At 41.8% G+C, this 60,122-nt stretch overlaps 1 protein-coding gene and 1 long non-coding RNA gene across 5 annotated transcripts; one reads left to right on the plus strand and one right to left on the minus strand.

Annotated features, from left to right (window-relative positions):
• Positions 1-409: 409 nt before the first annotated feature.
• On the plus strand, positions 410-37,303 carry LOC133131237 (uncharacterized). 2 transcript variants are annotated; one of them, XR_009708995.1, is made up of 5 exons: positions 410-662; positions 30,771-30,851; positions 33,974-34,052; positions 34,180-34,297; positions 36,451-37,303. It is a non-coding gene; the product is annotated as an uncharacterized LOC133131237 (long non-coding RNA). The 2 variants fall into 2 exon arrangements; XR_009708994.1 differs by lacking the exon at positions 36,451-37,303 and having other exon boundaries at positions 417-662; positions 34,180-34,620.
• LOC133131235 (kelch-like protein 25) lies at positions 15,216-34,334 on the minus strand. 3 transcript variants are annotated; one of them, XM_061246491.1, is made up of 4 exons: positions 34,067-34,334; positions 28,544-28,644; positions 25,392-27,236; positions 15,216-16,398 (listed from the first exon to the last, which is right to left on the minus strand). In XM_061246491.1, exons 2-3 carry the CDS (start codon positions 28,599-28,601, stop codon positions 25,423-25,425), a joined length of 1,872 nt encoding a protein of 623 aa, XP_061102475.1. In that variant the 5' UTR covers positions 28,602-28,644; positions 34,067-34,334; the 3' UTR covers positions 15,216-16,398; positions 25,392-25,422. The 3 variants fall into 3 exon arrangements, with proteins under 3 accessions (XP_061102475.1, XP_061102476.1, XP_061102477.1); XM_061246492.1 differs by lacking the exon at positions 28,544-28,644 and having other exon boundaries at positions 34,067-34,331; XM_061246493.1 differs by lacking the exons at positions 28,544-28,644; positions 34,067-34,334 and adding an exon at positions 28,801-28,918.
• Positions 37,304-60,122: the final 22,819 nt, after the last annotated feature.

Below are 60,122 nucleotides of genomic sequence, written 5' to 3' on the forward strand. Positions count from 1 at the left end.
AGTGAATCAACATCATTTCAAAAGCTCTAGGCCCTCCAGGACCGGAGTTGTGCACTCCTGGTATAGCGCTCTATTGGTATGTGACTGTCACATAGACGTTTTAGAGTCATTAAAGGGAAGTCCATGGGAGCTAGTTATCTGCTGGTGTTAGCTGTTATTCAGCGTTAAATAATCAATGTTATTAACTCGCGATGTTTGGTTTCTTGGGTTTGAAATGATGCTGATTGTTATGTGAAACCACAAATCAGCAGCCGCTGAGAACCAATTCACACAGCTCTGCTCTGCATCCTGTGGCCACACGTTCGAAGGTGCAGTTCAGGAGTGTAATTCTGAGGCTGGGAAGTGCCAGTCTTAATCGACTGATTTATTGCAACAAGCACTTTGAGTTTGTTTGCCACCTGTTGCCCCCCTCCCCCATGTCGAGTTGATTGAGATCGTTCTGTACGTTTTGCATGCTAGGCTAACGGGTTACGTTTTTTTTTTTTTTTTTGGAAGCAGTTCGGAGAGTAAACAAGAATGTGTTTGTTCCATTTGCACTTGCTACAGTTGTTATGCTTGTAAAGTAGTTACACAAAGCTGTGACTGAAATATTGTATCTTCATTTTGTACCGGGAACACCTCTGCTGACATACTTGTGTACGACTGGAAATTACTACTATAAGGTAAGTACGTTTGTCCACATTTTTTTAATGGGAAGTTCGTGTTTACAGTGGTAATTGTAACGGAAAATAATTTTATCAAGTAATTTTTTGTGTTCGAAGATGTGTCTCCGATGGGCAGGCCTGCTTTGCCGTGCAGTACATAACTTCCTTTCATGTAAAGCGAGTTGAGGATTATGACCTAAAATGATAAGAGTTTATATCTTGAGTTCGTACTCTGTATGCTGTAAACATGGAGCATGCCTCTGTGCTGTTCTGTTTCAGCAATCAACAGCCTACAGCCTGCAGTTATAGCTACAGACCAAAGCCTCCACACGCTGGTTGACTTTCTCTGACCTTAGTGTGAATTCCTATACTGAAGCGTAACATTTCTGTGAAGCATTTCTCATCATAGTGAAAAAAAATGTCCACAGATTTTCACGCTGTCTGAACCGGAACGGACGGGAGGGATCGCTTCGTGCAGAATGTTCTTGTGCATTTGTAGTGGTCAGTGCTAACATTTGTACTCTGCTAGCTCTGTGTTTTTTTTAATGATATTTTTAAACACAAAGACACTGGAGCAGGGGAAGAACGCATAACAGTCACGAATTCGGCGCTGCTTTTGTGCCTCCACGGTAAACTCGCATTCTGTGTTGAAAAGCACGTAATGGAAGACATTGCTGTGGGCACTTATATTGAACACACAACATCCCTGTTCATTATTACATGTCTTTTGTAATAATGACATGAACATTTTCTTTGAAATTTCTCTGTTGGTATGGTCTACAGTACCTGAATAGTTGGCTTTTCTGTAATAGCCTTCTGAGTTCAATCACAGTCCTAAGCAAATGGAGATATCCAGCAGAGTGGTAGGCAAGTGCTTCCAATTTTCATTAATCTTTGGATGGTGTTCCCCAGGGCACCAGGGATAGGGCAACTGCACTTGTGTGCATAATTTAGCCTCCATCTCTGCTGACGCCTCATCATCCAGCCATCATATTTCACTTCCTTTCTTACTGACTGGGCTCTTTTGCGTGTCTGTATTTATTCAAATTGGCCCTCTTTCCTTGATTTGCTGAATAGGCCAGTTTTGGACCCGTTTCCGCTCCTTATAAATTATTGCATTAAGTTTTATTGATCTCAGATGAAAGGTACAGAAAAGAAGCATCGGTTCCCCTCTTAGTCTCGGGCGTTTGTGAGAGACGGCTACTGGAAATTGTTATTCTGTATGCCGTCTACCCATACAAACACTATTCCAACTCAACATATGTCCCCCATCTGCCTTAGGGTATCTGTTGAAATGGAGTCACATTCTTTACATTACCTGCTATTAACTATTATCTATTAAGCCACTGTACCAGGGTGCTGTCATCCACAATTAATTCCTGTTTTAATTTCCGTAATCATCATCTATCATCCAGACCCAGCAGTGGTTTGGATGAATCGTGGGTCTATGATAATGTACATGAGTATTATATGAGACACAAACATGCAAAAGTGGAGCCCTAAAGTTTTTCTCATTTGCAGTTGTCAGTGAGAGCTGTTTACATTGCCTGTTAACCTAGGGATTAGTGCACCAACCAGCTCTGTCAACACCAGTGTATGCTGACTGTGAGCACTTTAGCTGTGCTCGGCCTCCCTTTTCAGAACCTGCTCGGTGTGGACGGACATTTGTGGGCGTTATGACATCAAAGAACCAAAGCACAATCCACCATTACAGCTCATTTTACTGCGTCACATGGTACCAGAGGACTGCCTCAGACACAAACAATGGATAGTTCTGGAACGCTCGATTGTGCCACCAGCTCTCTGTGGTGAATGCTGCCATCAGCATTTCTCTGGAGCCCAAAATATGTGGATGTTGTTTTGTTGTACCATCAAATTAGTATTGTTTATTTATTTATTATTATTTATTTTTGTTGTTGTCTGTTTCAATAAGATATTTATCATATCCATCTGTTTTCAGGTTTCAAACCTTAAATCTCCATGTTTATTCCTGCATGGTTATTGACTTAATGTTTTAACCAACCATTTTGAGACCACAGCCAGCCAGTGTGAATGCCAAGCAGTGTGAGTGCCAAGCAGCAGTCTTGACTGAGTGTCAGTTGGTTTTGGATTTTACAATCTGCCATTAATAACTTTATTGGCTCAATAATGTAAAGTTGTAAATAACAAATTGCCCCAGAACTTTGTGCTGTAATAAGCAAGACTAATTTTAATTTTGTCTAACAAGCACGCCAAAGGGGTAAGGCAATATCTTCTGGCAATCCTGGCGGAATTAGAATAGAAGTAGAATTTGTGCTCACATACAGTTTCCCTTGAATTGAGTGGTACCCCATGTTTGAAAAGCTGTGATTTAAATGACTCCTGGTGAGCGGACCGCCATGGTTACAAGGCTGTTGACTCTCCTGTCTGTGACGTCTGCTCAGTATCTATTCACGGACAGCAGCTTGAGGAAAATAAAACCGACACAATGCACTGGGGAAAGAATGAGATCAGGAAATGAATGCTAGTTGCAATTATATCGGTCGCAGAAGGTTGAGTTGCACTAACTGTTCCTTCATAATTTTCTCTGATATGGTATGACGATACAATTCTGACATTAACATTTCCTATTGAATCATGACTCCTATGTGATATATCCCATGGTCTCTTAACGGTGATTTCTTTTTAGTACGCTGACTTAAGGGAAATGCTTGGTAGGACGTGAGCATATATGGACGGTATATAATTGACCTACCTGGACACTGGGTGAATATGTATGTAACTGTATGTGATGAATGAGAGGAGAGATGTTGGAATGACGGGCCCCGCTGGCCGTTGAGAAGGCATGAATGAGGGCTGGCGAGGCTGATGTGACAAAAGGGCTCTTTTCAGAGGTCCTCAGTGACAGCAGCACACTAATCGCTTGGCTGGGAACTAAAACTCGCCAGTCAGCAAAGTCTCCTCCGTAGCTCTTCCACTGCCCGAGTCTCCAAGGCTCTTTCAGATGCAAATACTTACAAAAACTTGGCCACCCTCAGAAAAGGCTGATTCAAATGTCCTCCCCCCCCCCCGTCCTTTGGCGAACTGGCAATTCCTCTCGCTGCTTTTCAAAAGGTATAGTTCGCAAGCCAGTCAGCTTCATCTCCACTGGGCTCCACAGCCAAATGACCTGCGACGCGGTGATTGTCCTCTTTAGAAATCATGTGCCTCCAGGGAACGGCGAGACTGAATCTTCATGCGATATTTCAGCGTCTGTGAAGGATTCCCTCGTCTGGGGAAGCCTATCCAGGGAGCCCAGAGTCCTTTTTTTTTATATAGCTGGTCTTGAACGAGCAAGTGAGTTGAGGCAAAGCACTTCTTGGCATAGCCTCCCAAACTTGGTCCCAGGATCATCCGCCCCCCCCAGCTATAACTTCAACTGCTGAATTCTAACAAGCTGTTAATTGTTAATTAGGCACTTAATTATACACTTATGTCTATTGGGGCATGATGTATCCTCTTAAGACCAGATCATGTCAGGCATAGTTATGCATGCCATGAAAATTGAATGCCCTATATTCACATCCAGGGACTTAATTAGCTCTCAGTTAGTCCTGTTCTCCATAATCTGCCATGTGGTAAATGATTGATTAAATTGCTGATAGAAAAGGGAACTCGGTGGAATCCTAAATGTGGACAACGAGCCAAAACCATGTGTTGTGTTAAAATAAGATAATTAGGACTGGGGGAGTGATTATTCCTTTTAGTGTTGTCTTCACTCTACATCAAGAGAAGGACTGGGTCCCCAAGAAGGGAATAAAGTATATTTCTAAGATTTGAATCTTCCTTTGGTTACTTCCCAGCTTGCTAATTGCAGTTGTGTGCTTTGCGAGTTTTTAAACAAAAATTGAGAGCGGTAATGCAGATGCAGAGATAATTTTGTCTCAGGACAACTAGTGTTTAGTACTGTGCGTCCTCAGCGGTAAAAATAGACACAATATATCAGTACTCCTTCTATTTGATCGGAATTCCACAAGGCGCAACTTTAGAAGTTATAAAGCTTTTAAAATGTACTTGTAGATCCTCCAGTGACTTTCAATAGAACACTGATGGTTGCAGCAACCACTTATAGTTGTTAAGATGCACAGTGAATTGTTTGGGCATGCATAATGTTTGTGTTCTAATTGGAGACCTCATAAAATGGCCTTAATGTTAAAACAGAAAATGCAATCGGGAATTTGATAGAGTATTGATGTGTACCTGTGGTGAGCACTACAATTTCTCTTGGTTAGAATGGGTCTTGCTTGGTTCTGGCTGGCCCAGGTCTTGCTGTAAACTACTGTAAGTCCTTCTTTCTGTACAGGATCTGCTGTGTCACCCTGAAGACATTCATTCTGAAGTCATTGATTTGAAACATTACAACCCCTGCTGCAGGTTTAGATGCATGTATACAAAGTCATGTTATTACAGGGTTGCAACAGGCACAAATATGATTGGTCAAGATCAGTTTTTCAAGCTGTAAGACTAACCAAAATTCATGACCATGATTGATATTTTGCTTTTGGCCTCACAGTAATGAAGCTCACTAATAGGGTGTGACAACTGAAGATGAGTATTAACCTTGGAAAGCTGAGTGTCAGTGACAGTCAGTCCCTGCCTATCAGATCGTTGTAACTGGAGTGGGCTCCTTATTTCAGTTTCTTCAGTTAGAGAAAGCGTTTGGATGGAAGACCATGCTACAATGTTGGAGGCAGTGTCATTATTGTGTTCATGTCCTATAAGTGCCATGGAATGACATGACCTTGTGTACAGGTGTGTGTGTGTGTGTGTGTGTGTGTGTGTGTGTGTTGAAGTATAAGAAATTGAATTGGGTTCTTCTCCCTTCCACACCCTTAACCATGCCTGACTTTCATTTTCGGGCCAATATGGGGCCTCTGAAATGCAGAGTGTCCATTGTGTTTCCTGTCATGCTGCAATTTAGACCATGTAATGTGACAGAGTATACTCTTGTTTTAAGGTCACTTTTTTCATGGTTTCTTCCAATAACTCGATACAGATCTTCTCCCCCCAGTGCCAACGTTCCTCGCTTTGTAAACCCAAGCAGTAATTGAGGAGGGGATACTATTAATCTGCGCCCTGAAGTGTGGGCTGGAATATTTAAAATCTCATGTTCAGTTTTTGTGCTTTAGCCCTGCTCTCAGATTGATGGATACGAATTGCAATTTTCTTTCTTTTTCTTGGGGATCCTAACAACACAGTTCAGTATTTTTGGTTTTCACACTGTCACAGGTCCTTGTAAAGCAGCATTGACAACAGCTTGTAAAATGTTTTAATCTTGAAGGTAAAACATCACAGATCTGGTGAGCCTGATGTTGTATGTTTGCATAAAAATGTATCCGGACCTTACTGTGTTGCACTATGCTGTTGCTAGGCCTGATGAATGGTAGTGTTCCTCACTGGCCAGAGAACCTATGAACCATTCTGTTCTGCTTTCTGTTCTACTTATTAGTTCCTGAAGACTCGTTTTCCCAGTTTAATTAACAAGTTTAATTATGTAGCACTGCCCAGGAAACATTGTTCCGAGTGGCTATTGAAATCTACAGCCTGCTGGTGTAAAATGACCTTAATGTACAGTAGCTCAAGGACAAATGGCAAGCTGTGTGAGTGCCTCTTGTTCCATGTGCCTTGGTGAAGGTGCCAGACAGCAACATGTGCATTCCACCTCCACTTACTTGGTCTCATATCATATCTGATTCATATTTATAATGGTTGTTAATGGTTCGATGCTCCAGTCATGCCCTGGCTCTCATGTATCCCATCATCCTCGACCTCTGTGTTTTGAGCAGGGTGCTCTGACAATGAATAAGCACTGAGCGCCTTATCTGACTGTGTTCTGAGCTCACTTTGGGGTCATCCAGGGATTTCCTGTGTCCCACATATGGTAGGCGTGATCCAATGCAACTTCCTGTCTTATGTGGCAAAAACTATATCAGAGATTCCCCCTCTGACGGTCCTCTTATGAACCTCCTGGGCATGTCCATTGAGACCCCATTCCCGCAGAACCCCCCACCCCCCCTTTCCCTTCCTCTCTCTGTGCGTGGGAGACAGCTGTGTTTACACAGCACACACGAGAAGACAAAGTGATGGGCTGCTTTGTGGAACTGTCTGATATGATCACAGAGGGTCTCAGTCTGGTCACAGGAATTTTCTGTAGAAAAGGGTTCTGCAGAAAGTAAGCCTGTGAGCAAGAGTTATTTTGGGGAATTTATAAGAGGACCTCTCAAGCAGAGTGCCCTGGTAAATGCTCAATATTGCAGTCATCTTTCAAGAACTACGAGGTGATAAATATTAATTTGTCAAATGTTGGAGCAGTTTAAATTAAATTAATGGAATGTATCTTATACATGCTGTTTCAGTAGGGCTTAATAGGCGTGTATTTCTTTTTATATTAAATCTGTTGCTCTTAAGTTTGTATTTGATATTTGTTTTTAATCCTTTAAACACAGTGTCATGTAATGGTGGTAGCAGTCTGCAAGGAATTGGTGTTGTGCATTTAATAAGTTCACAGAGCGGCCTGTATTAGAGCCAGTGATCTTCTCACTCTTCAGCTGTGGGTCAGGATAGCTCTGAGGTTGGCTGAAATGGGTTTTGAGATGCATGTGGAAAAGTATTAGCTATGCCCCTTCCAGACACATTAGCATAAATCAAACTCAATATTGTACTGGATAGGGTCCATGCAGTTATATTGATATGCATTTAAAAATACATTTTGTTAATACATTTTTGTACAGTGAGGTAAAGAGGGATATTCAATCAGGCATGCAACTTACTTGCTGGATGTAGAAGCACAATTGCTGTACTACAAGGCTAGGCCCAATTGTGTTCATAAGCACCCATGCTTTTGAGAATTGGGATTTTTGTTTTGGGATGATGACAGCAAACCAATTTCGTCATGAGGAGATCTGGGCAACCCCTGTAGGGGGCAGAAATCCAGGGGGCAGCTGCGCCGTCACGCTGCAGGGAAATGTTCAGCGCTTGTTGTTTTGGGGTAGATTGTAATAGGAGCCCAGATAAGAATGCAGGAGCGTGGGCTGACTGCTGTGAGATCCGTCTCTGATCTGCCCATCGGATGTGTGTGAACGCCTGGGATGAGTCATTCCAACCCCACTCCTGGCTCTCTGGCAGCCCCTGGGGATCCCGTGCTTTTCAGAGTCGGGTGGCTGAGAGTTTCCTTGGCTAAAGAAGCTTGCCTTGATGCTGCCATTACCAGCACTGCAACCTGCAGTGTCATGCAACTGGCTGACCCTGAGCTGCCCGCTGCCATAGACTGTGGCATCTGGACCCATGGCCCTGCCATCTCTAATATTCCACTCTGTCTTCTCTGTAGAGATTGGAATTTCTGAGCAAAAATAATCCACATTTTATTTCCATTTGATGGATTAACCTGCACAGTAGGCCAAATTGCTGCATTCATTGTTAATTTGGTTTTATGTAGAAACAGAATGTATCTGTTCCGGTATTCTGTTGCTGATTTGAGTGAAGTCAAATGAATGTCACAGAGCTTTGGTTTTCTGAATGGTGTTGTGGGAGATTTGCCTCTTTCAGTACTGGTGGAACCTGTCAGACTCCCACTGGAGTCCGTTAGCACGCTGTACCTGCTGCTGACTCAGTTTCTGAATAAATATGAGGACCTGCCCTTTTTGGTTCACTGTCCCCTACCTGGGAATGACTTGCATAATGCAGCTCCTTTCCCTGATGGGAAGACCTGCGGGAGAAATGCATTCCTCAGCGTCGATTACCTCTGCACACTCCAGGCTCCAGTTTACCACAGTAGCTATGTGCTTAGGGAGTCGGTCTCACCAGAAATTGGGAGGGGGAGGGGGGGGATTAGTATTTGACAAGGGAGTGAAATGCTAATCCTGCTGTCAAAACCCAGACTTTCCTTCAGCAAGACAAACACATTTCACCAGAGCTCTGGCATGATGCCTGATTATACGGCTGCGTTCTTCACATGGGTCATGTCTTGTGCTGGCTGCATAAGGGGTGACATCATAGACCGAAGGACAGAGGGCTATGCATGTACCTGCTACAAACCCAGACTTATGTACACATTCAACATTATTTAGCAGGCATGGGCAGCACTGGTTCTGCAGAGCCACAGGGTCTGCTGGTTTCTGGATGAGGATCCCAGATCTATGGACTCCATACCTGCTCCCTGTGAGCTCCGACTCCATACCTGCTCCTGCTCCAACTGCTCCCTGGTGTAAATACTTCAAAATGATGGCCCCTGTGCAAAATTCCTGGAAATGTTTTGTTTGACCATTCCTGACAATGTCCAGATGTCAGTTTAATATAATACAAATTGTAGTATACACTAAAAGAAACATAAAAGATAGGTTTGTGAACCCATTATAAGGATGTACATCAAAGTGTCACAAACCCTTATTGGCCAGTTTGTGATGGCCTATATAAGGCCACACCTCCTCTCACATTTTCTTTTGATCCCCTGGGAGCAGGTCACTAGGCTGGGCTGACAATGTGGAACTTTGGCTATCAAGCCTAATTTATTTAGTGAAAATTTAACAAAATAAAAAGCATTTTCATTCCTTTGTGTCTTCTTCGTCACAAAAGTAAATAGTATCAACACCGAAACTGCAAAAGAAACAAGTAATTTTAAGGGAAGTACACGCACGCTTATGACATTTTTCAAATTTTCAAAAGTAGCAGTGATGCAGTGCAGTGGAGTTACAGAGTATCCACTTTGTTGTACTTCACTCTGGATAAGAGCATTTGCCAAATGCCTCTTATGTAATGTAATGAGTATCCATTTCTGCATTTTTGGTGAGATTAATTTTGAGTGTACTTTTGTACTGGTCATAGGACACTGTCTTTGTTACTGGCTGTGGCAGCCAATGGCCAAGGCTGTGGAGAGGAGGGGCTGGAGCAGTCTGTGGTCAGTGGTACAGCTTATTTATGGGACAGTGGCTGTGGTATTGCCTGGTGATAGCTCTTACCAGTCCACTGTATGTGATCACGGAGTGCGAGCCAGGGGCTGGGGTCTTGCTGGCTACTGACGGTAGACCCACAAGAGCTCTCGTGGATCCTAATTGGATGGTTCCCTGTGACCACTTATCCAGCTGTTTATCACCCACAACTGTCAATCGCTGCCTACATTTAAACCTCAGCAGAGAAGTCAATGCATCTTCTCCGCAATGAGGTATTCAGGTGTAATCCATTTCCTTAAAGATGTCAAGACATGGCCCTGATTCATAACTGCAGCACATGAATTTTTGAATTTTTTTACATTTATTTGGTAATTATGGGGTATCAAGCTAGAAATCTGAGGTCTACCATGGAAAGCCAATGAAATTTAAAACACATTTATTCAAATGAATAAGTGCACTGTGCAGTTGAAATGTCTGTGCGTTTGTGTTTTGTACTTTAATCGTTGATAAATATTCACGTAAAACAACTATGGTTATATTTGAGTGAAAACAAAACTTATTTTCAAATTGAAAATATACAACTGTACCCAAAACTTTGAGTCAAAAAAGTTTTGAATGGCGCTCTACCAAGGCACAATGCTAGGTGGACAGTCTAAGATATTCTTTGTATGCAAGATCATAAGAACCGACTTAGTCCTCCTGTTCAGTGTGAAATGCAGCAGTGAATGTGAACAGTGTGACAGTGAATGTGTCCAGACATCTCAAGAAGCTTGTCTCTCTTAAACAGAATTCCCGAGATTCCTGCGACTAACATGATTACAGGTTCTGTATGGTTTGGTCATCGCTCTTGAGGCTGAAGGCCTGTGCATATATGCATCCAGCTATCGGATTGTATGCTTTTCAAAGACCATTGTGGACAAAGGTTTCAGTACACATGTAGCCTCACAAATGGAAAACCTTTTCAAATATCATGATGTCATAAGGTGAATTAAAATAAATAATGAAAACTAAAGTTTCACATTACCTGTGGTGATATTGTTTGGATTGCAACACAAGTAGTATGGTACTACGTAGAGCATGACTTTTAAAATGCATGATAGGCACATTTATTTACAAGTGTTTATAGAGGATGTCACTATTGACTAAGCTATTGTTTATGTTAATATAAATAAAGGTTGAGTCCAACTATTATAGTGTTATTCGTTGCCATTAGATTCATAGTTTAACTGTTTCTTAAATAAACACTTGGTTTTCATAATGTAACTGAGGCGAAAACTCCCAATACCAACAAATGCCTGTCATATTTGAAGTCCTTCATTCATCATCCCACCTCAATTCAGTCTCCTTATTTGGTGTTTTCCTGGAATGCCTTACAAATCTTGACATGCTCAAAGAAGACTACTAAAACAACTATGTGCAATTCAATGCCTAAAGTCTTATACTTCAGCATTGGCGTGTTAAAACACCAGGGGCTATTGTCAGACATTATCTTAAGTAGGTATTATTGAGGTCAGGCATAGTGAAAGGACATCCTGCTCTCTGTGTAAAAGGCAGCTCTTAGGCTGTGTACATCATGAACTGTGACAATTGTGGTTTCCCTCCATTTCTCTGTCGATCTGCTCTCTAAGCCCCCCTGGTCATAATCGGGCCAGTCTGGGCCTGTTCCCTCCAGAACGTAAACGTCCCTATCTGGGAGCAGGAGCCTTCAACACCCAGCTGGGTGTTTCCTGACCTTGTAGACTGCCAGCAGACAGTGATGAAAGAAGCAGCTGTGACACTGGTTGCATCTTTGCAGGGTTGCTAGACCTACAGTATGTAGCTAATGCAACATTGATTTTCATGTTCCACTTCATTTGCCCACAGAGATGTTTTGGAACTACTGGCAACATTAACTAATCCATGCCCATGCGGTGCCTGCAAGAGAGCCGTAGCTTCTTCTTTGACCTTTCCAAACAGGCCTATGTTGATTTAAAAGTTTTCTACAACATCAGGAAATGTTATGGTTAGACGGCCCAATTGTGTTCTCTGAATCAAAATTCTATTCATGATATTTCTGTTGTGTGTCTGAGATGGGAACCTGTGCCTCATTAGTTACAGTAGTTATCTTGGACAAGGCAAACTAGCACAGATGCACAAATCCTTCTATCAGTTTCAAATCTCTCTGCAGTAGTGAAAACGGATTAAGATACCTCTTGAATAGCTATTGTACCACCCATCTCTGGCCACATACTGTGCCATAAACAACAGCAAAACAGATGCTACAGCTGGCTTATTTAAAGTTCTTCTGGGTAATTAAGAAACGATTCCCCGTGACAGAAGTGGAACGTGGCGAATTTGGACAAGATGTTTTTTGACTTCTCTGAATCACTGCTTTTTTTTCTTTTTGAATAGTGCTGGGATCCATTTTGGCTCCCCAGCGAAGCATGACTAATGGCCTGATTGAGCATGTGATGCTTTTTTTTTTCTCCCCCCCCCCCCCCCCCCCCCCCAAAGAGATTTGCCCGTTACACAGACCAGAGAGTGGAGCATGAGAGAAATTAAGTGAACCGATTATAAATTGCCTATTTGGAAGCAGACAAAGAATACACTTTGAGCCAATTATGTTACATGATGAAATGAAATTGGCAACAGGAGTAGCCATTAGTGTTAAACTTGCTTTTACCTCTTGGAATCAGTATGGTCATTGACTACTTCTTCAGTAACTGTTTGACGCTGAGATGGAGTGAATGAATGCCTGCAGGTAACTGTCTGAATAAAGGAAACTCACCATGATGGAACGGTGAACTAATGCCCCGGATTGATATTTGTAGTCAACGGATTTGGTTGTCTATTTTTCTTTGCATCTCAAAACTAATGCATGGACATCACGGTTGAAGAGTGTGCTTTGAACCAGTCACCCCTAGGCTATGATATCTTTGCCTCAGACTTCTATGCCAATGTTACCTTGGCCAGTTTTCCTCATGAAACATCAGCAGGTTCAACGGTCTTCGTCACTAGACCTCCTGCTGAATGTGCCCCAACAGCCACCACTTATTCAAAGTCTCTAGGTTTTCTCTCCTTCTAGCTATAGTAGCCAAATTCATGCCAAAAAACATATTTGGTAGAGACAACCAACAATATTTTTGGAACTACGTGATATTGCCATACAAATCTTGGTGCGTGCAAAGAAGTGCTTGTTGCATTTTCCAAGCATTAATATGTGGCATATTCTTTTAGTTTTTTTTTTCCCCCTCATTTTGATTGTAATCCATCTGAGCTCATCACTGCAGTCTCCACTGTCATAATCTCCTCTGAAGCATTGTCAGCCTGTGCTGCTTTCCTCACCATAGTCCACACATTTAGATTGCAAAGGCATGAGTTTGAGGGTGACACTTCATATGCAGTTCTAACAAGCAGATTTCAGGCACTCAATTGACCAGAGGGAGTCACTGGTGTGCATGTTAGTCATCCAATGTAATGGGAGCCAATTATATGTCACCCTGTAGGACTCCAACCAGACTTAGCACAGTCTGGACTGAATAACCTGGAAAATATTTCCACTCCAAACTCAATAATGGCAAGGATAGTTTTTTATGTCTGAATAGACAAACTGTGTAAATTTGTCTGGAATGAGGTGGCTTTGAAATATGAGGTGTTGAAATATAACGAAGCCTATAACCATTTCAGTGATTCTGAAATATGGCTAAAATATGAATGAGTCGTTTCCAAGTCCTTATGGCTATGCATATTACAGTCAGCGACATTTTGTCAGACTCAGACCAATGATCTATTGCAAAGCCTCAGATTCACAGTCTGCAAAAGGAAAAGAGGTTCACTACCTGCTCATATTGGTCAGGTCCTATATATAAAATGGCTTTATGGCTATCAAGGGATGAAGTCAACCAATGGTCATTCTGTCAGATGTTCCACAGTGGGTTTATATAGAACACAGGACTGTATTGTTTGCAGTGAATTCTGGGACAGAGACCTAGTGACCTTCGAGTGACACAAACAGTTCTTCAGCATGACTCTGGTTCCAGTTAACCTCAAAGGAAATGATGGTGGTAAACTGTGAATTAACATCTTCAGGCAAGCATGATGTTAGATCATAGACTCTGTAGGAGATTTTACATTTTCATTCCTGATGATTTACTTTCTGGTGTGGATGTTGGTAGCCTTTGAACCTCAGGTACAGGGACCAGACCCACATCTCGTGCAATGCCAAAACAGTTTGGTTCCCTGGCCAGAAGCCATTACTTACTTTACGCATCATTAAAAAAAAAATTATATCCTCAGTTGTGAGCCTGATTAAACAACTAACCAATAGTAAGTATAACTGATGTGCTAATGCACACTACATTTATCATGATCTACAATTTCACATTATAAACCTAATATCCTCTTGCATTTCATTTTCATTTCAGCTCTCTTGCCTTTATCGCAAATACATTTTTCATGTGAATTAAAATATTAAGGGTCATGTTTGAACATTTTGGTTCAGGTTTTGTACTGTTCATTTTGGCACTTGTTGCTCCATGCCAAATGTGATGTCATGATGACTCTTCCCACAGCAATGCAAACATTGCAGAAAAGACTGCAGTATCCTGTATCAGAATGAGTGGTTACTGAGCAAACACAGGTCTAGATAAAACGTTAAATCATTCATCCAGGCAGACCCAGTATTCAGCAGAGCAGGGCACACGGCCAGGTGCTGGGTTTACTCTCCCCACTGGCCAACAGTTTGGATTCAATGCTTGGCCATACATGTTGTGTGTCATTTGATGTGTGGATTGCAAATATATTTTCTCAACACTGTTAACAGATCACAGGCAAAAGCATTGCTTTATTATCTGATGCAACGCAATCATGTTACTTCAGATATACGGCATTAGGTAGGGTCTTGCATGTTGTTTTGGAATTGCTGTGCAGTATAATTGCACAGCTCAGTGACACTGAGGAGAAAGCTATAATTAACTTGTTTTCTTTCTGAATGGCCAAGAAGTGCCCATTTTAAATACTTACCACATCCCAGATGAAAAGGCTGCAGCACAGCATAATGGAGAACAGCCAAACCTTAAATTGCAGGTGTGTGCCCATATATGCGTTACATATATACAACAGGGACACAGTATATTAATCTATACATGGATTTCTTAGATCTTAGATATAATTGGAATATATCCTTGGGCTCGATGCATGCATTATTTTTGTCAGCCATTTTAGAATGTAGTATTTCATTACATAAATTTGTCAAATTTCATAAGAACTGTATGAAATAACAGTATATATTTCTGGGTCTGCATGAAGTTGGTTGGAAGATGTATGAAAAATGTCTCATTTCTTCTATTGTCTGAATACTGACAAACCTCAAGCGCTCACAATTTTAAAACTATTTGCGAAACCATTTTCACATGTGCGCCATTTTAAGTCCATAACTGCTAATGATGGATGTTTTGCACACATTTTTCAGCAAAACATGAATAGCGATCACTGATGTTCCAGTTAGGAATTTAAGTTTGTGGAAGGAAATCATAATTGATTAGAAACTAAAAAGTTCTAACTTTTTAGTATCCAAAACTTTTTGTAATTAATCTCTGAATACATGCCTAAAGTATGATACAATTATTTATATGCCACAATATATCCACATTTGACAATCAAAGTTAGGAAATAATTTCGATGTCCAAAAAACAATGTCCAGACCAATTTATTCAGATCATGGTGATTACTGACATCTACCAGTATTAGGCACAATGATTCAGGTCATGGGGCCAATAACATCTGAAATGTATGTAAAATGCACACTGCCTCATGATGTAAATCAATCGCTCAAACTATTCCAAAGCACTAAATTCAAATTCATAGAATTATCCAGTTAAAACATAATTTACTGTATGCAACCAAACATAATGCCAAATGCAAATCCCATACTGCTTAATATACTTACTGCGTACATTAACTGCATTCACTTTAATACTTTCCATAATCTCAAAATGCTTTTTAAACCAAAATCGATTCCATGTTAATGCTGAGCAGGGGGTTTCAGATTGCTTTGTGTTTCCCCAGATATGGCTGTGTACTGAGTAAAATCACTTGAAATTCATCTTGTTGTTCAGACAAGAATGGAAGATTACCTTTTGAGTAATTTTTTTTAAAGATTTAGTTGAGACATTTTTGGTCACCATAAAATTGGTGGAGATAGCACAGGGTGGTCCCCCTGGAATGGACACACAGGATCTTGGTCAACAGTCAATGAAACCCCTTTAAACACTGAGCCAGTCAGAGAACAGGAGGGGGACCATTTTAACACTGTAGCAAAACATGTACATGCAACACATTCACCATTCAGTGTTTTAAGAAGGAATGCAAGTAAATGTTCAGTTTCCTAAAAAATCATAAAGAAAATCTGCTGAGTTTCTTCACAGACACTGAAATGTAAACCAGGTTAACCTGACTCATTTTAAATGCAATTTATAAATGACAGTGCAATTTATCTCTTAGTGATCAGTGATGACTCTTCACCTACAGTTGATGAGGGCTTATCACTGAGGGATTCACTAAAGATGTGCATTGATCCTTTTGAAGACCTTAATGAGTCCCCACCATTCAAATGGTGCAAAATGTCTTATGTGTCATCTGTCAGGAGTCATGCATCAGCCTATCACAGGCAGGGAGTCGTCTCAGTTTTGTGCGTTGAAGGGGCTGGTCCGTGACACACCATACTCCAGCAGTCCTGGATTCTCCATTGCTCTGTGGCTGGGGAGGGGGAATCAGAAAGCACAGCCAGTCACAGCTGAGCCACACCCCTGGCGCATGCTACCATTGGAGAGAAAGTCCAACCCCAGCAGTCTCTGTGGCAGACAACATGGCATCTGCAACAAAGATAAGTGTCATCAAAACAAAACACCAAGCAGTCCGGACAAGAGGGAGTCAATTTCACAGACTAACATAAATTTGAAGTCAAGGTCTCACACACAATTATTGACTTTCATTTGAACCTAGGAATGAAGATTAATATTTTCAAAGTTTTGCTTGTTAGGTTTAATTTATTTTCCCAAACTATAACTTACAGAGGGATGCCTGCTGTGTTGGAGATAAACACTCCTCAAACTCTGACAGTTTGCAAAATTCTAATAATGTTTTGTAGAATTTGGGCAGGCACCAGTTTCATTTGTACCCAAGCATATTGTATACACTGGCTGAAAGAGAAAAGTCACCTTTTGCCACCTCCCTTGTTATGGGCTTTGTCTCTTAACACCCATTGTGTATGAATGATTACGGTGAAGCAGAAGAACCATCCCAATGGCTGCTGCTACACTGGTGCTGGCAGACTGTGACCTGCTGGAGACTGCTTCAGGTGAAAGGGCAGCGAGTCGACCAGAAAGCAGTCAGACAACTTTCTCAGACAAAGAAGCCAAGGCGTGCGGAGCATTGTGTCCTTTTCACCAAGTGGGCCAATCCCCACAGTGAAATTTAATCTCAGCTGTGTGGAAACATGCCGATTGTGTTCTGAGCCTCACAGGTCATTCTAGTCCTGGCAGCATAAATAATCTGATCTAGGACATTATATATGCGTTTTGTGTATGGGGACAGCCAATTTGATGATCCATATCAAAATGAACTGAAGGTCTCATTTTAGCTAGTACACTCTTACAAAAAGATGTTCCCTTTAGAATGGGTGATTCTTTGGTTCAACTAAAATGCTGAAGTAACAGTAAATCATTTCCAATTGGCTCGCTGAGTACTTTTTAATACATATTTAAAGTGTCTGCAGATGAGCTGTGACGGTCTTTGAAACTCATTGTGTGAAGGGGAGGCAGGGATTCGTGGGCCCATGAGGCGCCGCCGTGTATTGCCTTTGAGGATTTCCTGCGATGGCATTCGCAGTCAGAGCCTTCATCTGGCGCTGGTCCCCGCTCTGCGTTCTCGGCGTCTGCGGCTTACGCTGTCACCCTAATCCCCTTCGCATTACCTTGACGCCTTCTTACCAAGCTACAATTTAACGGTAATGCTTGCTTTAAAAGGACACGCGCATTAACAATCTGCGATCGTGGAAAAATGACACATTGGCAGAATTTCTGGCTCATTCTGTCGTCTCTGAGGCAGAGCTGAGGAGATAACACTTGTTTGAAGGACTTTTTCCAGGCGCTGAGTATATTTAAAATGAAATGTGTAGGGCGGTGTGTCAGGCATAGTGTTATATAATGTGAAAGATGTGTAGAAGGAACATGGTCGTAATCCTAACGATCATCAGTGTGAAGGCTGGTCTGCTTGGAGGAACAGGACCCAAGTCTCTTCTCCAAACAAGAGGAAGGTCAGGGCTGGGGGACAATGACGGAAGCAAATAACACACACACACAACAAAGAATGCACTTAAAGTACTTCAAAGTATGGTATAATTATGCAAAATACCAAGAGATTAACCTTCAAAAAACTCAACAACATGAAAGCGGAACAGGGAGAGGAAGGAAGGCTTGTTGACAGTATCTGGTGGAAAACTGGCAGATGGCAGAAATAGCAGGTAATCTGTGAGTGTGTTTTCTCCTTCCAAAGTGCTCCTTTCGCCTTTGCATTTGTGATGAGTCTGAGCTCGCCCCAGCAGGTGAACATGACGGGGTCATGTCAACTGGGCCAGGCTGTCATCACTTTGCATTCAGAACCTGATGCTGACGGTTTCTCCGCACACTGTGCACCTTGTGAGAACAGCTCACCGCGAGCAGCTCTGATGCAGCGGGTAGACAAGACGGAACCTGCAGAATTGTGCATTTATGGGTCGATGGCAGCTGGTGTGAAACCGTATGAGTAAAGATGCATTTTAGCAGCGTATTTATAGAAGACTGATGTCCTGATCCAAGTTCCTCCTACCTACTCTGTAGTGCAAGCGAACCTGGTGTTTCTGGCTGATGCAAGGACGCTGTACGTGCTGAAATCTTGAAAATGTCTGCTCAGGACCACAGTACTCCAGTCTAAAGCTGAATTAAACAGGCCTGGCAAAGCAAAAAAAAAAAAAAAACCTCTCCCACTCTTTTCTGTTCTGAGTATGCATGAGTGGTTTGGTGTTAAGAGGCACATGGTGGACATTCCTCAAAGGGACCGGTCTGGTTACCTGCCTTCAGGGCTCAGTTCTGTGCAGTGGACCGAGCAAATGTTTCTGCAAACCAAACATATCTGCAGTCACAGGAAGAGGGGCCTAGTCTGTTGCTCTGGGATTTAATGCTGCTGCAGCACTACGGCAATTAGCCACTTTTGTTGCTGTACAGTGGAGTTCAGAGCCGGTTCCAGTAGCAAACGACCTGGATTAGCAGAGCGCAGGGTTGCCAGTAAAACTGCAGGGAAAAAAATGAGTGAACTGGCTTCAGCACAAGCATGTGATAGAAGACTGGGTAGCAATTATCTAAAGCAGAAGCAGTAAATCTCCCATGCAGACCCATAGATAACCCAGCAAGACAGGCCATTTTAAATATTGCTCTTTCACTCCTCCTTTTTAACTCCTTTTCAGTGTAACTTTTAATACCCTGTCAGTTTCAACTGTTCTGAGGGACAATACAGGGCCTGTGTCAGGATACTGCTTGAAGACAAAAATGAAGCTCTGAAGCTTTTTCTTTTGACAGAAACCGGAAATATTTTCCTGGCAGTGCTGTCACCAAAAAAACCTTTGAGCAGTCAAAGTGCTGCTCCAATCAAAAGGAGAATGTTTCTCACTGGCACAGTGATGTGTCATAGGCGTTTTATGCCTAGAGAACGCCATACCGCCTCTAGCAATGAGAGCAGCACAAACAACCCTGCTCATACATTTCAACATGGAGTTTCATGCCGGAGGCCACCCAGCTCATAAACGCTAATCAACATATTAATGAAGACATTTACAGCTACACATACTGCTGCACACACAAGTATTTTACCCCTGCTGACTTGTCAATGTGCACGGTGTTCATCTGCCTGCCTGTCAAACTGGGAACTATCCAACTGTTCTGATGGCTCCAGCCTTGCCACTGAAAACTAGTGTGGAATATACTGGAAGAACATTGTGAAAAAAAAAACATGGCGTTGGCTCTAGAACTACTGTGTCTGTATATCAGGCCAGCCCTTTGTTCCAGTAACTAGCTTACAAACGCACAATTGAAGTGTGTGGTTCTGTGACAGGAGACCGTAAACAAAAAATCTACTGATATAATTAATTTGTTTCCTTATTTTGCTGTCTTTCTAGACACAGAAAGCAAAGACACAGCTAAACGAAAGTACATTGGAACAAGAGGGGTACAATTCTGTGAAAATCTTGGTAACAAACTATTCTTGCAGTAACAAGACAACACCATCCTGCTGTTTATCCAGGCTGTGTGCTCAACCTCAGCATATGGCAACAGAAAATATCTAGGTGTCAAACATGGTTTCTGGTATGGAAGTACTACCAAAGCAAAGTAGCAGAAATGTTTGCAAATATAACAAGCGTCATGCATGTAAATGGCATGTCGTAAGTAATATAGTACTCTTCTCTCTCTCTTGTCTGGTCGTGATGGCAGAGGGAGTTGGTTGGAAACCTCACTAGAAGCTATAATAATAATCACGCTGGTTCAAAACGACCACTGTGGAGTCATGCATTCCCTGGGAGGATCTGGTTACACTGCTGCTGGCTTTCAGTTCAGAGAATCACACTTTGGGTGGATGTTGTGCTTTCACAGAAAACAGCGGGTTAAACTCCCACATGAGGCATGCCCCAGGGTACAGGACTAGATGTCCTGACTGCGATTACATACACACTACACCCTAGCATTCCTGATCTGTTTCACACTGTAACAGTATTTCATTACACACACATTACACTACAGTTAGGCAGAGCTACAAATATGAAAAGCTTACAGGGTCCAAAATTATTTTTCTGTCACAATTTACACTGAACACCATACTAAGGCCTCCGCTTGTCTGTTCTGATAGCAGTACAGCATGTTTTTCATGCATGAGTTGGTTCACAGTTCGGGAATTCACAATTACTCATACAGCACTGAACCGTAATAGTCAAACGGTAACATCAGATTTAGGGATTTTCTTTCCAGATAGTTCCTTATGACCTCTAGAGAACAGCGGTCAGAATTGCGCAGCTTCAATTCTTTTTGGAGTTCCATGATGCCGACGTTTGGTATAATCCATTGTAGGATCACGGTTCATGTTTAATTTTACACTGTCACTGATACATTAGTAAGGCAAAGGGTCTGCATAAAAAATCTGCCAGCAAGTGTTCGATGGGCATGAAGTCTGCTTAAGTACTGCAAAAATTAGCTATGGGTGACTGCCAAAGTACCGAGGGTGTCAAAATATCCCATTTCCCCCGTGCATTTAAAGCGCAGACTAAGATAATTAATTAATAAGCCAAATCTCCCCGGCACCCTGTCACTCATTTTACAATAATACAGATTGTTGGCCCAGGCCCAGCCAGGCTGCAGGCTAAGTTATTTTACTCTGTCTGTCACTGCTTTGACCACACCACTTTCCTGCTGAAAAAGGAGAACCCCACGCCAGCACATTCTTCAAACCAGCAAGGAAAAAGGAAAGCCTCTGCAACAATGTTTTTTTTCAGGGAGCAGGAAAAGCAATGGTGCACAAATTCAAAATGTCATACTATTTGTACATTAGTTTGAAAATCTGTCCTGGTTTATTAAACTGAAAAATTACACTACTATGCCAACTTTTAAGTTCCTATTTTGCATGTCAAGGAGCAATACTGAAAATCTAATTTTAAATGAAACGGTTTCGATATAACAGTAAGGCTGTACAACTGGTTTCCAAATGTGGCCTTTGATCATTGATGCATTTGAATGATTATTTATTCATTTTAATGGTATTGCAAATGCTTTGATTGTATGTATGATTTTTTTTTGTATTTTACTTTATTTTTTAAAGAAGCTGGCCCTAGAAAGTAGTTTAAGGACCAATGATGTGCAAAAAATAAAATGCTACAAACAACATTGTTTCCCAATTGCCTTTGTAAGAATAATTATTAGGCCACCCATGCACATCAGCCGTGCAAACCTATTAACTCAAAAACGATTACAGTCACAAAACAAATTTTCCAGGGTCAATGTTGAAATTCCATATGGAAATACAACTGCAAATCTACTGCACCAAGGCCTGGAAGAGCAACTTCAACTGTATTAAATAAATAAATACATGGCCCTCCCCTATCAACATAAATTGAGCCAGCTGAAACCATAGTTTCAACTGTTTAACCAATTTTTAACCAAAGATTTCCCATGCCCATTAACCATGAAATCCATATCTAGGTAAGATAATGGAAAAAGTTGTACAACAATAATTTATTTGGCTGACACTTATCCAAACCAACTTGCAGTTGATTAGACTAAGCAAGAGACAGTCCCCCCCTGGAGCAATGTGGGGTTAAGGTCATCTACCTTAACCACTAGGCTACAGGCTGCCACAAACTTTACCAATAAAATATAGCTTTTCTGAGGAAAAAGGCAAGGTAAATTATGTTCTGACTTTCTTAGGATGAACCCTGGTCCACTAATTCTGACATTTGTCTCCGTGTCTGCCATTGGGAAGTGATCCTGATTCCCTAGATCTAGACTCCACTTATTTTAAAGTTGTAATCTGCAGCATTTTAGACATGCTGATTGTATGGGGGTCATGAGTTCAGTACAAGCCTGTATCAATATGCAATCGTGCATACTGTAGCAGCAAATGAAAATGTAAGAAAAAACAGGGTTTCACCTCACTGAGATTCCTCAGAGTTCGAAAGGGGCAAACGGCTTAAAGGAATGGTTCTTTAGGAATGTATTAAGACGGTCCTATAGCCTTTTGCCAGCTGCTTTCATTTAAGCGTTTATTGGTCGCAGCCGTGAAGTCTTCATGTCCATCACTCATGGAGCGGTATTTTTAGAACCAGGCCGACTGTGTAGGTGTCTGTATCCCACCTTGATAAATCGCAGATGTGCAGGGAATGCATTTCATTTTAAAAGCAGCCCCTCAACTTATCTGCCCACCCAGGTTCCTTTGTCATCGGGGGGGAAAAGCTGTTTAAACGAAACAGGCAGGGGAAATGACAAGATAACAGGTCCCTACTGTAACAGGACTTAACTAGCCAAATCCCACTTAATTTGCATGCCTGTCAGAAGCGCGCGATGCCAGCGTTCTCCAGCAGCACTGGCGGCAGGGCTCCCGGAGGGGCACTGATGCTGTGCCAACGAGTTTTAATTAGAGTACAGCCTTTCTGGGCCACCTGCTGCTGTGAGATTCGAAAGTGGCCGTGCCAAGGGTTAACGGTCCCTGAAGAAACTTCTCCTCCAGACAGGAGCTCAGTCACACGCACGCTGGGAGGCAGAGCCGTGCTGGAGCATTCGGTCTGCTTCCCACGAGCCTGAGGAGGGATTCTCTGCTGCCCAGCGTGAAGGCACGAAACACTGCCGCACAGTTAATGAGGGACACTGTACTTTGACATGATTCAGTGGCTCCAGCAGCTGATGAAGTTGGTGAGGGGTTGTGGAATTTGGCGTGACACCAGTGGAATGCAGTTCGATTCCCAGACTGGACACTTGGATTGTGTACTTGATGAAGGCACTTAAACAGAATTATTTAGGGAAATAATTCATTTCAGAAGGTGTATCAGCATTAGGTAATGGAGGCATTATCCAACCAATAACTAACATTTCAGTTATCTCCATTGAATGACCACTTATACCATTATACCAAGCTAATTATTCTAGCACACAACCTAGGTTGTGTAGGTTGTAGAGTTTTGAAATGCTTGCATGATAAATTAACCCTCGTCTCCTGCCGACAGCAGCATTCTCTTTAATATGACCAAAAATATGATCAGCAGCATGGCCAAAACACGAAGGTTTTTTTTTTTTTTTACTTCTGAAGGAGATCACCATTCCATGAGGTTGTGCTGCAGTGCAGGAGGTAATGAAAGGCACTGTAGATTACTATCAGTAGTGCAGATCCCAACATCTGTAAGGCTAAGTGATTTCCTCTCTGGAAAGATAATGAGCTGGATATAGCATCACTCATAATGGAATTATGGGAACTATAAATGGCATCTTAAAATTCTATTTCCTCATTATTCCAAAGGTCCATTTTCATGAATTCTAAATGTGCAGAAGACACAAACAATCACAGTGAATGGTGATATTATCATTCTTATTTGTAGAAACCGTGGCATAAACACAGAAGAGCAAAAGGCAGTGATTGTACTGAACCCTTGTCCCCCAGTTAGGGTATTAGCCCCTGAGGAGTGCTTGTGCTGTAATTGAACCAATAGATTGCTCCTGGAAGCATGATTCTCACCTTGTTCTTCATCTTGTGAGCTAATGGGCAATTGACTGAAATCCTCTAATGTAGCTCACAAATCATTGTCCAACTCACTCCTGCCGATTGAGATGTCTCACTGTTCCCATACGAGAGATCGTGATTGTCTGAAACTTAAACCTACAGCCTCCATACAAGTGAACAGTAACCTGCCTGGGCCCCTTTGTGTTGTTGGATACATTGTGTGAATTCGACATGTTATTGAGTGAAATCGTAGGTAAATTGCACGCCAACAATGAAAAGCAGTTTAAAGAATAGAAATCACACCCTATTAGCCATTTTAAAGGTGGATATTAATCAACAAGAAGTGTGCTCAGCATGTGTAGGAAAAAAAAAAAAAAGAAATATTAATTCTTTGTGCACATTTAGTTGCCTTGACTGTAGCAACAGTCTAAATCTACTACTACTCTATCTTAAATGGTTTACACCGCTCCTCTCCATTTGCATGAAGTGAAAACTGAAGGGATTGGAGAGGTGAAAAAATAAACATGAATCAAATTGTCACTTAAGAGAGAGACTTTAATTAAAAGGTTTTGGGTCAAGTTTGGAGCCAAGATTTGTGTTGTAAAATAATGCAGGTCCTGTCATGAGTCATCAGAAATGGCAGGTCGTATTGGATTCCAAGTCCACTGACCCTGTCACTGTCACTTTAGTCCAATCCTCACATTTAGTTCAGGGCCACTAGGCCCTGGTTCCAGTCTGCTGAATTCTGTGCCAGTCACCTGATAAGACTAATTTACCTCCACTCCAAGTTATCCATATCCAAAAAGAAACCTGCTTGAAGGTACAATTCAAAGGCCAGACTAGCCATGCTTTAACTGTATCAAGCGCTTAGACTGAAAACTCATGAAAAACGAATACACAAGTTTTTAAAGGGACAAATATTGCTGGGTGGCACACAGGATGACTCATTTAGCAGAAGCTCTTATCCAGAATTAATTTAAATCTTGGCGAATCACATTAATATGAGCAATAGTACTGTGGATACATCTGGTCAGTGTTTATTCAGTGTTTCATGACTGTTTAGACAAAATGAGAGGCTCAGACCACATTCAGGCATGTGTGACATGTACTGTAGTAAGGATGGCTTACTAGTGTAACTCAAAGGTAGATGAAATCTTTATCAGTTGTACAGATAGGGAGCCTGATTACCAAAGTAGAATGTGACTTTGTACATATCTGACATATCTCAAAACATTATCGTACTGGCTTTGAGCCAGTGCACTTTTTATCAACTTAAACTATTTCCTCTACTTTGAAAAAATAAAAACTTAGACAATATAGTGTTTGAACCCAACAAAACAAACGTTTTTAAAAAGCTTTTAAATACTATTTTTAAATGATTTTAACATGAAAATTCCATGTTACCAAGTGCATGTTTCAATATTTTGAAATGTTTGCAGGTTGATGCTACTGTATGTAAACTGTACTGTATTCAAACATAGTAAATGGCTCATTCTATGAATGTCAAATCAGGCTACACACTGCCATTCTTCCAATTTAAACTGCTTCATAAAAACAAATCTGACTAAAACAAGGTCCTTACCCAATCGATTAGAAGTCCTGATATAGTGCTTTCATGCGGGAAGATGCTTCCAAGTGCTGACAAATGCCGTGGGAATGAGTGAATAAGGCACTGTTGTTATGCTGTTCCAGCTATCGGAGGTAGGATCATAACAATCCAATGTCTTGCACCTCTGAGCTCCAAAGTAACCCCCGACAACGTAGAGTTTGTTTCCCGACGCCACTGCGTGGCAGCTCATGCGCTTGGACGTCATGTCTCCGACACGGCTCCACAGGGTGGTTTCACAGTCAAAGCGGTACGCTGAGGCCGCCGTGAACTCGGTGTCCCCGCCCATGATGAAGATCTGGCTGCCCAGGACGGCAGCGGCCGTGTAGCGCCAGGGCTGTGGGCACTCTGCCGCGATGGTCCAGCGATTCTCCAGAGGGTCGTAGCACTGGACCTTGGAGGCCTTGTCCCTGTGGATGGTGGTCCCGCCGAAGACGAAGAGCTTTAGCTTGGCGCTGACCACGGCTGCGTTGCTGACGCCGTCCCTGAGGGGAGCCACCATGGTCCATTTGTTGACGAGGGGATCGTAGCGCTCCACCTGCTTGAGCGACACCGAAGGGGATGCTGGGAAAACGCCCGCAATGGCCGTGTGGCCGCCCACCACGTAGAGACAGTTCTCCAGCTCCGCAGAACCATGGCCAAAACGAGCAATCAACATGGGGGCTCCTTTGGACCACTCTTCGTGAACCGTGTCGTATATCCAAACGTCCTTCGAGACCCCGTTCTCGGACCCCCTCCCCCCTGTCACGTACACCTTGCACCCGATGGCACAGGCGCTGAACTCCTTCCTTGGGCTGGGCAGGTCCGATTTTGGAATGATCTCCTTGGCTTTGTGGTCCACCTGGTAGATCTTGTCGCACATGAAGGTCTGGCCCCCCAGGATGAGGAGCGTGTGCCCAGACTTGCGCGGGCGGGCGCAGGGGCTGGTGACCACCCCGTCGTTCTGCAGGATCTTCTTCTTGCACTGCATGGCCTCCTCCACGATCTGCATGCTGCGCTTGTCCGACACCACCAGCTCCTCACAGGCCACGGCCTCGATGAGGCACTCGGAGGGCAGCAGAGCCAGGCGGATGCCCCGCAGCAGCTCCGGGAGGTGGTCCCTGCGGCTGTCCAGGTCGTACCTGACCCAGCGCATCACCGCGCTGAAGACCAGCTGCTCATCCTCCATCTCCAGCTCATCGCTGAGGATCAGGTCCAGCAGCTTGTCTTTGGAGAGGCTGTAGAAGTCCTCGGTATCCCTCACCGACTCAAAGTGCAGCAGGCACATCTGCCAGGAGAGCTCGTAGAGCCGCTTGCACTGGTGGGCGTCCGACAGCAGCATCATGCCCAGGCAGTTGGAGGAGTGCAGGTTCTTCTCCAGGAACTCTGCGGCCGCGTCCCGGATGTCGTGGAACTGCAGCATGTCGCCGGTCTCCAGCAGCGACTCGGCGTTCTCTTCGTTGATGACCAGGCGGGAGGAGTAGGCGAAGTCCAGCAGGAGCTCCAGCACCTCGGGGTGCACGCTGTCGCGGAAGTCCACCTCTTTGGCCTGGCTCTCCCGCATCTTGCCGCTGAACATGACCTCGAAGTAGCGGCTGCAGGCGGCCAGCACGGCCCGATGGCAGGGGAAGGAGCGGTCTCCCGCGCACAGCGTCACGTCGGTGAACATGCACTGCTTGCGCAGCGTGTTGAGGTGCGTCAGCACGCTGTCCGGGTGCGACGGCTTGTGGAACAGAGATATGTTCATGGAGTCCGTGCTGGTGCGGGACTTGCGGTTTTCATGGACGTTGACCGACATCGTTTCATGGGCCTCCGGGAGTTCACCTGTGGCCAATTTTCTGACTGAGGGGAACAAAGGAGAAAATAAGATGCAGAAATATGTAATTTCCTTTTCCAAAAAGATTTGTTCTGAAATATTTACATGACATTGGCAAACATTCTCTATTCATTCATCTCCAATTCAAGGCCAATGTATTAAACATGCTCATTCACCACCTTAAATAGTTAATGATATTAAATAGGAATTCCCAGAAAATGCTATTTATTTGGCTTTTTGTTAGAATTGCCAGAATTAATAGAACCACATTTTTGCTTCACCAAAAATGTTCTCTGTGGAAATACAAAACTGGCTTTCCAGATTTTCTGTTGGTGTGTCTGCATGTTAAAATGAGTTGTAAACACTATGCACATTAATTTTGCATTTTTGTTAAACTGGCTTTACTGATATGCACATGCAAGGTCATTGTTTAGGCCGAGAGCTCATTTTTGGTTACTGTGTGTCCCTCAAAAAAGTATTGAAGGCAAAGTAATACAGTAATCGGCAAGAAAAGGCCTTAACAAGTTTTTTGTAGGGTTTTTTTCCCCCAAACCACAAATATCAGTTAAGAGTTAAGTTGAGTACTGTGGAATAAGTTTGGTAATCTCCCAAAATTGAACAATACATTAAAATATCAGATTTAAGACCAACATAATGGAGCAGGAAAGTACAATCAAATAGTGTCAGCAGTTTTTTTTCAGCGCTCAGATGTGCAATGACAGCAGCCTGAAAACAAAAATGCATCATGTATAGCTCAGCAGAGCTTTTACAAAATTTTGCTTCCTGTGACCGTATACAAAAAAAAAAAATACTCCAAAAAACTTAATTTCAGTTTATGTGTATAGTTTTTGGCACAACGCATCCATGGATTTCTAACCACGCTTTCATCACCAAATCAGAACAAGCACTAGAATAGGTCCCAAGTCCTAAATATAACGGTGGCATCTGGATATAATTGCAGCACAAGTGGGCAAATCACAAGTGGATCAGCTTTCCTTTCAACGACGGGGTACAAAACAAAACAACAAAAACAATTCAGGCCACTGGGCTTCAGAGTAGAAGCCAGTCAGAGTGTGTTTGTTTGGGCTGACATGCAGAATGCGGTCGGTGAATGACGGGGCTCTGGTTAGGCGTATGGCAGGCAGCAAGTCAGCAGGGGGTTTCACGGTTCACAATGCGGGAGTCAGTCACAAAAGACCAGGTTTAAAGGGGTGCTGATGGGGTGATGCAGGAATATGGCACTGGGAGGGATGGGGTGGGGCTGGGTGGAGCAGGTGGGAGGGTTACAGACTGGGCAGGAGGGTGGAGCTGGCATCTGTCCTGCACCACTTACGCCGACAAAAACTGTTGACCCAGGCACAGGCACTGAGGAGCGGAGGGGGAGTCTGCATTGATCCCAGCAGAGCCTCTACTGGCTGGGCTGTTAGTGGTCTTCTGACGCGCGATAGAGGGGAATAAAACATACATCTGCACTTAGGAAAATTGACAGTGGAACAAGTTTGTTAAATTATGGCGCTGAAATTAGCCATATAGCTACTGTGCCCCACAATCCTGTACTTTTAAACCATTATCCCATCACTTTCAACTTACCATTAGCCTGTAATATGAACTCCGATTCCAGATATTCCTTTAGCTGTACAATCTCCTCTGATACTACTAACGCCTTTATTGATGTGCTTCCTGGATCATACAGTCTGGTCAATGAAAACTTCCTAATCATAACTGCAAACTAATAAACTGGCAACATTGTAATCAACTTGCAGACAGTATTAAGTTGACACTGCACAAAACCCTGAATGCTGCTGCACCATGGTGTAATGACCATACGCGTATCCTGAAAAAAGCTTCGTGGAAACTTGAAAGAAAATGGCGTTCAACCAAACTTTCAGTTCTTCCTGCCATGGAAAGAAAGTCTCACAAACTACAAGCATGCCCTAACAGCTGCCAGATCTTCATATTTTTCTATCCTAATAGAGGAACATAAATACAATCCCAGATACCAGTTCCACTCTAACAACGAGCCATCCATCAGCAGACCCATGCATTTCAGCTATTTACAGTAGGGATGACTTCATGAACTTCTTTGACACTAAAATATAAAAGATAAGAGACGATACAAAATCTTTCCTCTGCCTCTGCCCCTGCCCTCAGCATGGCCTCTCACGTCTCTGATAAAGTGGATATGTCTTTTAGGTCAGCCATATGCCTAGATTCCTTCACTCCCATTGAATTCAATTAATTATCTTCCTTAATTAATTAATCTAAAAACTCCACCTGTCTGCTAGACCCTTTAGCGACGGGATTTTCTTCAAACAGCCGCTTCCTGCAATTGGTACACCATTGCGTAATTTTATCAATGCCTCCCTAACATCTGGACATGTACCTCAGTCCTTCAAAGTAGCACTTATCAAGCCTATCCTCAAGTAACCCAATCTGGATCCAAATGAACTCTCTCAAACCTCCTGACAAAGATTTGCTCCTTTCGATAATCCAATAGCACTCTGGAAGTCGTTCAGTTTGGGTTTAGACCACAGCACTGGAACTTCTCTTCTCCAAGAGCTTAATGGTCTACTCCTCTCCTCTGACAATGGCTGCATCTCCTTACCTGTGCTTCTAGACCGAAGTGTAACCTTTGATACTATCGATAATCTTCTTCTCATGGACCCACTCAAATCTTGTTGGCCTAAGTGGACAGGCCCTCTCCTGGTTCAGGTCCTATCTATCAGAACATCAATCTGTTAATATTACCAATGAGTCCTCATATTGTTTGAGTAAGATATGGAATACCACAAGGATCCATGCTCAGACATATACTCTTCTCCTTATACATGTTACCTCTTGGCAACATCCTCTGTAACCATGGCATTAAGTTCCACTGTTATGCAGATGATACCCAGCTGTACATATCAGTCAAACCTGACACCATTGTGAAACAAACATGGAAGCCTGCCTCAAAGACATAAAGGAATGGATGGCACAGACAGACACCTCTTCCCCTACCCCCTTTTCTGCTATCCAGCTTATCCTATTCAATCTACCACTTACCATCCACTAATCATAGTTTTGTTTCTGCCCTCCTCTCCCTGCTCTGGGCTCCGGCCTGGAGCTGCAGCTCAAGCAGCACAACCTGACCCCGGCCTCAGCTAACCTGCCACTTCTTCCCTCCTTGTGCCAAGAACTGGACCTTCCCGGATAATCATGTAGATTTCAAATATAGATGATTATCCGGGAAGGTCCGGTTCTTGGCCCCCAGCATGGCCTTTCAGGGAAGTTTTAATGTATTAAGTTAATTTATTTATATATTACATATAACATTACTGTCAAACTCAATGTTTGCCCAGTGCTGGCCAGAAACAGATTGGATCTGCTCAAGGTTTCTTCCCGTTAGTCTGGGAGGTTTTTTTTTTCTTGTCATCATTGCCCTTGGCTTGCTTTTCTTTGTAAAGCTGCTTTGTGATCTTGTATTGTAAAAAGTGCTATACAAATACAATTTAATTGAGTTGAATAGTTTGATGATGTGCAATGTTCATTGCGCAGTTAACAAAGTGTTCTCTTGATAGTTTTCAGAAACTGGCACTGCTGAAGGGAAAGCAAGCCCTGATGGGTCCTTGCACTTTCCGGATTCACCCATAGCCTGGAGAGTAAGTGTCACTTGACTCAACATTGCACTTCCTGCCAACGGTGCTGAATCATTCCCTGTGTACGGAATGCCAAATTTCCCAGGCATCCAAATATACATGTATTACGCATCTTAATTGCTCTACCCCCACGCAACCTACAGACAAAGCCGTTTAACTGGTCCCTCTCCTCAGCCTTTTTGCCATTCACATCAAAGCTCTTATGACTAAAAGCCATTCTCGGTTTCCTTTCATGCGGGGTGTTGGTATTCCCGGGTCTCTCATAAATCTGAAATTCAGACTGCTCCTTCCTTTCAGGGAAGTCAAACACAGCAAACCTCTGTCCAGGAGTGATCTTGAATACATAAGACAATGTAATGTCCATCTTCTCCAATTTAAAGGACATCAATATGTACATCACTTTGCAACTGGTTATGCCATACATCACACTTTGATCAGCCCCCTCTGAAATGATAATCAGGTGTGAACTACATGCTAATTCTTCTATGGGGTGTTAGAGGCTTGAGGGGAATAACTGCTTCACCATACAGGTATTAAATGCGATTTCATAATTGGCTTATTTAGTAAACTTGAATTTCACCATTTTTAATGGTACCTTGCAATGTTCCAATCAGAATTCAGATTCGATCACATGAAAAAGGTCAGCATTTCTATCCACACGAAAGGCAGCCAGGGTTTTATTTAATCACAAGCTGTTCCCTTAAAAATATTTACCTAAAGTTTCAGATTTATCACAAGGGTCTTTATCTGAAAAGGTCTAGACTACTTCTGTTACATTTTAACATCCCTCTGGATTTTTACTTTAAATGTGATCTAAGTGACCATGGAATGATTATTGGTGGCAGACAGGGTTGTTTGAGTATCTCAGAAACTGCTGATCTCCTGGGATTTTCACACACCCACTAGTCTCTTGAGTTTGCAAAGAATGGTGCAAAAAGACAAAAAAATGCAGTGTGCAGCAGTTCTGCAGACAGAAACACCCTGTTAATGAGAGACATCAGAGGAGAATGGCCAGACTGGTCAAAGCTGACAGGAAGGTAACGCAAATAACCACACATTACAACAGTGATATGCTGAAGAGCATCTCTGAACACACAACGCATCAGCAGTAGAAGTCTAAATATATAAATTTAAAAAGTCTAAGTCTATAAATAAGTCTAAAATACCTAATAAAGTGCTTGGTGAGTTTATATATGGCAAATACATAACTGTACAGATACAATTACCACCTTAATTTGAAATGTTCAATTATATGCAACCACATTCATGGTCGAATCCCAATGCTGCTTGGGGAGATTCAGTTCTCCTCGGCTCGTGGTGTCAGTGGTCACCAGTTTCACATCAGAGACCACAGTCGGAGGAAGTGGTTTCACATAGTCCATGGGCACCGACTGACCAGTAGCTAGATGGCAATGAAACATGGAGCCCTAGCTCACTGGTACCTTCTCATGTGCTGGGCAATGCAGTCAGCAATTGAGCATCGTCCAGGCAGTGACGGCACTGGCCTGGTCCGAAATTGATCCATGCACCACAGCGTAGCGATTCAATCGAACAAGCAAATAGCTGCAGCCTTTCGTCTCCATTGAAATTTATTTTAAGCATACCTGAAAAAAAATCTTATCTGCTGCTAAATACACCTCAAACACACTATTTGTGACCAGTGTTCAGCATATTTCCATATTTGGGTGCAGATGCCAAGGATCTAACAATGAAAATAAATAACAATTAGACAAAATGCAATTGCATTGGCCTTAAAGTGCAAAAGAAAAACATGGCATTAACTTAGTGTTGCATGTATGCTTGCCATTGCATGGTAAGCTTGCAATTTTCAAGGACCATTTTAAAAAGAATGGTAGACACAACACATATCCATAATTTGTCTGCATCAAATGTATCCCTTTCCTGTATTATTATTATTATTATTATTTATTTTATTTTTTTAAATATGTAGTAATACATCTTTCCCCAAGTGAAATTCCAGGTGATGACCGTACATGGTCAAATTAGCCAAATTTGGAGATCAAAATAATACATAACCTCTGGCAGGGGTAGTGGAGTTTAACACTTGCCACTGCCATGAGTGACCTGGTTTGTGATTATTCAAATGTTAACTGGTCATCTTTCAATAAATTAGGATGCCAAGTTGAGGTGCCTGGAATTCACAAAGCACAAATTTAGTGCCATTTGAGTGTGCAATTCATACATTTTCCGAATGTGGTGTAGTGTTAGTGGAAGCATGCATTCCACGGTACCCATAGTCCACTGGTGCTAAACTCACACATGACCGTCAGTTCGCAGTGAACGGTACAACTTAGTTTTTATCCCGCATGTTTATGCAATCGATTAACAGAATAATTAAAATTATCAAAGCAATATTTTCGCTATAAGATTTTCGGGAAGGGAATAAAAAACAAACTATGCACGGCACCGTCATCGATTAAAAGAAAAACGTTCACAGACCATAACAATATGTTCAGATTTGTTCAGCGCAATATCCAAACTACAGCTGTCTCCTCGGACAGCTATACTATTTGGTTTCCTACACCTTTTCCATTGACTTCGCCTAGCAACTCAAATATTACACATGTAGGCTAGCTTAAGCGCGGCGTGTTAAAGGAGCAACATGTTAAATATTGAGAACACTTAGAAAACCTGGAATCGCTGATTCCGATTTAAAAAAAGTTACCTATAGAGGCTTCAGCTACAACTAAAAAACATACAATAACGGCAGCCAATAGCATTGACTAGCTACCTCTCGTAAGCAAAACCTCAATATGGCAATGTGAATAACGTGCTCCTAGTATTATTTGCTAGTCAACACAATACACTGTCAAACAGCAAAATACTCACACATACAAGCGTATACAACTCGAGTAGCAACTACTGTGTCCAAATGGAAACTTCGCGAAGTAAGTAGCTTGGAGAAGTGGCGCAATGTTCGCCTGCTGTGCATGTGATGACTATTAGTCGGCTAACTACAGTAAGTTACGAATTGAAAATACCTCTTATTGTATTGATTGTAATGTAGCACACCACTAAGCTAATTAGGTAAAATGACTAAACTCGAGACATCTAATAAAAAATTAAACGCTGCCAAATTCTGTTTTCAAACTTTTCTTTTGCAGGCAAAACTAGCCCAATCTGACAAACACCGCAACATTGAGGGGAGCAAAACAACTTTCAAAAGGATCTGGCTACACATATGTAATTATACTTACATTACTAGATGTGTGTTGTTAAACGGGGATCCAAGCAATATACGGGTTCTGTTTGATTAAAAAGTATCATTTCTCAAATTTTGTAATCATTTTTCGCTACTTTGTCTCCACAGCTGGTAGTTTCCCTGTAAACGAGAGAGGGAAAAAAACTGCAGATGCATCCAACGCGGTGGGAAGCGCATTTGTACTTGATTGACACATCTTTTGCCCAATCCTGACAGCGATGATCATGTAATATGTGTTTTATCCAATTGAGAGTTTCCTTAAACTGGGAGTTGTTGAGAATTGATTTACCAATTGATGGCAGGAACAGCAGTTAGGGTGGGATTCGGTAACTCCAGGAAAACCAACAATAGGAAGCAGAGGAGAAGTGTGGAGTTTTCTGTACCTCGGATTTGGGTTCGGTCTATTATCTATTCGAGGCAATACTTGTAGCGGTGAAGACCTGGCAGGCTAGCTAGTCTCCCTCATATATGACTACATGTATAATGTAATTCTGGCAACTGTAAATGTGTTGTAGTCCACTTGCGTAAAATTAATATCAAATATTAAGATACATTAACATGCAGAAATGAGATGTTAATCCAATGTCGTTTTATACACCAAATTAAACATTGGAACTGGTATTGATTTAATTGTGGTTATCTGATGATGCATGATCATAGGACTAATGCACCTAGCCACAAAGTGAAACGGTAGTAAACTGGCCCACGCTCAGCGTTGGTGGAAAATATATATATTTTCCTCGTGCGTTTGAAAACAGCCCACGAATATCGTTTTAGTGGTATGTAGTTCCCTCTAGTGGAAGAAAATTATAATAGAAAATAAAGACTCACATTTGGTATCTCAGTGAATATATAAAAACAAATTAACCTAAAATGTATGTTGATAACGTGTGTGTATATATATATATATATATATATATATATATATATATATATATATATGTATATGTATACACCTGTATGTATATGTACGTGTATACGTGTATATGTGTGTGTGTATATATATGTATATGTATATATATGTATATGTATACACCTGTATGTATATGTACGTGTATACGTGTATATGTGTGTGTGTATTTGTGTGTGTATATATATGTATATGTATATATATGTGTATATATATGTGTGTGTGTGTGTGTGTGTGTGTGTGTGTATAGATAGACAGAATCGGGAAGTGGGTGAATTCCTTTTCACATGAAAGAATTGTTCAGATTGTGTTTTTCCTCGCTCAGTAGATCTTGCCAACAGTCCCTTCTTATGTACAGTATATCCAGTTTTCCTGGATTAGGTTTGGTTAAAGATGCTGAGCCAGACTTTGTGCGCAGACATAAGGGGCCGGGGGGCCAGCTGTGTGAGCAGTGCTTTAGCAGACCCATATTTAGAAAACTAATGTCTTGCTGGCTGAAACCAAATAATGTGATGAGAGCTAGCTGCGATTTGACACTTGAAGAATGGTTAACACCCATGCATATTCAATACATGCTATTAAGAGCCAATACAAAAATGTAGACCTGTGATGATATTTGTGAAAGCAGTGGTGTCTTTGGGGCCAAACAACTTCATTTTGTTTTTATTTTGTAAAATATTTTGATAATTGATTCCATACGTAGGTTCATCGTGGCTGTTCTTTCTCTACTAAATTCTCCAGTTCTCTAGTCTGTGCTATTATCAATTATATCTAATGCATTTTAAATATTAATATTAATATTAGAAAATATTAATTATAAAATCATAAAAGGTAAAATCCTCTGTTGTGTTTGATTTTTGTAATATGACTTTAATGTTAATATCTTGCTATCATTGACTACCATCTGGATAGAAGCCTAAGGTGCACCAAATCCATGTTAAAATAAAATAATTATATTTGCTTTGCACTGTGCGTACAGCATATTTCTACAAAAAAAAATATCCAAATTAACTATGTGACAATTTCTGACAAAAAAATGGGTCTGTCACAACATGAATATTACATGATTAATACTACTGCATTAGGTGACTGGACTGAGCTATAATTTATGTATTTCCGTATACGAGTTCCACGCAGGCAAATGTTCCTGAATAATGTAACTAATTGTAGTTGCTGTCTAACTTACAATGTATTTTCAGGCTGAGTTAACTTAATCATTGGGTCGTTGCATTGCTGTAATACTGTAAAATTCAAATTAAGCGAGCTATTGTGCCCTTTATATTGTCTGTTATATCAATGTAATTATGGTTGTAATCTGCTTTGCTTTCCGAAGCTAAAACATTGGGCCATAAACCTGATGAACATGTACTTTGTATGACATAACATAATTGAAAGATCAGGTTAATCAGTTTAATTTGCTTGAAGAAGATTGTGACTGCAGAGCATTAAACTGCTGTGTTGCTTTGCAGATGACAATGGACAAGGGAAATGTACAGTGGTGAATTGGATGGTGGAGATGGAGGAGGAAATGCACTCACTTTACGCCACTTTGCTCAGTTAAAGTGAAGCACTCAAAGTTCATTGTGTTCACACTATTATTCCTTCAGCATCAAAGAACTTTGCATACTGCCTGCTCCTTTAAAGGTGTTCTGCAAGTATTGCTGTGGCTGCATATTGCCACCAGATCATGTATTTGAGAGTGTGAACTCCTGCACATTGCACAAGCTGTTGCACGACATCTGATTCAGAGTAAATAATATGGATGATGTGCTTGGCGACAGGGAACTTGACACCCAAATATTCCATCAGCTACGGACATATCTTGCTGATCTGATTTACTCATGGCTTTTGGAAGTGAGCACAGTGTTTGGAGTATTGTACTACTGTACCTGTTGCTTATACAGTACTGTGCAAAAGTCTTAAGTCTTCTCATTTAGTCTCATTTGGTCATTTCACGTTTGGTGGTCGTTCGAGACCCAATTTTAAATGTTGGTCAGATACAGCATCTGTATATTTGGTGTCAGAATCTACAGTGTGCCTTTGAAGAACAAGGAGAGTGGCTAACACTAGACTTTCTAATACATTATAAATATAGGATTTCATGGGGCTGTCATGTAGAGTTTCTTGTCATTGCAATCTTTATTGTTGTGCATATGAAGTGGTGACCTCCAACCAAATGACAGCAGCTCTGCTGGTGCACCACAGAGAAACTGGAAGCACAGACTTTGGAGGACAGGCATGCTATTCTATGCTCCCATGAACTGACAGGGTTTGTTACATAATGGGATATGAGAGACAAAACAAATTTGTTAATAACAAACTGAACGGATTTATATTCAGATTTGTCAAAAGTACTTGTATTTGTGTCCCTTAGTAAAATGAATAAAATCTACATACAGCAATTACAATACTATGCTGTGATTATCATCTTGTGGAAGCTGCTGTTGGCACTGTAGAAGTGAGCCGGGAAATGATTCACTCTGCCCTGATTCTTCTTATTTTGATGCCTTTAGATGTCGTCTGAGGACATTGCCTTTTGACATCCTCACTTTGAAAGGCTCTGTTGAATGTCCCCATATGAGTATTCCAGTGCTGTCTGGCATAGAAGTAACCACATGGTGGAGATGACATGCCACTTGATTTGCTGCCGTCTTGGCAGCAGTGAAACAGTCATTTTTGTGCTACAGGAGTTTCAGACATTTTTTTTTATTTTATGACAGATTTCAATGAACTTAATATTTCTTATCAGTGGAAGTCTGAAAGTAGACAATTTTATTAAAGTTCTTATCTGATAAGCCCTCTATAACAGTGCTGCAAAACAGGAAAATACTTATCTGATTTCAGCATGTTTTTTGATGGTGGCTGAATGCATGTACCAAAAATGAGTTCATATGATTTGCACTAAGTTATGGGTAAGGCCATATTCATCTTTATTACCTTTAAGATTGAACATTTAATATTATAAACAATTAAGGGTATAGATGCCGGTATTCACTCGGTGAGCACTAGGTATTATTAGGTATTTATTAAACTTATTTACTCGCTGCTGTAGCCTATCCACTTACGAGGTTTGATGCGTTGTGTGTTCAGACATGCTCTTCTGCGTACCACTGTATGTATGTAATGTGTGATTTGTGTTACTGTCACCTTCCTGTTAACTTTGACCAGTCTGGCCCTTCTCCACTGACCTCTTTCATTAACTTAGTATTTTTGCCCGTAGAACTGCTGCTCAATGGATGTTTTTAGTTTTTCGCACCATTGTCTGCAAACCCTAGAGACTGTTGTGCATGAAAATCCCAGGAGACCAGCAGTTTCTGAGAACCACCCTGTCTGGTACCAACAATCATTCCATGGTCAAAGTCACTTAGATCACATTTCTTCCCCATTCTGACATTTGGTCAGAAAAACAGCTGAACATCTTGACCATGTCTGCATGCTTTTATGCATGAACTTGCTGCCACATGATTGGCTGATTAAATATTTGCTTTAAAAGGCTGGTGTACAGGTCTACCTAATAAAGTGTTCAGTGAGTTTAGGTGTTAATTAAGGTCAGTCAAACCTCAATGGCGAGTAACCACCATGCATACTGCTCCAGACTTAAAGTTGTATTGCCCAAAGACAAAGACAACAGACCCATTTTGTTATGAAACCCATTCCCATTTTAATGCAATGCCCATCAATAAATATGTAATAGCTGCATCGCTTTCTCTCAAGAGCTACGGCAATGGACTGGATTGGAAATCTTTACTTTACCCGAAGGCGACATAGTATGGACTCCTTAGAAAACTGTTTGTTCTAGAGCTTTGTTTTGTGATATTGACAGTTTTCTCTAACAGTTAGTGGGAAAATGAGAATGGCTGTAATTCCTGTAACTATTGCAATGATCAATGGAATGCAATTATTGCAATGCCGATTCGATTCAGACCATCTGACCATAACCGTTGTAATTCACCACTACTTTAATTCCTGCTGTAATATGTTCAGCCCAAACAGAACATGTAATGAAAGTTTTTATTTTATTTGTATTTATAATGGGATATCAGTGCTTCGGTGGAAGCTGCACGTGTCGTGGTGTGTGTGGAGTAGCCACGGGGGTGGTGGGGTGAGAAGAGCATGCTCATCTCTGAGCGCTTGTATTTCATTCCCCTTAACTCATGTAAAGCGCTATTTCAGCCATCTGCAGCACGCACCGTCTGTGTCCAAATCATTACTCACATTACAGCTGTGGCTAACAGACAGCCCCGCTCCGCACTGCTCAGAGCTGGTCTCTTTAGAGAAAAACACCCACCCCTCCATGCCCTCCAATCATGTTTCAGTGGCTGCCTTCTCCCTGCATGCACAACGGCTGTCCAAGAAGTGAAATGCTCAGAATGGCTCCCCATTACAGCACTCGGGTGGTAGCGAGAGCTTTTTGTACGTTGTGTTTGTTTCCTCAGTCAGTTTATATGGAGTAATACAGGCCTTGTTTTCTACCTGTGTTGGTTTCAGCTAGGGATATGACTCAAGGTGTGAAGGGAGCAGGCCTGCTCTGCTTTCATCTCTGTGACAGTGATGTTTTGTGGAAGCGATGACAGCCAAGCTGCCTGATAGTGTTGCCTGAGGATAGGTATTGTCTGTGCTTCAAACTCTCTATTGAGCTTGTCGTACTGTTTAATCTCTGAGACACTTATACATATGAGAGAATACAACAAAGAATGAGATGAGTGGGGCGCCTTTTCTTCTTCCTTCAGCTTTCCTACACGCTGTGCCATGGAATAGTTTGCTATGAAAAACGACTAAAAGATTAGGAAATTAGTTATCTGTCTTGTCGAATTGTTTTATGTGCGTTTTATTATGTGTGCCTTACTGTAACTGAGATGACATGTATGGACACCTGCAACAAAAGCCTTCAAATTAACTGTCCTCAAAAATTAACGTAATAATAACATAAGGTACGTGAGGTACTCTGGTAATAATTTACGTGAATGCAAGATGTTGCCTACCTACATTGGTAGCTTTGTACCAGTTTTAGGCTCAGTTGGAATAAAATTAAAAATACTGTATATGTTATTATATTCGAAAGGTTCATATGCTGGCCTGGTACTGTTTCCCGTTGTGCTCTTGCACTGAAAAGAAAATTTCTGCACTACCATTGGCTGTTTTTAGTCAATGATTTACACCACAAGTTCCAAATCCCCTGAGATAAAGATGTGTTTTATTTGTGGGGAATTGTGATTGGAGAGAACTACTAACACTACAAAGTCAGTTGTCATAATGGATATTTTTGCCATCAGGCAATTTCTTTTTTACCCCTCCTAGACTGATACATGATTGTTGTTTGGCACATAGAGGTCATTATTTAGAATTACATAGTAGAATGTGTCCTCGATATGTCGTGGGATTGGTATTTTATTAAAATGTAGTTTCTTCCAGTTTCTCTGAGATTATTTTTATTTTCTTTCCTCCTCTTTCAACACTTCAATTCCTGCCATGACCCAGCCTCCCTGACCAAGTTTTTAGCAGGATTTGTCAGGATGTACTGAATTATAGAATTCAATGATGTTGGAAATATTGTTTCAGCAGTATGCTCCCCACCTGAGGCCTTGGTCACTTTCTGAAATGCATTGTTCAGACTGATAACTCACTGACTCATTCAGTGATGCATGTTCCTGTCAAACAGACCCATGAATACGCAGCTAAGATTAATTTAGCATGTGCTAACAAATGTCTAATGCAGTAATCCACCACACTCTGTCACCCTTCTTAATTTGCATTTGGATACATTGAATGTTCTTATGAGTCTATCATTGATTGTTTGCAACATTTAATTCATGATAAATGATATGTTGAAATGATACCTGACTTGGATGTATGAATAAAGTACCTTTGGCATATATGAATATCCCAACCCAGTTGTGTATTCGTTAAGCTTTGTGAATAAAAATCCTGTCTGTATCAATGCACTGAATGAGACTAAACATATTTTTTATAAATAGTAGAAATTATTATTATTATTATAAGTTATGGTTTGCTTGACAAGTGAAATTTTCTTACCCCATTGGCAAGTCTTGAAATGAGGCAAACTCTCCCACCTCATTGGCTATTTATTTTGTCTCTTTTGCAAAAAAAGGGAAATGGGAACCAGTTTTTAAGACTAAATATTAGACAAACATACTTGTTGAGTCTTGATATTTTTTGTAGTTTTTTTCAGTGTGGCTGTTTCCTGCATCTCTTTTCTTCATAATCCTACACTGTCAGGAGGACATGGAAGGCCAGATGCTTCTGGTCCCAAAGAGAGTGTAGTGCTGGTCTGCAAACACAGCTTTAGCCCGCCTGAAAAGGTCCTGTACAAGGAGCCGTGAATGTGATACCCCTGGAGGGCAGGATTAGATCCGTTCTGTCTTCTGCCCTGAGTTTCAGGCACCACTCCATCACTCCATCTGCGCTCTCAAATGGCTTCCAGCTGGCCCAGCAGCCTAGTTCCACTGTAGTGGACTGTACACCACCCCTCTGTAGGACTGTATTCCACCCCTCTGTAGGACTGTACACCATTACATTACATTACATTACATTACATTACGTGGCATTTAGCAGACGTTCTTATCCAGAGCAATGTACAACAAAGTGCAAATCAATCACAAGAACAAGTGCAAAAGTAGACCTGAGAGGACAGTACAGTTCCGAGTCCTAGTGTAAACATACAGAAATTCAGAACCCTTGAAGAGTACAATCAACATTCAAACTAGCATACCACTGTTGGCAGCTAGAATACAACAACAGCCAATAAAAACAACAATACCTATACAAGTAACGATATCTATACATAAGTGCCATTACGGTCTAAGGCTCCACCCCGCTGTAGGACTGTACACCACCCCTCTGTACGACTGTACACCACCCCTCTGTAGGACTGTACTCCACCCCTCTGTAGGACTGTACAGAACCCCTCTGTAGTGGACTGCACACCACCCCTCTGTAGGACTGTACAGAACCCCTCTGTAGTGAAACCTGTGTGCTTTTTTAACATTGCTTCTGTAACCTGTGCCTTCTTTTTAATGGTGAGGTCCCAGACATGTATAAGCAAGAACAATTAAATATTTACAGTCTTTCAGAATTACAGTGAATCCTAGAAATCAGAATCTCAACCAGTTTTTTATTGTTTGAATGCTGCTATAAAGACACTTGATATGATGCCATACCTGGAAGAAAAAAACAAAAAACCTTTGCCCATTTACTTTCCCCAGCGGTAGTTTTCCTCATCGTACTGATGTTTATGCTACTTGTTTGGTGCCTGCATTTTAATAACATCACAGATGTTGCCCTCTGTACCTTGAGATTGCTCGGGGTAATTATCTTTGTTTGAGCCGGTAAATGGATTTGCACTTGCGGCAGCCCCGGTGACCACCTGTTCCACAGCTGAAGTGGGTTCATGAGGCCGCGGTGCCATCTGTTGTCAAACGCGGATGCGCCACGGAGAATAAATAATGAGACACGGACTGAGCACCGCTGGCGGGAACGGAGAGCGCAGACAGTGTCAACACAGCCCGGTATTACTCTCCTATAATCGGCTCTGGACAATAACTTCGGTTTCTATCAGGGTCTTGACAGGGCTGATCGGAGTGCTCATGGGAGAGTGGGGAGCTGACATTTAGTCCCTTGGTGTGCATTCCAGCTCCTGTCACTCTGAGCATGTAAGTGTTAATTAACGGGTTCAGATATGGCCATGGCACTAAATCTACAAATGAGGCAGCCCTGTACGGACACCCAGCAATCTGCCTTCGCTATAGACTTATTCACGGAATTCATAGACTACTCATAGACTATATTATTTTTGCAGCCAGCTTTAAGCATCCTGTAATAAACAGAGCTATGAGAGGTTTATCTGATTGATCATCTGTGTATTCAGACTGCCATCCATAATTCCTTTCATTGTCAGCACTATTGTGGTGTAGTCTGGCACAATGCCTCGCTAGAGAGACAGCCAATGTATAGGACTGTTCATTTCGCAATTCAATTCATGCCAAAGATGTTCTGCATCGAGTTGTTCGGCAGGCATCCACATGCAATTAGGTAAAATGTTATTGGTAAGAGAAGGCCATTGTGTAACTATACAGTGCTTTTGAAAAAGGGAGGACATGATTGTGTTGTCTCATGCCTTTATTTCGGGAGAAAGTTCTGCAGACCCACTTTCTAGATGCACAACCACATACACACTTTAACTATCAACCCAGGTTTCTATTCAGAAGTCCACACACAATTATTTACAAACTTTTGGCGACCTTTTTTTGTATTTGTTTACAACCTACAAGTGATGCCCAGCTGTATAAAACACACCAATTTCCCCTGAAATGAAACCTTGAAAGACAGGTCACTTTGACAGGAGAGGCCAGCAGGGAGGACACCTTTAAAATCTTTGTGTGAATTGTGTCACCGATGCAGCTGCAGGACATAATAAACTCAAGGTTGTGAGGGGTCAAATGGTTATTACTTTTTTTGTTTTTCGACCTGCGTGTTTCCTGCATGCTTTGAGCAGCTTGTTTACGGTCTTTGTGATCTTTGTACAGACTCACTACATCTACACTACAGCTGCTGCGTTTCTGCGCTTGGATATTGGCTCTCTGTCTTTCCCGTGAGAGGCTGGGAACGTTGGAATGAGTCTGTCCCACACCAATGGTCTTAACAGCCAAAGGACAGAACGCATATTTCATCTGAATGTCCCAGTGTAATGAGTTCAGCCTCCTCTATATTAAAATGACAATATCTCTCTGGTCTCCTGTGCTGGTGGTGTGTGCTTCCACACCCTGGCTGCTCCTAAACCCATCGAGGTGCTTCTTCATAGTTACTCAGGCACAAGATCCTGAAACATTACACACAATCTTAATATCTTTTTAATGAAACACTTTGTGAAGACATCAATGGGGAAATGAGCAGTCAGAAATGAATTGTTACCTCTGGAAGTGTGTGTGTGTGTGTACGTGTGTGCCTGTGTGTATGTGTGTGGCTGTGTGTATGTGCGTACATGTGTGCCTGTGTGTGTGTGCCTTTGTATGTGTATCAGAGGGAAGGATGGGGATTTTTGTATTGTATCCCCAGCAATGAAAAGCCATGTATTTTCACCACATGAAAGTGAGGTTAATTAATTTTAAATTTATTATGATAAAATGCGATGAAATGCCTGCACCTCTCTGCTGTCAAGAAATGCTTAATGGAAATGTATTCATGCCCCATAGAAATATTGTGCAAGTCTGCTTTAATAATAGTGCTACAGTTTTATTCTGAAGAATGTGAACAAGGGCTCGAGTCAGACATTATTTTACTTAATAGGCACAAAATAATTATTCATCAACCTCACTGCTAAGGGTTGAACTTTCAATTATGGCAATAATGAATATTTAAAAATAGAAGTAATTGTTTTTATAATTTAATTTTTATTTAAAAATCAGAAAAAAGCTTTAATAGATCGACCTAAAAAGAGACCAGCTAGAACAGGGATTATCAAATCACGGTCCTTGAGGGCCAAAAACTGCTGGTTTTTCCACCCTCCCTTTACCTGGGAGCCAGGTGTGAAGGCAGTCTGGCCAATCCGTTCAGTTCATATTCCAGGAGAAAAGAAAACCAGGGCTGGATTTGGAATCGAGGGCCAGATTAGACTTTCCCTGAGAATCATCTATTTGGGAAATGATAAATGGTTCAGTGGAAAATAAATAAAGGCATGATTATCCCATCCATCCATCCATTATCTGAACCCGCTTATCCTGAACAGGGTCGCAGGGGGGCTGGAGCCTATCCCAGCATACATTGGGCGAAAGGCAGGAATACACCCTGGACGGGTCGCCAGTCCATCACAGGGCACACACACCATTCACTCACACACTCATACCTACGGGCAATTTAGACTCTCCAATCAGCCTAACATGCATGTCTTTGGACTGTGGGAGGAAACCGGAGTACCCGGAGGAAACCCACGCAGACACGGGGAGAACATGCAAACTCCGCACAGAGAGGCCCCGGCCAACGGGGATTCGAACCCAGGACCTCCTTGCTGTGAGGCGGCAGTGCTACCCACTGCACCATCCGTGCCGCCTAGGCATGATTATGTGTACTGAAAATGTGCTGCATGATGTGAGCTCTTGTTTGTGTGTGTGTGTTTGTCTGAGACTGCTGAGGGTGGCTTTGTGATGGCAGTGCCATTGGCTGGCTGTATCCAGGCAGAAACTGCTGGGAAAGAAAAGGGGTGGGGAGAGAGAGTGACACAAGGAATGGTATCGGATCTTTCGTCTCACAATTTAAAGAGTCTGTCTGCGTGGATTTGTGAGGGGGATTTAGTGCTGTTGTGACAAGGGGAGTCCCCTTCCCTCATGCACAGCTCTGCTTGTGTGTGGTTCATGGGCTCCAGCTGAGTGGAGAGAAATTGGCATGACGGTGGGTCTGTGAGTGATGTATGTAAAAAGTCTGTAAAACTACAAATATTGCTCATTTTGCTAATTTGCGCAATGCTGGTTAAATACATTGCCATCGCTGAAACTGAGGGAACAAATGTGAATATGTTTGTGAATGTAAATGTGTTTCTTTTATTATGGCACTTCAATCAGTCGGACCATATTCCATAAACGTGACAAAAAGTGACAATGACATGCATTTCATTTTTCACATTTTCCACTGAAATTGGGATGTTTACAGTCAACTGGCACCCAGTTGTCCCTTTTCTCTGTCTGTCAGTAGGCGACCACAGAAGGCTTTAGGTAGCTTAACATTAAAGCGGTAAGGCATTTCTTCAGTGTAACCAAAGCTAAACACTAGTGCTGGGTAATACAACTCCAGGGTCAAATTGTTTCTTATTAATAGTAAATTATTTTCACAGCTGCTGCTATCCTGTTGTGTAGTTCAAGTGGAATTTCCCTGATGAGATACTGAATCTAGAGCCCCTTCTCACACTCCACTCTTAGGGGAAAGTCATTGGGTGTGCTAATTAGCATCTGCTAAGGTGAAACTTACCTGCCTAAAACCATCTCAATCTCAGGTCTACGAAGCCTATAGCAACGAGAGCACTTTTTGGGTGTCTTTTACAGTTTTTTTTTTGTTTTTTTTTGTCAGGAGGTCATTGTCAATCATAGCCTCACTATCATCTGTCCCTCTTTATCTGGGCACCTGTTTTCACTTAAGGCCAATTTACTGGAAGAAACACAACAGAGACACATTTGCATTTTCTTTCAGTAACATTCATTATTTTACACAAAACCTGCATTAATCAGAGAAGCACAGTGGGATGTTATGATTTTGATCAAGACATTGCTAAAAGCTAAAAAGGCACCATTGTGACAATGTGACAAAAATGATGGACTATGATTATGACTATGAAGTCTAACACAAAGTCATGTGCACTCTGGGACATACTTTATTTGTATGGGCAGATTGAGAGGGCGATGTTTCTCAAGTGTGGTCCAATGAACCCACAGATTATTCTGAGCTCTCAATCAATATCATTTGAGTTAAGTGAAAGAACAAGATTACAAACAAACTAACATGCATAATCGCTAATTAAGATATTGAAAGAAGGAAGCATTCTTTCAGATGGAGAAAATAAACACGCTGAGCATGAAATTACACTTATGTATGCATAGATGGATGTTAATTGTGTTACAAAAATGTTAAGCACTGCACATGATATTGTTAGCTGGATGCATATACTGTAAGTTACAGCTGCGGGGTAGTGGGTTGTTAAAATGATCTGGTTCTCTGGATGTAGCCCCAATAAACTCAACCATTGTAACCAGGATGAGTATGAAGCTATAATATTTAAAATCATAGTGCTACCAATGATAAGACTACCTGCTAGCCTGCATTTTTATTTTATTTTTATATATAGTATACTGGAGGTTAGAGGGTCCAGTGAGAGAAGGAAAATGGTCTTAGCAAACTAGAAGTCCCATGGTTTTAAAATACCTCAGGTATTTGGCTGCCTTTCATCCAGGCCAGAGATTGAATAACGCTACTTGATTGATGCTTTCAAAGACTGCATCCGAAATCAAATACTAGATGCTAGACACTATGCATGTGTACTATCATTTGCCGCACAAGCTGTTTTTTGTATACAAGCAAAAGGTACGATGAATTTTCATGCGTACTACATTGTCATAGAACGCAGACACTTACAACACAGTGCTTGTTGATGACGGAAGCTTTATGTTATGAAAACAGAAAAATAAGATTTCAAACATAAATACCTATATCCATTGATTTTAACTATGTTTTGCTAAGCAAAGTTAAAGGTAGTGCTCTTTCAACTCTTTCACCGCTTTGGTTTGAACACTGCCCTTCTTGCTTGGGTCATAACCTAGTGCATTGTGGGATACTCGTGCCTGAATAGTGTCCAGTGTTCGCACACCATGCTTTCATATTTCACCAACTGTAGTCTGTCATCCGGGTAGATTTAGCACACTATGGTTTTGGACATGCTAATACTATTTTGACATCCTAAATAGTAAGATATTATAGCTTTGGAGTAGTAGAGGAAGATCAGCATCCAGGGAAGTTCAGAGCAATGTCTTCATAACAATTCTCATATAATTTGAACATTGGTATGCTTGTGTTTTGCGGTACAATTGCATGGACTGATTTGTCAAAATCTGTGGATATTCTGTGAAATTCTGTCAAAGATTTGAGAAAATGTTCTGCTTCTGTTGTTGTGGTTGAAAAGCTCTGTACTAAGCCTTGGTTTAAAACTCTAAAGGGAGCAGATCACATCCACTGAGATGACAGCCAGCGCATTGGATCTTAAAGTTGTGTGTGATGGGTGTGTGTGTAATGCCTTATTCATGATGAGCAGCAGTACTTGCTCTGAGACAGTTTCCAGTCTTATGCTTCTACGACAAAATTGTCTAAAACACACTGTTTGAGTTCTGACTGGGGAAAAAAAATCTAATATTTGATGTGCCTTGAGATTGAAGCTGTTGGTTGTAAATGAAATGAATGAGGAATAAATGGTTTCCAAGGGAACAGACAAAATAAATAATAGGACAGAGGAAAAAACTCACTTATGGAACATTTTATGGCCTCAAGCTTGCTTCTTTCTATTTCTTTAGGGTAAGCATAATGTGTGTGATATCTTGAATCCAAGCACAGCAAATTGATCACTGATAAAGGGTTCATGCACACACTGGACCCGGGAACTTAAATTTGGATTTAAATTCCAGCCAATATATGATGCTGCAGGGTAATACAATCAATTGAACTTTAAACTTAACCTTATCAACTGCTTATAAAGTGCTTGATGGGGATCGCCAAGTAGCATATCAACTTTAAATCCAAACCCCATGGCATAGCATTATGCCCCACGGTCTGGATCAAATTGTAAATGTGCCAGTGAGTCCAGTGGGGCAGTGTCCTCATTAGCTAAGCATTGCACAGGGAGAAGCTGTTACAGTAACGTGTCTCCTCCAGTCTATCAGGTGCCTGCTGCCCAAAGTGTACAGCCATCCAGCACAGTGGCTGCGCAGCTCAGCTAATGGACCTGAAGAAAATAACTGGCAGTTGGCTGCATTTGCTTCAGATGACTGGGCAGAGTTATATCTCATTTTATTCAGTCCTCTTGCAATTGCTCCCAGCACAAGGAAATAGAAATCCTCATGCCCAGAAAGTTCGCTTTCACCTTCCTAAACAATCAATCTTCATCACTTGTATGGCGAGGAGTGCGTTTCCTAATGATTATGTTTTTTGAGGCATGTTTCTGAAGTATTACACTCCAGTGGAGTGTATTCTCAATGCCCTTGTGTGTTTTCAGCAGATACTACTACTGGTGACGAAATAGCCAACATTTTGCTAAATATACACCTGGTTTTCAAATGCAACTCTGGTTTTACTGTTGGTCATTTCGACTTGCAAGTCTCCACTGCAATAAAACGATCCTACATAATGAAATAAGTTATTCGTTGGAGATTAAAGGGGGTGTTTTTTTTTTCTCCAATTGGCGTCATCCAAGTTACATTACATTACATTACGTGGCATTTAGCAGACGCTCTTATCCAGAGCGACGTACCACAAAGTGCAAATCAAAGTGGACCTGAGAGGACAGTACAGTTCTGAGTCATAGTGTAAACATACAGAAATTCAGAACCCTTGAAGAGTACAATCAACTTTCAAACTAGCATACCACAGTTGGCAGCTAGAATACAACAGCCAATAAAAACAACAATACCTATACAAGTAACGATATCTATTGTAGGGACTACAACTTCCACATTCCCACAGGAAAATTCTGCGACGTCCACCACGAATGACGTCTAACTTGGTTCAGCCAATCCCGTAATGGCGGGAGCAATAAACGGTCCCGTATAAGAGCAAGACACGTTCTTGGGATCTCTCTTCTGGCTCTTCTGCTTCTTCTTCTGCTTCTTCTCTTCGACGCACCCTTTTTGGCCAGTCGCTTCAGCTCATCTGCTCCGAGACTCGGACAGAGGCTGAAGGCTGCACAGCGCACTACCAGGCCTACGGACGCACCCAGTTACCTCGCGGTAACTACGTGGCCTATAGTGAGTGGAAATTGTTGTACGCGGAACACTACATCAGTTTACCCCAATAAAGCTCAACAACGAAACAGCAACGAACTTTTACACCTGGAAAAGGACCAGCGGATCAGACGACAACGCGCTGCTAAGACGGGAACACCCCAGCCTGCGCATCTCTCCCGGACACCATTCACAGCACCATCGCCGCTTCTACAAGGACAGCATGTCTTTTGGATCCAGCAATGCGTATGGACTCAGTAAGAAAACAAACATTCAGGCATAGCCAGTGTTTAGTTTAGTCTTAACTGTTTTTGTGAATCTGTGTTTCAATATTTACCATCCAACCATTGTAATGTGTTTGGTTAGCTACATATATATGTACGTGAATTGATTCGCCGTCTTTTGCGCATATATAGAGTAAAACTACGCAAGTAGTCCCTTCTCACAGCTAACTCTAACTCATTACCACACCCAGAACTCTAGCGACACGCGCGCTTGCGCGCGCCACACACACGCACACACACATGCCAAACTAAATTTCCTTACTAACTTCCCGTTAGTTTATCTGTTATGTGTTTGTATGTTTGTTTAATAAATATATTTTATTAAACCCCGGTGTCCGTTTTGGAATCGCATAGACATGAGAGCCGAGTTAAAGCAGTCTTTCGAAGAACTTCCAACCTTCAGGTTATCGGTATGTTCAATCATTAATATTGGTTATTTTAATTAATTGAAATACTATATTTGTGGTTGGATATTTCTGATAACAGTAATTTTATGAGACTGATTACTTTTCGCAGTTATACTGCAACACAACGTTTAACTGGCGCCCCGGTTTCGTAGAGAGTAAAATCCCTGCGTTATTTGGCGGCCTGTGCAAGGACCCTACATAATTTGGAGTCCCGTGCGAGGACCCCAACACTATACATAAGTGCCATTACGGCCTAAGGCTAATCACGGTGATTGTGAGTTGGGGAAGGAAAGGTGTAGCCTGAAGAGAAGGGTCTTCAGTCTGCGCTTGAAGGAGGTCAGAGACTCTGCCGTTCTGACATCCACCGGGAGGTCATTCCACCACCGTGGGACCAGGACAGACAGCAGTCGTAAGCGTGAAGTGCAGGTGTGGCGAGGGGGAGGCGCCAGACGGCACGAAGTGGCAGAACGGAGGGGTCTTGTTGGTGTATAGGTCTTGATAAGGGATTGAATATATACAGGGGCTGATCCTTTAACTGCCTGGTATGCGAGCACCAAAGTTTTAAATTTGATGCGAGCCATAACAGGCAGCCAGTGGAGGTTGCTGAGCAGGGGGGTGACATGTGAATGTCTGGGAACATTGAATACCAAACGGCCTGCAGCATTCTGGATGAGTTGTAGGGGTCTGATGGCAGATGCTGGAAGGCCAGCCAGCAGAGAATTGCAATAGTCCAGGCGGGGCAGGACCATTGCTTGAACAAGGAGCTGAGTGGAGTATGTGGTGAGAAAGGGTCGGATTCTCCGGATGTTGTACAGGAAGAACCTGCACGCCCGGGTCACCGTAGCGATGTTCTTGGAGAAGGATAGCCTGTTGTCTATCACCACTCTAAGGTTTCTTGCACTAGGGGATGAGGTCACTGTGGTATCCCCTAGTGAGATGGAGAAATCAGAGAAGGGAGAGGTTAGAGCAGGGATGAAGATCACCTCCGTCTTACCTGGGTTGAGCTTTAGAAGTTAACTTGTTTAGAAGTTAAACAAGTTAAGGGTATAGGCTAATACAGTCGCAAAAATGTGGGCAGGCCTGGGCAAAAAGCCTTTTACAATGAGTATCTTGGTGAACAGAGGCAAAACTGTACATGTTACAGAGTTAAACATGAGACCTTTTGCATGAGATGCACATTTTAAAGCAATTGTCTTTTCATTTTTTCAGTTTTTATAAAATATTTTAAAAAAGCAAAAGGGACAGGTTTTGGATTATTCTTTGTTACTTTTTAAAAAGATGATTACTAAGGCCCAGACCCAGGTCATTTACTCATCATGGCTTCAATGAGTCTGGTGAGAAATGCTCAGAAGAACCCACACATCACTGTAAAGGAGCTGTGAAAAAGAGTAGCAGGCACAGGTCTAGCTGTTCACAGGACAATAACATACTTTAAACAACAAAGACCTACATGGCAGAGTTGCCAGAAAGAAGTCTTTCCTACGACCGCAACACAAAATTAAGCATCTGAAGTATGCAAAAGACGATTACTTTTAGAAGACTGAAGCTTTTTGAAACAGTGTGCTTTGGACTGACAACCCAAAATTGAACCTTTTGGCCACCACCAAAGAAGGTATCTTTTGTAAAAAAAACAGTGATGGCTTTGTAGAGAAGAACACCTTGCCAACTGTTAAGCATGGAGGTGGATCCATTATGCTTTGGGGTTGTGTGGTAGCTGGGGGCACGGGAAATATTGTGCGAGTGGAAGGAAGAATGGATTCCACCAAATATTAAGAAATTCTAGAGGCTAATGTTCTAAGGTCAGTCCAGACATTGAAGTTGAAGCGAGGTTGGGTATTCCAGGAAGACAATGATCCCAAGCATACCTCAAAATCAACGTTGAAGTACCTCCAGGAAAGATGGATGAAGGTTTTGGAATGGCTACTACAGTGAATATTATTGAAAAATCTGTGGAAAGATCACAAACATGCTGTACATCCAAGGAGGCGAAGAATATTTCTGAGATTGAGGTGTTCTGCTAGAAAGAATTGGGAGAAATTCCAAAAGAGAGAATTGAGAGAATCTTAGCTGCCTACAGTAAGCATTTACAAGCTGTTATAGTTGCTCGAGGAAGAGTTATAAAGTATTATCTGACAGGGCTCCTTTTGCACAGGGCCCTTTTCTTTTCTTTTTTTTATTATAAAATAAAATAAAATAAAAAGTAATCTTGCTTTAATATTTTAAGAAATATTGCTTCTGTTCATTGTAAAAGGCATTTTGACCAAGATAGTAATTGTAAAAGGCTTTTTGACCAGATTTTTGCATAGGTCTGTATAAGCAAAATGTATATCATCTGCTGCCATTAGCACATACAGTACAAGGCCTATATGGAAAAATGAGGGGTAATATTTACAATTCAGTTCTCCCTGTAATCACTGCGCACAACGTATTTCTTTGCAGATAAAATGGGTAACAAATAACAGCTTTCTATGAAATTATAGATGTCACATACATACAAAATGGTTTAAAAGGGCTGGTCTGATGCAGCACTTTGTCAGCACTTTGTCAGCGTCATTTACATTTTGCTACATGTGAATGTGTGTGCATGATAGTGTCGGAGTGCACCTGCAAGTGTGTGTGTGAGTGAGCATACACTCACTGAGCACTTTATTAGGAACACCTGTAAACCTGCTTACTCATATGATTATCTAATTAGCCTAGCATGTGGCAGCACTGCAGTGCATAAAATCATGCAGATATAGGTCATGAGCTTCAGTTAATGTTCACATCAACCATCAGAATGGGGGGAAAATTATTGTTGGTGCCAGACAGGGTGGTTTGAGTATCTCAGAAACGGCAGATTTTCACGCACAACAGTCTCTAGAGTTTGCAGAGAGAGGTGCGAAAAACTAAAAACTTCCAGTAAGCAGCAGTTTTGCGGGCAGAAATGTGTTGTTAAAGAGGTCAGAGGAGAATGCCAAGACTGGTAAAAGCTGACAGACAACAAGTCAAACATCTAAGTGGATAGGCTACAGCAGCAGAAGACATAATATGTTTAAAAAATAGGTCTAATAAATACCTAATAAAGTGCTTACTGAGTGTATGTGCAAGTGTGTGTGAGAGCACGTGTGCAAGTGTGTGTGTGAGGGCATATGTGCAGGAATGTTTTGTTTTTCTTTCAGCCTGAATACTTAGAAGCTGGACTCCTCACCACTACTCCCTGAATTCTTGGTTCAAATCCCAGGCTGCTCTCTAATGCCAAGTCCCTCCATTAACCTCTACCCTATCCTGGTCATCCTTATTTTGTTTCCCTTCGTAATCCTAGCCTGACATCACTTGCTGTTCCTGCCTAACCGGGGCTTTCATGAGTTTCCCCGGCTTTCCAGCCAACCTGCCTGGAGTTTTCCCCGAGGGCCGATAACACGCGTGTGATGACTGCTGCATTACGGAGGCAATGTATTTTAGCCTGATGAACATTTCTGCAGTCATCCCAGTCTCAATGCAGGTCTAAACAAAGCTTTCGGTGGGGTGTAACACAACGTGAGGACAGGAGGAGGGCATCGCTTTCCCTGGAGGTCAGGATGAATGTATTGAACCCGCAGGTTCCAGCCAAGCCAACTCACCGCATAGGTCAAAGCTTACTGGGAAGAACACTGGCCATTCAGTGAACTATATTTAGTTATTTGCTTTAATAAAAGGTCGGATGTCTCTTTTGCCCCCCATTATTCTTCAGAATACTGAATAGACCATGTGATTTTCCATTAATGTAATTATCTCCTGAATGTTTTCCAATTAGTTTTGAGGCCACATTAACATTAATATACCATACAGCTTATTTGTATTTTTATGTTTAAACTGGCATACGGAATGTGGAAGGCTTAATCTACAGTGTAAATGTGTGCTATCTTCAATTTATATTTTCATGTTTTTTTCCTTCTTACACTAGCCATGTAGTTACTAGGATAATTATGCTGTTGTTAATACATGTGCATGTATTTATTAAGAATTTGGTTGAAGAGCCACTTGCGCAACATGCAGAAAATAATATTAAGTGAACAACTAGTAGATTAAAAAGAAAGACAATTCACGATCAGAGGAAGGCCTCATTATGAAAGCAATGACTAAACAATGCTGGTTAATGAGAATGAAGCAAAAATGTGTAGTTTTGATAACATGGATTCACCAAATTAATCAGCATCTAGTCATCAATTCTAATCATTGCCTGGGACCTCTAAATTGTTAGCACTGTCCATTACCTACTATGCAATTCTGTTTAGTTTCTGTATTAACAATAATCACTGTGGGCAGAGCTGTTATTAGCGGCTATTATTACGAGTCATTAACCTTTAGCAGATAAGCAGTCCATGTGTCTGTGTTATAATGGAGGGGGTGACAGGTCATGCATTTATTTATTTCTCATTTATTTCCCTGCTCAAGGGTACCTTAGACTTAACCTGATCCCAAGCCAATGTCACACCCCGTAGTCAAACCTGTGCTTTAAGACAACAAAGTACATAACATCACATCAGAGCCACCTCCTCACCCACAGGCATGCACACAGAGAGTGATTACACATCAGGCATGGTGGAGACCGGCCTGCATGGACACAGGCACTGCGTGTAGGTGCTCCTGAGCCTTCCGATCTGTACAAGCCTGACAAACGATATCAGGCAATATCAGGTGATGTAGAAATGCAAGGTACCCAAAAGGCAAATAACGGCCCAAAATCAATAGTTAAGCAACCTTAGTGAAGCTGAAAGTGAGGTTATTCATTGTGGCAAGGGTGCGGTATGCAGGAAGGAAACGGGGCAATCTGACCACACCTGCTGGTTACGTAGGCACACACTTGGACTCTGTTGTGAATTAGTCCAGGTGTCGAATGTGTGCTCTTTCCGCAGTATTTTGACATTACATTATTGCCATTTGGCAGACGCTCTTATCCAGAGCGGCATACAGTTGATTAGACTAGGCAGGAGACAATCCTCCCCTGGAACAATGCAGGGTTAAGGGCCTTGCTCAGGGGCCCAACGGCTGTGCAGATCTTATTGTGGCTACACCAGGATTAGAACCACCGACCTTGCGTGTCCCAGTCATTTACTTTAACCACTATGCTACAGGCCGCCCCAGTTGGAGTGGAGAGAGAGCGGAGACACCCGAATAGCGAAGTTGTGTTATTTTCTTTACATTCGCTATTTTCATTTAATATTTTAGTCCGGGGCGGCACGGATGGCGCAGTGGGTAGCACTGCCGCCTCACAGCAAGGAGGTCCTGGGTTCGAATCCCCGTCGGCCGGGGCCTCTCTGTGCGGAGTTTGCATGTTCTCCCCGTGTCTGCGTGGGTTTCCTCCCACAGTCCAAAGACATGCAGGTTAGGCTGATTGGAGAGTCTAAAATTGCCCGTAGGTATGAGTGTGTGAGTGAATGGTGTGTGTGCCCTGCGATGGACTGGCGACCTGTCCAGGGTGTATTCCTGCCTTTCGCCCAATGTATGCTGGGATAGGCTCCAGCCCCCCTGCGACCCTGTTCAGGATAAGCGGGTTCAGATAATGGATGGATGGATGGATGGATGGATGGATTTTAGTCCGGATCCTGTGAGGGTGATGGGGGAAGACTTTTGTTTATTTTTCAGTTTGGGGTCGTGCTCTCTCTTGCTCCAGTTTCTGTTGCTCATGATAAAATTCCAGTGCAATCCTGAATTTCCAGCTCTTCTGTTCTCTCATGGTTGTGTCACGGCGTGCAAAAGTAATATTTTTATAGACCATATTCATGTTATTTCTGCTTGAAAAGCAGTGAGAAATCAAAGCAAACACAGTAATTCTGCTGCATACAGATATAGCTGCACTCAGGAACAGGCAACATGTTTTAGCCTCAGTCTTCAGGCAAAATTTCAAGCAGTAGAATAAAGCTTATGGCTATTTTCAAAAGTTTATTTTTCATATTTTCTATATTTACTTTTTATATCAAATAGGTTTTCTGTTAAATCACTGTTATTTATGTCTTCTTTCTAATCCTATCACCAACTGATATGATAGACATAGACACTCATGTTCTTGTGCCCATTATTGTTCAGACTATATTGAGGTGTGGAAGAGTATGGTAAAAAGACATATCCCTGACTACTGCAAAGTTCAAAGACTTCACACTCCATAAACCCTTAACAGTGAGGGGTATGCAAGAGGAGTCAAATTACACAGACCAAATAAAAAATTATGATGCTTTACTTGAGGTCATGCAACTGTTCTCAATGTAGACTAACATACTGGTGCAATTCCATCTGTCAGGAAGATCCCTGGGCTAGCTTGGTAGCGGCAAATTCCAGCCTCTCTAAGAGGCCTGACATTTTGGCATGTCTGTAAAAGCACCGTGCTATGGAGTGAGCGACCACTGTTTTCTCCCTGACTACAGCTCTTTACTTCCACAGAAAAACCTATTCATCACTATATGCATTATAGGACAACTCTGAAATTGAAGGTACTATTACACCTCATAACCAGAAAAGTTATGGGGGACATTGGCAGTAATAATTCCAGTTTCCCTACAAAGCTTGACATCTCATAATAATAGCACTGGCAATAGGGAGTGAGCGACTATGGCTTGCTTCCTGACTCCAGCTAGGAAGCTCTTTCTTGTACTCTGCATTATATATTTGCCTATTTAATGCTGATCATTCAGTGAGCTATATGTCAACAATTTTAAATATACACACATTTAATTAATTGTACCTTGCAGCATGGTCGCTGCAGCAAAGAAGCTTCACATTGACTTTAGAGAGCATATCAAACTCCATAGTTAAGTGGTAAATTAGATATTTGTGTATGTGGCCTACACACACAACTTTTTGCAACTCAGATGACAAGGAAGGGGGTTTATTGTCAAAATGTCTTTGTACTTGCTGCAGTTCATGATTCCAATGACCTTAACAAGAGCCCCAGAATGATTACATGCAAAAACAACTCCATAACCTCAAAGATCCACCTCCATATCTCACTGTAGGTACGATGTCCTTTTCAACATAAATGCTCTTCTACTGTCAAATCCACCACTAGTGTGCATGGTTAAACCTCTCAATTCTGGTTTCTGGTTTTGTCTGTCCTTCGCACCCAGAATTGCTTACCATATTTATACGCAAGTGTAACATAAAGCGAGTCCCAGAACGACAATACTGTCCCAGAGTAATATATAGAATGCTACTTCAGTTAGCTCATTAAAACTTGGGTACATTTGGACATAAGCAAGCAGAGATAGTATGCTTTCATACCATTCTCATACTTGCTCAGATAGTACACTGGTGGTAACAGTGGTATGGAAATCACTAAGGTTGTCATGTAAAAGGATGCATCAAAGGCCAAAGCCATGCAGAACTACACTTCATCATTCCTGGTAATACTGTCTGGGTAAATATACAGCATGCACACCAATTTGCAAAGGGTGGCTATGTTCATACCGTAAGACATACTCTCACTGTATGCCAACCAATCTGCATTTCTTGGATTAACAAGCTACCGCTGCAGCTCACTGAATGACACTTGCTACATAATGAAGAGTGCATTGTCATTATCATTCAGTTTCATAGCCCATACAATAATAGACTGAATGTAGAATATTGCAGTTTGTCAGCCCTCAAGCACACATTAACAGGAAAAATGGTCTGAATAAAAATGTTTTGACCTGTGATTTTTTTTTTTTATCTAAACAATGGCCTGAACTGGAATATTGTATTTTTTTAGAACTTACATTATGAAGTTAATTAAGCCTTTCATTTTTTTTCTTCATCAATTTGCATTGTTTAAAACTGCCTCTGACTTTGGGGAAACAATTTAATAATCAAGCTGTCCCAGCAGGGAGTCATTTGAAACTAAAAAACATCAAATATGATTGTAAGATTGAGATTAGAGAGTTTTGAGTTTCTGAGGTTTCAAACTATTCCTATACTGTGCTCTACAGCATATGCTCTCATAGGCAAATGGCAAAAAGTAACATTGATTCTGCTGATGTTCTTTCCTTCCCTCAGATCAGCCAACCACAGTTCATGCGTACATACTTCTTCATAGGTAGTTTTTATTTAATGTATTTAACGCGCACAACTCTTGGCTAATGGTTAAAGGCCACCTTTGTAGTACTGATTCAACCTGATTGATTTGCAGTTGCTTGGTTTTGTGAAGCCAGGTTATGCAAAGAATCCCTGTATATGTTAAGCTGCCTTCATAGTGCACCCCCCAGGAGATATTTGTGTAATCAGATGTTTAAATGCGGAGTAAAATAAAAGACCAGCTGACTCTATGGCTGTCCGTAACCATTGGTTTAATGGTTTAGTAGCTGTTTTGACTTTTATGTTTTGAATGGTGCTACACCAGCAACATTGATATTAGTAATTTCAATAATCTTCCAGCTTGCTTAATGTTTTCTAATGTGGAAAGGGCTCAACTGTCCCTCTCCAAGACATTATGGTGGTGACCCGGTCATGCAGGTTCTTCCTGTACAACATCTGGAGAATCCACCCCTTTCTCACCCCCTACTCGACCCAGCTCCTGGTCCAAGCGATGGTTTTGACCTGCCTGGACTACTGGAACTCTCTCTTGGCTGGCCTCCCAGCCTCCGCCATCAGACCCCTCCAACTTATCCAGAATGCAGCAGCTCGTCTGGTCTTCAACCTTCCCAAACACTCACATGTCACCCCCCTGTTTACTTCCCTCCACTGGCTGCCTGTCATGTCTCACATCAAATTCAAAACATTGGTGCTAGCCTTCCAAGCAGTTAAGGGGTCAGACCCTACATGCCTGCCAGACCTCTTCGTTCGGCCACCACAGGCCGCCTGGCGCCTCCAACTCTCCGAACTTCTATCTCCCGCTCACGACTACTGTCTATTCTGGCTCAACGGTGGTGGAACAAACTCCCTGTGGAGATCAGAACAGCAGAGTCTCTTGCCATCTACAAGCGCAGACTGAAGACGCACCTCTTCAAGCTGCACCTCTCCCTGTCCCTCCCTACCTCCCTGTAAACCTTAAATGTTGTCTTTACCTGTGATATTTACTTGTGTATTAGGATGTTTTTTTGGCTAGGTAAGCAGTGTTTAACTAGGTAAGTGATTTGTTCATACATTTGTGTGTTGCGGTATTACGATTCAAAATAAAATCCTTATGGTCCTTATCTTTGTTGTGCAGGTAGCAGTTGAAATTGTACTTCCCTGTGGGGTCTTTCAGCGCACTTATCCTTGGTTATATGTATGCACTTTGCACTTTGTTCTACGTCGCTCTGGATAAGAGTGTCTGCCAAATGCCATGTCAGTGCAGTTATGGATGTATAGATTTTGACATCCTGATCGGAATCAGGTACCTTTTTACCCATGATCAGGTCATGTTCTGCTGGTTTATGTACATACCATCTGTCCTCACCCATAATATACAGTACAACCTACCCTCTGTCAACCTCTCTCTGCTTTCAAAGTTAAAAATAGATGCACACAGCAAAGCATTTAAATGGAGAATGGCACCACTACACCCTGATTAAATATAGCTTTTGTTTTATGTTTCAATGAGATTTTAATAATGGGGAAACCAGTTGTGGGTAGAGGGGTTGCTAATCAGTGATTGGCTCCAGTCCTGTTATCCAGTCCTGTTCCCTTCTAAAGCAGAAGCTATGTACAAGCTTGAATTGCATAGCCATTTTTCTCAGTTGCATTTTCTTTACAAGAAGGTTCCATGAATTGGCATGAAGTAATGTAGGCCTAGTTGTTAACTAGCTACTACTAAGAAGTTAATCTGTACAGCTCTGTTCATGTATTTGTATATCATTAATAAATGTTAACAACTACATTAGTTATTGCCATTTCATATGGGAAAGAAAATCAGTTAACATATTTGTTAATGGTTAACTAATTATAAGTTCATCCTATGGTTTGCTAATGTATAAATAACATGTAACAAATATGTTTGTTAGTTGTTGCATTAATGCATTGACTCGTGACAAGTTAATTTCATGCTTAATGAATG

The sequence above is a fragment of the Conger conger genome, chromosome 6 (genome assembly GCF_963514075.1).
Source record: "Conger conger chromosome 6, fConCon1.1, whole genome shotgun sequence".
NCBI lineage: Eukaryota > Metazoa > Chordata > Actinopteri > Anguilliformes > Congridae > Conger > Conger conger.

Coding starts and splice junctions, on each gene's coding strand:
- LOC133131235 (XM_061246491.1), bottom strand. CDS start 28,601: ATGCAGACTCCCCCTCCGCTCCTCAGTGCCTGTGCCTGGGTCAACAGT. Junction 27,237..28,543: donor GGTCAACAGTTTTTGTCGGC/GTAAGTGGTGCA, acceptor TGTTCCCCTCAG/TCAGAAAATTGGCCACAGGT.